The 72089-nt window shown below is 41.6% G+C and overlaps 1 protein-coding gene, 1 long non-coding RNA gene and 2 pseudogenes across 3 annotated transcripts; 1 reads left to right on the forward strand and 3 right to left on the reverse strand.

Moving 5' to 3' along the window:
* Positions 1 to 5214: 5214 nt before the first annotated feature.
* Positions 5215 to 6059, reverse strand: LOC144466480 (trace amine-associated receptor 1-like; annotated as a pseudogene).
* A 20132-nt stretch (positions 6060 to 26191) lies between these two features.
* On the forward strand, positions 26192 to 28717 carry LOC144466499 (uncharacterized). 2 transcript variants are annotated; one of them, XR_013493095.1, is made up of 3 exons: positions 26192 to 26321; positions 28374 to 28427; positions 28609 to 28717. It is a non-coding gene; the product is annotated as an uncharacterized LOC144466499 (long non-coding RNA). The 2 variants fall into 2 exon arrangements; XR_013493094.1 differs by lacking the exon at positions 28609 to 28717 and adding an exon at positions 26531 to 26638 and having other exon boundaries at positions 26257 to 26321; positions 28374 to 28580.
* An 11832-nt stretch (positions 28718 to 40549) lies between these two features.
* Positions 40550 to 41404, reverse strand: LOC117270670 (trace amine-associated receptor 1-like). The gene has a single exon (XM_078173558.1). It carries the CDS (start codon positions 41402 to 41404, stop codon positions 40550 to 40552), a length of 855 nt encoding a protein of 284 aa, XP_078029684.1.
* An 8242-nt stretch (positions 41405 to 49646) lies between these two features.
* LOC144466481 (uncharacterized) lies at positions 49647 to 53677 on the reverse strand (annotated as a pseudogene).
* Positions 53678 to 72089: the final 18412 nt, after the last annotated feature.

Below are 72089 nucleotides of genomic sequence, written 5' to 3' on the forward strand. Positions count from 1 at the left end.
TGAAATATATTCACATAATATACTGAAATCCTCTCATTTGTGTGAGATAATAGAACACATAAAGCTTTTTTGTGGAAACTTTTTTCAGTGTTTCTACAAACCATGAATTTTATTTTCAGATATGGAGGCACTTCAGATTTGGAAAAACAGCAATTTTGCTAAAGCCTGGTATAATACATTTTTTTCTTGTTTTTATACAAGGTCAATGTTTTTCACAGGCATAAATAGGCTATATTTCATTGTTGTGGGAGACAATAAACAGTATAATTTCAGAGGGTGATTCCTGAAGGGGACATGAAAAAAACTGCCTTATTTTACATATTTTTTTAAAGTCGGTATGTCAGTAAAATAAATAATATTTCTCACATTAATGTGTCCTCCTCTGACTGTCACTGCCTGTTGCAGCAGGTAGAGAGAGGAGAGGCTGTTTACAACAACCTGTAGAATTTTAAAATTCACAGCAAACTCTGATGTGTTGTTGAACAAGTGGTTTGATAAATGACATATTGGCATTTTACTCATTAAGATTTTATTGCACTTACAGTTGTCATGTAATATAATAACATAAATTGTAACGCTAGTGATAGCAGTCTAGTTAGAAATTATTACAACTGTACATTGTGATTTATGTACATTGTGATTTAGTGCATAAAAGCAGTTACAACACAAATACAACACAACTCTGAGGAGCAACTGAACAGCTGGTTGGTCCCGACTTGCTCTGATGTCATGCACTGGCCTGGCAACAGTAACCTCACGAAACTGAGGCGGACGCAGTTTTCTGAACCTGCGTTGCTCTCCACCAACTGCAAAACCCAGGGCATTATGGGAAATGCCTGGCTCTCACCTAATCTAACAGCTGATTGGTTTAGATGTCTACTATATCACTCTACTATATGAAGTTTTATAGAAACTTCTCTATTTTGTTGAAGTAGAGTTATTTTAATTTTATGTGTCTGATTTTGAAGGTTGATTGTGTTAACAGAATACATGTTGTAGCAGTTAGTGATCAGTGACTAAATAAATCAGTTTTACAAATTGTAAACTGCCTACAATAGTTGTTGTCTAATATATATATTAACATTGCACTGATTTTAATATTGAAGTCTTTATCAACACCAAAACTTCTATGTCTGAAAGTGATGCGATTGTTAAAAACATGTGGACAGACGTGAAGCCCTGACAGTCTGAGTATCTGACAGATCAATAATATGATATAGCTTTTCTCCTCTTTCTTCTGTGTTTGACTATTAATGTTTTTAATGTATTGATGTGGTTTAGAGGGACAGGTCTGCTCAGCTCAGTTATACACAGCAGCAAAGTGATAAGATGATGATTTACATGAGAATTCATGTCACATTGACATTTAACCATGAATAGAAATCACAAATCACATGTAGAACACTTTAATGCCATTATTTAAACAACTGGAGAGACTGTGTACAAACTGATGTATGAGTCTGAGAACATTTTAATAAATCTGAGTTAGATCTAATGGGGTGTGAGTGTTTCTGCAACTTCCTGTAAGGCTGGTCCACACTCCATCTAACATAGCTGGCGGCGATAATACATGTCGAACGCAAACTGCTACCCATAATTAAACAAAAACACGAAGAAGAAGACTGAAGGCTGCTGGAAATTGTCTGACTTGACCACAGCTTTTTGTCTCTGCCCCCTGTTGCTGCTACCTGATCTCCTCTGCTTTCCAGACTGCTTTTCCAACCGCATTTCCGTTGTTCATATAGAGCATTTCAGTAGTGTGTGAGAGCATTTCAGTAGTGTGTATGAGAGTGTTTCAGTAGTGTGTGCGAGAGCATTTCAGTAGTGTGTATGAGAGCATTTCAGTAGTGTGTACGAGAGTGTTTCAGTAGTGTGTGCGAGAGCGTTTCAGTAGTGTGTGTGAGAGCGTTTCACTCACTTGTATGTATGAGAGCGTTTCAGTAGCGTATATAAGAGCATTTCACTTGTATGTGTGAGAGTGTTTTAGTAGTGTGTGTGAGTGAATAATTTTTCAGTTCATGTGAGAGTGTTTCAGTAGTGTATGTAAGAGCATTTCACGTGTGTGTGAGAGGTAATTCTGAATAATGTCCCTGCTGGCCCCTCATATACAGCCCTACTGCATTCAAGTTCATGTTTGACATTCACACAAAAACATGTTACAGAAATAAAATAAATGTTGAAACCAAATTGACAATAAACAATATAAAACATTCTGTCTAAAGAAAAATAACTTAACACAAATTTCAAATTATGCCTTTCATTGCTAAATAAATAAGAATAGACTTAACTAAAATATAATGTACTATATATGTATAAAATATAACAGTAAAAACATTTTATTACCCAAAAACACATTTACTTTACTCACATTACTACATTCAATCCTATTTTACACATACATTACATTTACACTCATCCTACACTGATATAACGTACACAGAACCTTTCTGCAACATAAGCATACCACTCTCCTAGACTTGCACTTAACCTCTTAACCTCAAAATGGCATGACTACGCCCTGTTAGCGAGTGACCGGAAGTGAAACTGGTTTGAATATGTCTCTATTTACCATTAACTCATTGCTGACTGGCTTATACTCTAAAACAATCTCTTAAACACATTTTTGTATGTTACCACATGCAAATGTCTGTAACTTGCACTGACAAAACAGTAGAAAAACAAAATTCACAGAGGTAAATATTCTCAATGGCTGCGCTCACTAAGACACACCGCAACAAAAATACGTTCCCAATACATCTCAGAACCATGTCACAACTTCACAGAACGATTTGCAATGCATTTACATTAGGTATTAAACAAAGCTAATCATAGAAAAGCAAATTTTAACATACCTGTGGATTAATAGGGGAGAGGGTATATATCTATATTTATATCTATATCTATATATATATGCATATATATATAAATATGTGCGTGTGTGTGTGTATAATATGAAGTTGTGAGTGAAAATATTATTATATATTATAAATATTATCTATTTGTATGTACAGTACAGGCCAAAAGTTTGGACACACCTTCTCATTCAATGCGTTTTCTTTATTTTCATGACTATTTACATTGTAGATTCTCACTGAAGGCATCAAAACTATGAATGAACACGTGGAGTTATGTACTTAACAAAAAAAGGTGAAATAACTGAAAACATGTTTTATATTCTAGTTTCTTCAAAATAGCCACCCTTTGCTCTGATTACTGCTTTGCACACTCTTGGCATTCTCTCCATGAGCTTCAAGAGGTAGTCACCTGAAATGGTTTTCCAACAGTCTTGAAGGAGTTCCCAGAGGTGTTTAGCACTTGTTGGCCCCTTTGCCTTCACTCTGCGGTCCAGCTCACCCCAAACCATCTCGATTGGGTTCAGGTCCGGTGACTGTGGAGGCCAGGTCATCTGCCGCAGCACTCCATCACTCTCTTTCTTGGTCAAATAGCCCTTACACAGCCTGGAGGTGTGTTTGGGGTCATTGTCCTGTTGAAAAATAAATGATCGTCCAACTAAACGCAAACCGGATGGGATGGCATGTCGCTGCAGGATGCTGTGGTGGCCATGCTGGTTCAGTGTGCCTTCAATTTTGAATAAATCCCCAACAGTGTCACCAGCAAAACACCTCACCACCATCACACCTCCTCCTCCATGCTTCACAGTGGGAACCAGGCATGTGGAATCCATCCGTTCACCTTTTCTGCGTCTCCCAAAGACACAGCGGTTGGAACCAAAGATCTCAAATTTGGACTCATCAGACCAAAGCACAGATTTCCACTGATCTAATGTCCATTCCTTGTGTTTCTTGGCCCAAACAAATCCCTTCTGCTTGTTGCCTCTCCTTAGCAGTGGTTTCCTAGCAGCTCTTTGACCATGAAGGCCTGATTGGCGCAGTCTCCTCTTAACAGTTGTTCTAGAGATGGGTCTGCTGCTAGAACTCTGTGTGGCATTCATCTGGTCTCTGATCTGAGCTGCTGTTAACTTGCGATTTCTGAGGCTGGTGACTGGGATGAACTTATCCTCAGAAGCAGAGGTGACTCTTGGTCTTCCTTTCCTGGGTCGGTCCTCATGTGTGCCAGTTTCGTTGTAGCGCTTGATGGTTTTTGCGACTCCACTTGGGGACACATTTAAAGTTTTTGCAATTTTCCGGACTGACTGACCTTCATTTCTTAAAGTAATGATGGCCACTCATTTTTCTTTAGTTAGCTGATTAGTTCTTGCCATAATATGAATTTTAACAGTTGTCCAATAGGGCTGTCGGCTGTGTATTAACCTGACTTCTGCACAACACAACTGATGGTCCCAACCCCATTGATAAAGCAAGAAATTCCACTAATTAACCCTGATAAGGCACACCTGTGAAGTGGAAACCATTTCAGGTGACTACCTCTTGAAGCTCATGGAGAGAATGCCAAGAGTGTGCAAAGCAGTAATCAGAGCAAAGGGTGGCTATTTTGAAGAAACTAGAATATAAAACATGTTTTCAGTTATTTCACCTTTTTTTGTTAAGTACATAACTCCACATGTGTTCATTCATAGTTTTGATGCCTTCAGTGAGAATCTACACTGTAAATAGTCATGAAAATAAAGAAAACGCATTGAATGAGAAGGTGTGTCCAAACTTTTGGCCTGTACTGTACATATATATTGTTGACCTGTTATAAATACATCACCGGGACAGACAGCCACTTTTTACTTTTGCTTTTCACATATAATGAAAAAAAGAAACCAAGAAGTTATCCTTTTTCATCTTCATAGTGCTGTGAACAATACACATCTTGCTGCTAAAGTTACTGATTTAGAGTTTACTGTGAGCATACTTTGCAGTCACGCTGCCTTAATATCATTTAAAATAATGACTGTTTCTTAATTCCTTTACCATCTGCAGCCAAAATGAAATGATGATCCTTTTAATTGTGTAGTAAAAATCAGTCAAAAGTTCCTAGTCCTCTTGCATTAAACTTAGAGATGCTGTGTTTCTGAATACAAACAAATAACGCATAATGAAATTATGGATCCTACATTTATTTACAGACATTCACACAGAATGCATACAGTTTGAGGGGCTAATCTGCACACTGAGTTGTATGTTCACATACTGCATATCTAGGACAGTGACAACTTTGATGTAAATCTATGCTATAAAGTGGAAAAGAGATGCTAATCTTAAGTGTAAAAGTATGTCATTAGATCCATGTCAGCAAGTCAATAATGAGTCAGATGAGTTTAAAATGAGTAAAATCACCTTGAAATATTTTCCCAGATATTATCATTTTGAAAGAAAGGTGTAAAAGAAACCATAGACAAATGGATTGAGCATTGAATTTGACCATCCAAGCCATTTAAATGATGCAATCACAGAGGCTGGTATTGCATTATCAGTCAGAGGATTAAAGGTGAAACAAAGAAAGAAAGGAGTCCAACATATGAGAAAAACTCCTATAACAATAGCCAGAGTTTTGGTGGCCTTTCTCTCCATCTTACTGATGGTTGCTCCAGACTTTGTGTTCTGACAGATTGTGTTCTGGATGCTGCGTACCTGTCTCTGTGACACCATAAAAATCTTTAGGTAGATGGTGAACATTACAATACCTGGGAGGTAAAACGTTAAAAGAATTGCCATTACTGAACTTGCTAAATTTGTATGTTGAAATAAAACACACCTGTTAGATTGTTCTACCTTTAGTCCCCGAATTGTGACACCAATTCCATTTAGTGCAGAAACAGTCCAGCTCACTAGGATCATGATCACAATTACATGGACATTTATTTTAGTTCTGTACCTCAGAGGCTGACACACTGCATAATATCTATCAACAGAAATAAAGCACAGATTCAAAACAGAAGATGAACACAGAAATATATCAAAGCAGCGTCGGACTTTACAGAGCAAACCTTCAAGATGCCAACATGAGCTTACAGCCAGTAGTGTGCTAAAAGGCAAAACTACAACACCAACAAGCAGGTCAGCCACAGCCAGAGAGAGGATGAGGTAGTTTGTAGGAGTGTGGAGCTGTTTGAAGTATATGATAGAGATTATTACCAGAAGGTTTCCACACATTATAAGAACTGATAAACAGCCAACAAAGACACATAATACATATGAAGTTATGACTGCTGTCATGCCAGATACATTTGTAGATTCATTACAGAGATCATTAGACATGTTGAGAAAAAATGTGGTTTCCATGCATAAATGATCTTACTACTGAGGTAACATTTGCCTTACAGTTAGAAAATAAAACGCATCAGTATAAGTTTTCTGCATACAGATTCAAAGGTTGATTTTAGTGCTCGTATGTTTCACACCATGCCTGTTAATCCTGTGCATCTGTTTGTGCATCTGCACTGATGGAGCTCCTTAGCCTCTTTCATGCTGAGCAGTATCTTCAGAGTAGATTTATTATTCTGGGCTCATTTACATATTTTATTCAGGGGAGTGGCATTTAATGTCAGTCAAAATTATGACTTATCATAGAACTGCTTGTGAACTGTATTTGCATCATCCTTTAACTGTCATACCCATACACCATTAAATGTTATTACTCTTAAATTCATTGCAACAACTTCATCTGAATGTTTTAAAGCAAATAAACCTATGATCACATAACTGTCCACTTTGTCTATGGGCCATGAAGCAGCATGACTACTTTGCCTTCACACAAACTTCACTTGTTCACATACTGTCTGCTTCTCTTAAGGTCAGAAAATAATTCAAATTCAGGGTTTTGCACTTCATACACATTTTAACAGAAAAATCTTTTTTTTTTTGCTGACCTTCACTGGTTTGATTTCCAACCTCTCTGCAGTGATGTAAAAAAAAAGAGTACTCAAAGCTGTGACATAACACTGTGACATCATAATTTGGTGCAGTTAAAGGTGTTTTCAGCATTAATGTTCAGCAGTATCACCACATATTAAACCAGGGTTGCCAACTTTGGGTACTTGGCTGTAGTGCAATTTTGATGCCACAGAGAAAATCACCTGCAAGCCCGGACCTCTGTAGGGGAGTCCAGTTGACTGCTCCCCTGAGGTTTATTTTTTTATTTTTTGATAAACCAGCTCTATCTTAATAGGTTATCTGTACAGTCAAGCACACTTTTTTTAAATTCAAAGTACGTGTTCTTATCATTGAAAAATGGAAATGAGTGCCCTTAGAAACTGTCTTTTTTACTTTCCATAATAATTATGAATTGTAAAATAAATTGCTAGTGATTAGCATTAGTATTAAGTGGGAACAGAATAATTTACAACTGCTATCAATGAACATTTTTTACTAGAGTTGGAACAGCAATTAAATATATACATGTTGACTGTGGTTGAATGTATAATGCTACATTTAATCATTAGTACAGTGGATTCGCAGATAAATTGTGCACTTTTTGAAATAAGCATGAAATTTCTACCATAGTTTGTACATACCCTAAAGTTCATTTTCAGATGTGGAGGGAAGTCAGATTTGACCTCTGAGGCCCGGGAGAGGTCAAATTCAAGATGGCTGCCAATAATAATCAAATATGCTTAAGTGATACTTTTGAGATCACCAGAATTCAAGAAAATGCATTTAGGTCAAAGTCATGGTCAAATTATGCAGACGGAGTGAGATAAAGGGTGCAAAAAGATGGTTTCTTTCCAACATAATAACAGTAATGATAATGATCATTAAAAATGTATTTACTTACAATATTTCAGTAGGCCTACTATGCTTCTATTAAAACTTGCTTTGAAATCAGTCATAACACGTCTACATTTACATGCCAGCTATTAGCTCTCAAGCCTGTGTGATACCGGTGGCACAGTATTGAACTAGGCTACTTTGCTGTAACCATTAATTCAGCTATAGTCCTACTTCACACAAATTACCAAGCTGAAATCTCTAGAACATGCGCTGTTCAATCATTCAACTGACTTCAGCTCATGTATGTTCCAGACTGTCTTCTAGTTTAGCTAGCAGAATTATTTCGATCAATGCCTGCCTTTTTTTTTTCCACAGAAGCTAGCTAGCTAACTAACTAGGCAGACTCATTCCCGGCTACAATCAAATTCAATGTATTTGCATGTTAAGGCTTTACTCAAGTATACTTATATTGGCAGCGTTTCCCAGATGGCTCTTAGCGTAAGAAGATCTTTCACTAAGAAGGAGTTGTAAGATTGAGCTGACCCACTCTTAACAGTCTTCTTAGCAACCAAACGCTCACAGATCCAGCCGCGTCAGGCAAATTAATATTACACTAAGCAAGGAGATATTGAAACAGTGCGCGCCGTATATATTTTGATTTATTTTACACTTCAGATTTATATTGTTTAGCATTAATTGGTGACAGAAAAGAACGAATTTCATTCTGCAGGGAAACGCCTGTCCTTACTGTGCATATGACAATAAACACTTTGAATCTTGAATCTATATGTTTTATGAAGACCCTGTGTGCGCTCAAAGCTGTGGCACAAGTTACGCACCGAAATCTGGTGGAAGAAAAATAATAATAATAAGGTAAAATAAGTATTAGGAATAACAATTGTGTTCCTGTATGTGCTGTGCATATCAGGCACACAAATAAATTGAATCATCATGACTGTCATTTATCATAATTTGTCCGCACATATCCCACATCTGCATGCACATATCAGAGAGTTTGCCGCATCCAAAACCTGCGACCTATCACAGATATCAGGCAACTGACAGGTGTAATTGAGCTCAGCTGGAACCTGATCAAGGGATGCTCCACCCACTACTCTATAATAAAGGCGTTGCCATATCACACGTGTGTGAGATACCATGGCTGCTTTACAGCATATTCTCGCTGCTAACCAACAGCGTTGCCGTGTGCGAAGCCAAACCATATATGTAAATGCATTTGTGCATCAGCACTTCAGCCCACTCGACGTGCTGTCAGACCGGGCTATCCAAATGAAGTATCGAGATACAACGCCTCATCAACTAGTGTCTCCACACATCAGGAGGGTAACCCAGTGCAATTTCGCCCTCATCCCAGAGGTGCAATGCCTGGCTGCGCTGGGTTTTTACGCAGTGGGGAACTTCCTGGACATGGTGGGAGACGGCACTGGCCTTAGCAAGGCGTTAGCAAGGTTTTTTTGTTTCAATATAATACATTTCCTCATGATTCTCTTACCAAGACTACTTCTTATTTAGTTGTAGTCTTGTTTTCATCATGAAAATAGGTCATTGACAAATATTTATCGTCTTAGTTTTTCATTAGAATTATTAGAACACAGATACACACAAGCAGCAGGGAATTAGTGCGTTAGGTAGCAGCATTGTGTGTGACTTATGCGCTGATTAAGTGTTGGGTGATCCATTTGCCTAACATCGATTGTTTCAGCACCGCGGACAGCTCCTGTTAAGAGGGAGAAGGAGTTATGTACTTAACAAAAAAAGGTGAAATAACTGAAAACATGTTTTATATTCTAGTTTCTTCAAAATAGCCACCCTTTGCTCTGATTACTGCTTTGCACACTCTTGGCATTCTCTTGATGAGCTTCAAGAGGTAGTCACCTGAAATGGTTTTCCAACAGTCTTGAAGGAGTTCCCAGAGGTGTTTAGCACTTGTTGGCCCCTTTGCCTTCACTCTGCGGTCCAGCTCACCCCAAACCATCTCGATTGGGTTCAGGTCCGGTGACTGTGGAGGCCAGGTCATCTGCCGCAGCACTCCATCACTCTCCTTCTTGGTCAAATAGCCCTTACACAGCCTGGAGGTGTGTTTGGGGTCATTGTCCTGTTGAAAAATAAATGATCGTCCAACTAAACGCAAACCGGATGGGATGGCATGTTGCTGCAGGATGCTGTGGTAGCCATGCTGGTTCAGTGTGCCTTCAATTTTGAATAAATCCCCAACACTGTCACCAGCAAAACACCCCCACACCATCACACCTCCTCCTCCATGCTTCACAGTGGGAACCAGGCATGTGGAATCCATCCGTTCACCTTTTCTGCGTCTCACAAAGACACGGCGGTTGGAACCAAAGATCTCAAATTTGGACTCATCAGACCAAAGCACAGATTTCCACTGGTCTAATGTCCATTCCTTGTGTTTCTTGGCCCAAACAAATCTCTTCTGCTTGTTGCCTCTCCTTAGCAGTGGTTTCCTAGCAGTTATTTGACCATGAAGGCCTGATTGGCGCAGTCTCCTCTTAACAGTTGTTCTAGAGATGGGTCTGCTGCTAGAACTCTGTGTGGCATTCATCTGGTCTCTGATCTGAGCTGCTGTTAACTTGCGATTTCTGAGGCTGGTGACTCGGATGAACTTATCCTCAGAAGCAGAGGTGACTCTTGGTCTTCCTTTCCTGGGTCGGTCCTCATGTGTGCCAGTTTCGTTGTAGCGCTTGATGGTTTTTGCGACTCCACTTGGGGACACATTTAAAGTTTTTGCAATTTTCCGGACTGACTGACCTTCATTTCTTAAAGTAATGATGGCCACTCGTTTTTCTTTAGTTAGCTGATTAGTTCTTGCCATAATATGAATTTTAACAGTTGTCCAATAGGGCTGTCGGCTGTGTATTAACCTGACTTCTGCACAACACAACTGATGGTCCCAACCCCATTGATAAAGCAAGAAATTCCACTAATTAACCCTGATAAGACACACCTGTGAAGTGGAAACCATTTCAGGTGACTACCTCTTGAAGCTCATGGAGAGAATGCCAAGAGTGTGCAAAGCAGTAATCAGAGCAAAGGGTGGCTATTTTGAAGAAACTAGAATATAAAACATGTTTTCAGTTATTTCACCTTTTTTTGTTAAGTACATAACTCCACATGTGTTCATTCATAGTTTTGATGCCTTCAGTGAGAATCTACAATGTAAATAGTCATGAAAATAAAGAAAACGCATTGAATGAGAAGGTGTGTCCAAACTTTTGGCCTGTACTGTATGTATAGAATTGTTTTTTTAAAATCGTGATAAATTTATGGATTTCAATAGTTAATTTGGATTAATCACATTTTTTTTCAATTCCATTGTTTCACATTTAAAAACACTTTTTAAGGCCAAATTAAAAAAGTAAAGCAATTCTTCCATATTGTCTTAATTGGGAATACAATAGAGTGTGCCAGGGCTGACGTCAAAATCCGGAAGTTTAGCATTGCGCTGGTTCCCGGAAGAGAAAGTGAATGTGATTTTTGCATTGCGTTTTGGATTATGTCAGAAAATAAGCTCTGTCTGTAAGTATCATAAACTTGTATCAAGTTACAGGTGATACTTACAGGTTTTGTTCAGCGAGATAATCTTCACATATGAACACCTTTCATACCGCATTTGAAGCTTAAATGCGATCGCCAGAAGTAAAAAGCTAACGTTAGGCTTTAACGGACTACATGACTACTCCACGGTCGCATGACTCTTGACGTCACCGCCACTAAGCTTTCAACTGATTTCGGCCGCTTTGTTTTAAAAACATTGTATAATTTGGAAATCGGACTGTTTAAGCTAAATAAGAAGCTGTAATGGCGGACTGCCAGCACTCTCGCCTGTTCGGGGGTGATGACGTTTAATGTCCCCGACAGGGTTTGTAGTCGTATTGAGCAACTTGTTAGCAACCGCCTTTTTAACGACACGTAAAAGCTTCAAATTTCACAAGTAGGGTATTTACTGATGTGTTTTATGTCGTAGAAGAAAACCTGAAACTCGCTTAAGCTTTTGTTAACCACAGACCTTATTTGAGGCAATTTACCAAAATCCCATTCAAAAAACGTATTGACTTTTAGACGAGAGAAGCGGAAGTGCTAAAAGCACTAACGGAGTTCCGAGTTTACTGGCACACTCTATTGTCACAGTTCCTCTGCTCACCTCATGCAGTACTTTTCCATTTACCTCACCTCTGCTCCACTCTGACTGCCAGCCACACCCATCTCATCAAGGCAACTCTGCTCATCTGCTCACTCAGCCTGCCACCTCATCAGCCCAACTCCACTCACCTGCTTTCTATCACTGACTGGATCAGTATAAAGACTCCTGAGACTGATTTCCTGTTGCCAACCTTGCCTGAATCCCGGAAATTGCCTTTGCCTTCTGTCCCTGACCACGCATTCTGCTTTTGCCCTCCTGATTTCTGTCTGCCTGTTCCTGTGGCTGCTTGGAGATTGCCTGCCTTGTCGCAACAGTGTGAGTTTCGTCCTTACAACCTGTGACTCCCTGTTAAGCAGAGACTCTTGCTGTGTTGCCACACTGGTCTCGGTGTGTGTGCTGTGTGGATATTCACCTGCTGGATTATTCCTCTGTATTTCCCTGTGTCTGCTGCAAGCTTCATTAAAAGTCATTACTGTCTGCCTGCCTCTCTGAGTGCTGCATTTGGGTACCAGCACACCCCGTTACAACAAAGACAGCATTTGCACTCTTAAGAAATTCCAGTTTTGTTGCTTTCTCTAATACATATAGATCTTGTATGTGTTCCAAGCAATGGTAAGGCATTTGAATGTTCACAACATGTCAACCTTAGGACGTTACTAAGTCACAAGTCTTCCACAATATTGACTTGTTCACAGTCAGTTGCCACCCATTTAGCAAGTGCTGTAGTTGACTTCTTCAATTTAGTTTCATCCACAGGTCTGTGGCCATTCACACACTCCAAAATAGCACTTTTCCAGCTTTGGCAATGCAGTTGCCTGTTTACATCAGTCTGATTAGCACCACTTGTATGCTCAGCTCATAGGTGGTAGCAATTCCAAGATGGTTTAGGGACCCCAACATGCAGAAATATTCACTGGTCTCATTAGCATATTTTGTTTAACGAAGTAGAATTGATGTTACATCATGTTCAATCAAATGATCGAAAAGGAGCAGGAAGAAGAAGAACAAATCTTATTTTACCTGCCCCTTACATAAACATTGAAATAATTATACAGTAGATGGTCTGTCCATTACAGTTACTTGGCAACCATTACTTTTTTTTTTCAATTTTATCTACAATTTTTAACATGAAACTGAACAGAAACAAAACTACTTCCCCTTAGCAATCTTTATATAAAAGCAATGATCTTTCTTTGTACCTCTTCTTGAACTGAAATATATTTGTACAAGCTTTCAAATCATTGTCCAGAGAGTTCCGTAGTTTGACTCCAATAACTGATGGATATTTGTTTCCGAGTGGTCCGTGCAAACTGATGCTTAAAATTAAATTTTCTTCTGTGATCCTTGTCATCTGAAATAAAAACAAACCACTTTTGTACATTTCCTGGTAGTGCTTTGCTTTTTGCCCTGTACATAACCAGCAGTGTCTGCAGCTCAACCAACCCCCAAATCTTCAATAGTCCAGACTTGATAAATAAACTGTTAGTGTGTTCTCTAAAATGTGCCTTATGAGTAATTCTTAAGGCTCTTTTCTGTAGTATAAATAATGGCTTAATGTTGCTCATGTACGTGTTGCCCCACACAGTAACTAAAATATGGCAATATAAGAAGAATATAGAGCTTGCATTGCCCGATAATCTGATACTTTACTTTGTTCAAAACAAATACTCTTAGACACCTTCGATTTTATGTATACTATATGATATTTCAGTCAGTTTGTCATCCATAATTACACCCAAGAATCTAAATTCAGATACTTTCAATTTTTATTCCCTCTAAAGACAATGAAGTGCTTTCATCTTTTCTTTGATTAGCAAAAATCATAAACTTAATTTTTTTCAAATTTAAAGATAACTTAATTTCATCACACCAACTTAAGTTTGACCATTTCATTTTCAATGCTTTCCGCTAAAGATTTTAAATTAGGTCCTGAACTAAAAAAATTGGGTGTCGTTCACAAATAAGACAAAACGCAGTATCTTTGACACTTAACATATGTCATTGATATACAAAATAAAAGTTTAGGCCCCAGAACAGATCCTTGTGGGACTCCACATTCAATCTTAATGCATTTGGATTTATGACCAGCAAACTGTACATATTGCTGTCTGTTGTCTAAGTAGCTGCTCAACCAGTTTAAAGGTATCCCTCTCACACTATATGCATGTAACTTGGAAATTAAAATAGTATAGTCAATTGTGTCAAAAGCTTTTTTTGAATCAATAAATATATTTCTTGCTTTCTATTGCAGTAGTTATTTCTTCCATTATGTTCCTTAAAGCTAATGCTGTCAAAGTATCTTTATTGTCCCTTTCGGGGAAATTGGTTTGCAGCCAGGAAAATACACAAAACATACAACATATAAAACATTGATGGACAAAAACACATAACATGACATAATGGGCAGATTCTAGGAGGCTTTAAAACTAAAAATAAATGAAGATTAATAGAAAAACAATTATCATCAAAGTGCAAAATACCAATGCAAAGTGCAGATTCCAGCAGCCTGAACAATCTGTGCAAATAGACATAAGCACATAAACAATTTACAGACTATCTGCTATTCAACAATTGAATGGCTGAAGGGACAAAAGAAACCTTAAATCTCTTTGTCCTAAGAGCAGGCACCTTCCACCGACGGCCTGAAGGCAACAATACAATTCAGAGAGAAGGGGGTGATTTACACACAAAATAAAAGAAGCCTTCCTGACCACTTGCCTACTATACAGGTCAGTGAGCTGGGCTTGACTCCTCCCTGAAACTTTACTGGCCACTTTGATCAGGCTACCAAGGCTGTTTTGATTGGCCAGAGTCAGGTTTCCATACCAAGCACCAATGCAGAACAAAAAAACAGATTCAATAAAACTTCTATAAAACAGGGTCATCATCTCGGAGGAAACATTAAAAGAAGACATTTTCCTCAGGAAATAAAGCCATTGCATTTTTGTTGTGGAGGCAACATGAGAATCAGAGGACAGATTATTATCCTCAACTACTCCCAGGTATTTATAGCTGTCCACCAGCTCAATATTTGCACCTTTAATGCTGGTTAGTATTGGGCAAGGACTAGACTTCCTGAAACTGATTATCATGTCCTTAGTTTTGGACACATTTAGTTGGAGGAAGGATTCATCACACCATGATACAAAATCATTAACTACAGGCCCATGAAGCTGCTCATCCCCTTCAAGAAGATTCACGATCACTGAGTCTTCAGCAAATGTAATAATGTGTCTATTAGCATAGTTGCTGCTGTGGATCTATTTGACTGAAAGCCATACTGGCTCTCACTCAATAATTTGTTCTTTTCAATAAAAGTATCTAGTTTTTGTACAAACACCTTTTCGAGCACTTTGGAAAGTTGCGATAGCAAAGACACTGGTCTGTAGAGCTATGCTTATCTCCTGATTTGAAGAGTGGTATAACCCTTGCTACTTTCATTCTGTCTGGAAAAATATCCGTATGAAAGGAGAGATTAAATATTTAACACAAAGGTTTAATTATGCAGTCAATAGTCTTTTTCACACTGTTAGCCCGGACTTTAAATGCTTTAATTACAATGTATGTAAATGATTTAAGTTTTATTACATTACTATAAAATGTTAAGTATATTCTTCTAATTTGTAGACATAGTTGAAAGTATGAATAAGTTTAAGTTGAATGGCCTTAAATCACTAAGTTTTAGTCATGACCACACCTTTTTATCTCCACTGAGTTGTGAAGGGCCACCATTTTAACTTATACAGATCGGCAGTTGCATCTTTTGCTCAAATTCAAAAAGTGAGCCGCAGCTGAGATTCATTCTCTGAAGTCAGCTTGATGTGTCTGGGACTTTGTGGAGCCGGCTGCCGTGGGAATGTTTGTTTTAACTGTGTATTTTACAGTTTACCAGTTCGACGGTCGTTTTTATCTGTTAGTGGGGGAGGAGGGGCTGCTTCAAACGGTTGCACCGTTCAGTTACGTGGACATTTTTCACTTCTTAGCTAACATTGTGTTTCTTACTCTAGTGGCATTTTGTGGATACCTTTGGATTACAACACTATTGGAAACATTTCGGACAATGTACGTACACAGCTCAAACATGTTTAACATAGATCCGGTGATTACATATTGTACATTTATGTAGTTAACCTTAGACGTGACGTTCTTCCCGTTATCTAACTATTAGCCTCATTGAACACCCGACCGACAGCACAGAAGCAGCAGTCGTGTGAGGGGGCTGCAGCCATGCACACTGTGCAGCAGAGGAGAGAAGGAGAGACGAGAGAAAGAGAGACGACGGTCTGTTGTTGTACTACGGTTTAGCCTATTGAATCTGGTAAGTGCCCTTAAGTTAACGTTAGTGAACATGTTGCATTTTGAGACGACCATTAATTGAAATAGGCTAGGTTAAGGTTAATTATTTGAAACAAACAAACAAAAATCTAGTGAAAATGCTTTGTTAATGCATGGGACAAAGCTATGACATTTTAACTTCAACTGTCTAGGTTACTTGACCATATTGGCTTTCGTAATGTAAATTTACTTAATGTTAGCTAATCTGAAGGGAACATAAACACAGAGTTAACATTACATCACCCAGACGTTAACATATAGCTACTTTATGCAGTATCAAAATATAGATTTATTGTAATCTAGGGATTAATTTCCACTGGGGACAGGGGAGACATGTCCCTCTCACTTTTTAAAATCCTCTTTGTGTCCCCTCCACTTTACAAATAATTTATTATTTTTTAACCACAAGCCATCAAAACCGTGGAGGAGCAGGATTTTTTTTAATCACAGGATTGAACATAGGCGGTGGGCCGAAGCCACGTATCTGCATTAGTTTTAGAAAGTAATGATCCCCGTGCAGGGACAACCTGGATTTGTAAAATTGTTAAGATTATTTTATTCTTCATCAGATCCGGGTTGTTGCCACTCGATATTCTTGCACATTTTTCCACAATTATAATTTAAAGTTTGTTTAATATTCAGGCAAACGCTGCAGTCTACTATAACAGTTTGACCAATAGAACGCTAAGATTTCGAGGGGGGGCCATCGCTAGCTATCGGATTTAGCTACTGAGCACAGCTGTTCAACGGAGGAATCGGCAGATGGGCACGACGGAGACAAGTAAGTAACGTTATTATATTATTAAAACTTGATTGTTTTGTACAGTATTGAGTTCAAACGCATGACTTGCAACTTGTGTTTTGTACAGTATTGAGTTCAAATGTATGGTGACGTTTTGCAAGTGTAAAAGTAACATTAGCGTTAGCTTTAGCAAAAAAGCGCTCGCTAGCAGCTTCACGCACTTTATGGGTAAAGTTAAGTTGAAGTGGCTTGCATCTTATTTCTCATTGGGTTACGTTAGGTCTCTTAAGTCCTTGTGGTAGAAATAACCGGGACTGTTGCATGTTTATTATCTGCTGACCAACATCACTGAGTCTCATAAACCAAGCAAACACGCTATGATGATGATGTATAAACAATGTTGTCATTTAATCATTGTTTCCTCACATAACCTCCATGGAAACAGCAGAAGAGAGCTAACAGCTAAACGAAAAAAAGTAAGGTTTTGAAAAGAGCTTGAACTGATTGTAAATCACATGTGTAGCATTAGAGAGTTTTGTAACAAAGAAACAAAGCAAAACATATACATTATATAGAAAGCTAACGTTACATCATTTTTTTCCCCTCCTGCAGGAGTCATCACACACACCACTGCCTACTCAAAGGATGAAGCCATATGGGCCTAGTCTTCTTCAAAAGGCCCATTATCACAGTTTGTGCATTGACACAGGTTTGTACATGGCAGCTGTAGTGTAAAAGTCAAAACCCTCATCAGATATTAGACCATATAAGTTGGATAAGATACAAATAGTTATATAACCATGTTAGTGTGTAGACTTTTGCAAAAAACTAATCCTGCAATCATGTGTAATATGCAATGTAACGGTGTGAACTATTAGTGACATCTTAGTTGTGAACTCTTATTGACACAAACAACCTATCACGCGTGCTGTGTGAAGAAGATAGCACACTCACTTGATTGTACTGCTTAATGCACTTAAGAGTTTATATAAAGGTCACACACACATTCAAATGATTGTGTCACGAGGAACTGTAGCATGTGAGTCACCAGGGATCACATGTTTTTCTAAAAATAAGAGCACAAGGGACTGTAGCATGTGAGTCCCCACAGATCACATGGGTTTTTAAAAAATAGAGCGAGAGCGACTCCGGAAATACTGGTGGCAGATTCCAGCTTGAGCAGGAATAAAGGCAAAAGTCTGCTACCAGTAAAAATCAATCAATCAATCAATCAATTTTATTTATAAAGCCCAATATCACAAATCACAATTTGCCTCACAGGGCTTTACAGCATACGACATCCCTCTGTCCTTAAGACCCTCACAGCGGATAAGGAAAAACTCCCCCCAAAAAAACCCCTTTAACGGGGAAAAAAAACGGTAGAAACCTCAAGAAGAGCAACTGAGGAGGGATCCCTCTTCCAGGACGGACAGACGTGCAATAGATGTCGTACAGAACAGATCAGCATAATAAATTAACAGTAATCCATGTGACACAATGAGACAGAGAGAGAGAGAGAGAGAGATGCAGGTAATGACAGTAGCTTACAACAACATTAATGAAAGTAATAATATTATAGTTATAGTTCTGGCTACTGTGGTACAATATGTTGAAAGTATGTATTAATATCTGACAGTATACTTGTGTGACAATAGTCATATGTGTATAATAACAGAAGTATGACTAATGACTAATGATGGCAGCAGCAGCAGGAGGCATCTGGCAGGACCACGGCAGCAGCACAACCACACATGTCACAAGATGCAGTAATAGAATACGAGAGAGAGAGAGAGAGAGAGAGAGAGAGAGAGAGAGAAGGAGAGAAGGTGCCCGGTGTATTATAGGGGGGTCCTCCGGCAGACTAGGCCTAAGTCAGCCTAACTAGGGGCTGGTACAGGGAAAGCCTGAGCCAGCCCTAACTAGCTTATAAGCTTATAAGCCTAACTAATAAGCTTTATCAAAGAGGAAAGTCTTAAGTCTAGTCTTAAATGTGGAGACGGTGTCTGCCTCCCGGACCGTAACAGGAAGATGATTCCACAGGAGAGGAGCCTGATAGCTGAAGGCTCTGGCTACTGATCTGCTTTTGGAGACTTTAGGGACCACAAGTAACCCTGCGTTCTCAGAGCGCAGTGTTCTGGTGGGATAATATGGCACTATGAGCTCTCTAAGATATGATGGAGATTGACCATTTAGAGCTTTATAAGTTAACAGTAGGATTTTAAATTCAATTCTGGATTTTACAGGGAGCCAGTGCAGAGAAGCTAAAACAGGAGAAATATGATCTTGTTTCTTAGTTCCTGTTAGTACACGTGCTGCTGCATTCTGAATTAGCTGGAGAGTTTTTAAGGACTTACTAGAGCTACCAGATAACAGAGTTACAGTAATCCAGCCTTGAGGTAACAAAAGCGTGGACCAATTTTTCTGCATCTTTTTGGGTCAGGATAGGCCTAATTTTCGCAATATTACGCAGATGAAAAAATGCAGTCCGTGAGGTTTGCTTTAAATGAGAATTAAAAGACAAATCTTGATCAAATATTACTCTGAGGTTTCTTACGGTAGTGGTAGAGGCCAGAGCAATGCCATCTAGAGAAACTATGTCATCAGATAAAGAGTCTCTGAGTTGTTTGGGGCCAAGAACAATAACTTCAGTTTTGTCTGAATTTAACATCAGGAAATTGGTGCTCATCCAATTTTTTATGTCTTTAAGGCAGTTATGGAGTTTAGTTAATTGATTACTTTCTTCTGGCTTCATCGATAAATACAACTGTGTATCATCCGCATAACAATGGAAATTTATAGAGTGATTTCTAATGATGTTACCTAAAGGAAGCATATATAGAGTAAATAGGATTGGTCCGAGCACAGAACCTTGCGGAACTCCAAAACAAACTTTGGTACGTAAGGATGATTCATTACGAACGTCAACAAATTGAAAACGATCAGATAAATAAGATTTAACCAGCTTAGTGCTGAACCTTTTAGGCCAATTAAGTGATCCAGTCTCTGCAGTAGAATTTGATGGTCAATTGTGTCAAACGCCGCACTAAGATCTATTAAAACAAGAACAGAGACGAGTCCTTTGTCTGAAGCAATCAGAAGGTCATTTGTAATTTTAACTAGAGCTGTCTCAGTGCTATGATGCACTCTAAATCCTGACTGAAATTCCTCAAATAAATTATTATCCTGGAGAAAATCACACAGGTGGTCTGTGACTACTTTCTCAAGGATCTTTGACATAAAGGGAAGATTAGATATTGGTCTATAGTTGGCTAACACCTCTGGGTCCAGGGTGGGCTTTTTTAGGAGAGGTTTAATTACAGCTACCTTAAAAGACTGTGGTACATAGCCTGTTAATAAGGATATATTGATCATATCTAATATATGAGTGTTAACTAAAGGAAAGACCTCCTTAAGTAGCCTAGTTGGGATGGGGTCTAAGAGACACGTTGATGATTTAGATGAAGAAATCACTGCGGTCAATTCTTGAAGAGAAATTGGGGAGAAGCAATCTAAATATATATTAGGTTCTACAGCTGTGTTTGAGGTTAGATAGGTAGGCCTACCATCTGAGGGCAGGAGGTCATGAATTTTGCCTCTAATAGTTAGAATTTTGTCATTAAAAAAGCTCATAAAATCATTACTGCTAATGGCTAAAGGAATACAAGGCTCAATAGAGCTTTGACTCTCAGTCAGCCTGGCTACAGTGCTGAAAAGAAACCTGGGGTTGTTCTTATTGTCTTCTATTAATGCTGAGTAATAGTTTGCTCTGGCATTGCGGAGGCCCCTCTTATAAGTTTTGAGACTGTCTGTCCAGATTAAACGAGATTCTTCCAGTTTGGTTAATCGCCAATTCCTTTCAAATTTTCGCAATATTTGTTTTAACCTACGGGTTTGAGAGTTATACCAAGGAGCAAACTTTCTTTGCTTTGTTAACTTCTTTTTAAGAGGAGCTACAGAGTCGAGCGTTGTTCGCAGCGAGTCTACGGCGCTATCAACAAAATGATCAATTTGGGAGAGGTTAAAGTCGGCACGGGAAACCTCTGTTACTGAAAGTATTGGTATTGAATTTAACGACGAAGTAATCTTTTCCTTAAATTTTGCGACAGCACTATCTGATAAACATCTAGTATAGTAACTGTTGCTGAGTGGCGTGTAATAGAGTAAAAAGAAATCAAAAGTAATCAGATAATGATCTGATAGCAAGGGATTCTGTGGAAAGACTTTTAGGTTATCAATTTCAATTCCATACGTCAGAACTAGATCGAGGGTATGGTTAAAACAGTGAGTGGGTTCATGTACACCCTGACTGAAGCCAATGGAGTCTATTAATGAGATAAACGCGGTAGCCAGGGAGTCATTATCAACGTCGACATGAATGTTAAAATCGCCTACAATAATAACTTTATCTGAGAACTAAACTGGATAAAAACTCTGAGAATTCAGATACAAATTCAGAATATGGGCCAGGAGCACGGTACACTATAACAAATAAAAGTGGCTGTGAGGTTTTCCAGGTCAGATGTAAAAGACTAAGAACGAGGCTTTCAAATGAATTATAATCTAGTTTAGGTTTAGGGCTGATTAACAGACTAGAGTTAAAAATGGCTGCAACTCCCCCTCCTCGGCCGCTGCCTCGAGGAATGTGGGTATTATTATGACTGGGAGGAGTGGACTCATTTAGACTAACACATTCATCTTGACACAGCCAGGTTTCAGTGAGACTGAGTAAATCAATATGATTATCTGATATTAATTCGTTTACTAACACTGCTTTAGACGATAGAGACCTGATATTTAACAGTCCGCATTTAATTCTCCTGTTTTGTCTTTCTGTCACAGAAGAGGTTTTAATTTTTATGAGGTTGTTATGCACAACTCCTCTTTGTTTAATTTTAGATTTAAATAATTTAGGTGGTCGGGGGACAGACACCGTTTGTATAAAACTATGAAAACTATGGCTGGGTAACTGAACTAGAAGCTCAGAGAGGCGTTTAGGACTGCAATTCTCTGTCCTGGTCTCAACTCTGGGTTGTCGAAATGGGAAGGACTACAGAAATGGGTGGAGATCTCTTCAACCTCCACCAGCATATAAGCCAGAGCACTGAGAGCAGTTTTTCAGTCGTCCTCCGGAGGCTGACTTGTGAGTTTGTCTGTGTTGTTGCCTGTGAACACAATAAACTCGATTGCACCAGATTCTGCCTATCTCCAGTGTTTTTCTAAGTACCTGCCAGCCGAACCTAAGATACTGAATTGACAACAAAAGACATTTTAGAAGAAACAAGGAGGACGGGGTCGGGAGCCGTCAGGCCCAATTCCAGGCACTGATTTCAGTCACCTCACAGCTCATGCAGTTTACATGTGCATCTGCCCTTAACACAGTTGGTTTTTTTACAGGCGCAATGCACAAGCTCCAGTATTGCCTCTGGTGCTGGGGGGAGTATCATCCATTCCACCTCATACAAATCTCTTGCCATCTTCCAGCCATGACTTATGGGAGGAGGAATGTCTGGCCTACACTCAAGGCTCCTCCTGTGTATTGCTGCCTGAAAGTTTGCCCACTTGATGTGTTGGTACAAGGAGTCTTTGTTTGGAGGTAGTTGTCTCTCAGAGCACTTTCCAGTTTTGAAAAGTTTAGCCCTTGCAATGTTAATGTCCTGGCAGTCCTTTTGATCATATAGATCACATGTAAATGCTTCCACTGCCTGAAGGAGTTCTAGTGATGGGGAGAAGCTAGTGCCTAATTCTCTAAATAGACTGACATATTCAACCTTAGAATTTAGTTTCTTGTATGCCTTTGCTTTCCCCACCCCATGCAGAGCACTCACAGTGTCGCAACCAGAGAAGGCATGCAGACCAACAAGGGCTTCACATTTGTCTTTGCCAAGATGGGCATGAAGGCTGTTAATGTCAACAATGTGTGGGTTTCTCTCTTTGGCTGTGTGGAAGTACAGGTGACCATCAATGTGGCTGCAGAATGCAAGTGCCAACACAAAGACATCAGTGTCCGGGCTCTTGATCACCAGTTGTCTCAAGGTCTCGAACCTCCGTTACTTACAAGGTCAGTGTAGTTCTCGTTCATTTTAATTGAGTGACATTTTTCTCCATGCCCAACAATGATTCTTACATTTTCAATTATGTTTCTTGCAGATGTGCTCCAGTGTTGGAAGAAATACTCCAGTAAGTTTTCTTTATTTTGCCCACATGCCAGGAATTTTCTCCACTGCTTTGGTGTTTTTTGGTCATCTCCATATATTTTGATTTTTTGACAACCCTCTTCTGCCCTCCTACTTCGCTCAGCATTTTTGATGCTTTGGATTCTGTATGTGTCGCATACAGAATGAAGCTCTGTGGACTTGGTTCCTTAGCTGAGTTAACTAATGTTCTCAGTACATGGTCAGCATATAGGCCAAATATTGGTTGTGGCTTTAGCTGTTGCACTAGTGCCATAGCATCCCAAATCCAAACTGAACCATCTGGAATGTTCTTCTCTGATGCAGGTGGTCTGATCTCCTCCTCAAAGATGTGCATCAGCTTGGCTTTGTTGGTTTTTACCAGAGAGCCATCAAAGTTGGCCAGGGACTGTGGCAAAGGACCCAGACTGTAAGTGAGCATTTCATCTATGTTAATTTGTCTAACATTGCCCACAACAATTAACCTGGCAAACAAGTTGCGGTGAAATGTCAAAGTGATTTCTTTTCCTCTAACTTTTGTGACTGTACTGTGGCCAGTGTCTTTGAATGTTTTGATTTTCATTTTCTTGATCGGGTCGTGGAATGATGCCTCTGCCTTGACAATCCTTTTTTCACAGACGTCTGTGAGAGCCTTAACACCACTTTGTTTTGCCCCCAGTAAGTCTTCAGCAACATTATCGGATGCCTGTTGACCAGAGGAGATTTGATAAAGAGACTGTCCATTCAGCGAAGGGTCGAAGGGATTGACTATATTTTGGATAGTGGTGATAATATTCAACACATCAGCCTCATCTCTCTGCAGTCTCGTGGTGTCCAGCTCAGAGTTTAGATGCAATACTGGGCACTGTCCAGCCATTGATTTACATTCAAGTGTGATGGCTGCCCGCTCATGTTGTGTTAAGGTCCATCTGTGAACTGCACCCTTGTTTAGAGAGAACCCACTGATGCCTCCCTTTGTCTTTGAATCGCGATTGGCTGTTTGTTCAATGACTTGATCACATGCAGTGCCGGCAAAACCATGTTTCTGATGCCTTTGTGCCACAAAGTCACCTGAAAGAAGCTGCTGGTGTGCTGAAGGATGTGTGTCTTCCAGATTGGTCATCTCAACCCAATATGCTGTGAGATATCTGGCATAATTGACTTTATCACATGCAAAAAACCATGGCAGCATACACTGCACAGTTGACAAATGGAGAGCCCAGTTTCCCTCTCGGGTTGCCCTGATGAAGAGAAGCAAGTTTTCCACTATTTCAATGTATGTGCTCCAAAATGTGAAGGTCTGGTTGGAGTTGTTTTTTTCCACAAAAACTTCGTAGCTTTTCAGCAACTGCAGAAATACATCAGATGTAAGCATGGCATTGAACTCTTCACTTGGAAAGGTCTTTTGCAAATCCGTTGCAACTTTTAAAGCTGCTGCATGGTCCTCTTGTGTGAGAGTGCCCAGGTATGCCTGCCAGCGCAATCTCTGCAGTGCTTCCATCAGGAGCTTGTGTGCCCGTATGCTGCTGTTGTAGTGATGGCCTGAGAGAACTCCATTAATAGAACCTGCAGCCACAACTTCAGATTCAATCAAGACATCCTGTAAGCCTGCATCAGCAAAAAGCTTCCCAATACAGGAAAGATATGCCATAGCTGTGTGAAACTCTCCCATCCTTATTACAAGTCTCTCTGAGAAAGTGCTTGTCTGCCAACGTATCTCTTGGGCCTTAGCATATATGGCTTGATCCATAACTATCACTATTTCTTTTTGTTTCAGATTGACAGCAATAGCAGTGGAGCGGCTCAGGATGGTGTGGACAGTGTTGAGATCTGTTGGGCTAGCATCAATGACAGGTAGGTAGCCTACATTTGTAGAGGGTAGGATTGTGTCCTGCTTTAACATTATGTTAAAACCTGTCCATCCAGGAATGACTTTCCCCTCGGCCTCCTGTACTTTCATTAGGAAGAATGCAGCATCAGTTCTCCTTCCAGTGGTTTGGGCATCTCTGTATTTGTTCTGCTGGAGATCTACCTTGAGCACTACATTCTGGGGACCAGACCTCCTTCCTCTTGTGTAGGTTGAAAGATTTAGTGGAGGAGGATGAACAGGCCGCGCTCTTGTTCTTTGTCTGGATGATGTGGAGGGTAAAGATGCTGACTCACTAGCAATGGTCTGCTGAATAATTATTCCATTGGTGTTGTGCGTTGTTCCTTTACCTGAAAGTGTCTCCTCTCCAAAGTCATTATTATCCCAGACAAGTGTGGCAGGTAATTCAACCCTGATGTTTTCTGGGATGTATATATCTCCTCTCTCCACTTGTAGGTGAGCAAGGGCTGTATCATGCTCAAGAACCTGGGAGTTAGATGAGCAGTGGCCAAGACCGTTCAACAACCCTATGAGCTGTGCTGAGCCTGTCATATGCCGAACTGCCATTGCAAGAGAGCACTGTTTTGGCATGAGCCACCGTCCTTTGGTCGCCAAGGTAATGAGATCCTGACAAGTTGACAGTATCTTTCTGCTGTCCTCTAAAGTAACCTCAACACGTTCATTGTCAGATGGTTGTGTTGAAATGCCACATGTCCATGCAACAAAGTTAAAAAGTTGGTGAGGTACAAAGTCCAGGGCATTATTCAGTGTAAGGTCAGTTGCTCTTGGAGACCATGGGAGCTTTGGTGATGTTTTTGATGTCTTACAGATGATGTCCCTCAGAGTGACCGCTGCATGATATAAAAGACGAGACCTATCTGTCGTGATGGTGGCATTATCAGGCTGTCTTTGAGTCATCAGTGATGTTTCTCCTTCACTGTCTTCAGATAAGGAGGAAGAGGAGGAAGTGGCAACTTCATGAATGATCTCCTCAGCTGTCAGATCATCAACATACACAAGATATGTTGTAGATGCCTTTTGAAATCTCAAGAAAGGATGTGACTTTTGAAGTCTTGCCTTGAGTAAGTGAGCCTTGTATGTTGGAATGTTAACTCCCTCCCTTTCCAGAACAACATTCTTAAAAAGCATATTCAGCTTTGAGAGTCGAAGCACCTCCCATTTTTTTACAAGCTTCTCCTCGAACACTGTTTTACAGAAATGCTTGTACCCATTCTCATACAAGTTGCTTTCTGTGTTCTCACTTTTCTTTTTTGACAGGTACCGTGTGTAGTGTCTGAAACAGGAGAAGTGGTATCGTGCCTCACTAGCCACTAGGTCCCTGTCACGAATGTGTACAAGCAGACTCTCATCCTGTCTTTCTTCAGCAGCAAGAAGTAACTTCCCTGCAGTGAGTGTTTCACACCGAGAAAGTTTTTCTTTTATTATCTTCCGGATGTGTGCTTCAAATCTGTATTTTTCATGTTTGCAAATCAAACACTGTATTGGGAGCAGGTGTGGTGCTCTCTCAGATGTATGGAAGTCACTTGTGTGTGATCTTAGAGCCCGTGTCTTTGCCGGAGTTTCCTCACCATCCTCTGTTTCTGTTGCTACTTCTAGCACTAAAAGACAAACAGAAGACATCCACAGATTCAGGCTTCACCTTGGTTTGAGGCTGTGCACCATTCTTATTCCCCTACATCACTGGGTCGTGACATCACAATTATTGTATGTGAAGACACATCTTTATTCATATATGTAGTGCTTGTTAAAGGAACACTGTAACTTTGACCATGACCTGTGGCTTCAAAAAACTAAACTATGCACGTTAGTATGTCGCACAAAACAGGAATTTTAGTAAAACCGGGTGATATTTTATGGAGAAAATGTCCTCTGGTTTTCCCTCTGATGTCCTACCACTGCTCGGTCTCAACTCTGATTCATGGAGGTTCCTGAAAGCAACATGCAGACCGAAGCTGCAGCTGCAGCAGTGGGTAGTTGGGGACAGCTCTGCTAAATAAGCTTCGGTCTGCAGGCAGCCTACATGTTGCTTTCAGGAACCTCCGTGAATCACAGAGTTGAGACCGAGCAGTCTAGGACATCAGAGGGGAAACCAGAGGACATTTTCTCCATAAAATATCACCCAGTTTTACTAAAATTGCTGTTTTGTGTGACGCATAAACGTGCATGGTTAAGTTTCAGTTTTTGAAGCCCCATGTCGCAGCCAAAGTTACATACTGTTGCTTTAATAGTTGGCTTAGTACTTGTGTGTCAGAAATAGGGAGTACTAATGCTTGCATATTTTTCTTAAATAGGTCCCATACTATTCTGTCCTACCTCACTTGGGGGGAAAATAGCAGTTGTATAAAAATGTTGGGATTTTACTTTTGTGTTATTTCAGTAGATCATCTGAGATTAGGGTGACCAGACATCCCCAATTTGGGTGACCTGTCCCGAGCTAGAGCTGTCCCCGGAAATGTCCCCAATTTCAACTGTGGATAAAAAAAAACCACAAGTGAAATAGACACCACAGCTCTGATTCTGGTTGCGCACAGACTAATGCAGTAACATATACTGTTGTTGGTGTGGCTGTATTATAGTGAACTGTGAACATTACCGTGTGTGAGAGCCATTTGTATTAAATGTGTGTACTATTTGTATTTTTTGTTACACTCCCGCCACTTGGGAGTAGTGGTACTGGCAATTGGGCAGCGCCAGAGTTTATATAATCAAGGTGTAACCACACACAGGTGTTGTGTGGAGGCGAAGTTTTTTTGACCGTGCTGCATGCACCAGGTGCTGTGGAGACGACAGTCGAGTTATTTTGTTTGCTTATTTTTGGTTTATGAGTGGCAAATGGCTGTACCTGAACTGAATGAAAGTAAGTAATAAATCAACATTGGAAAACTGGAAATATCGTCTGTAGTGCATTGCACGCGTCATAAATTACCTCAAATGGCAACCGTGGTGGTGGCCTTTTTTTGATAGGCGAAGGGTCACTACACCGTGTGATAGCTATTACAATATATTATGATGTGACTCTGTTTTAGGAGAGGAAGATTACTGATAGAAGAGTAAAAGGAAGCAGGAGGAAAAGAAATGTCCTTTAATGACAAGATACCAAAAAACAAAACATTTATGCCTGTAGACCACAATGACACGGTGGTCCATTGCATTCTTTGAAAGTCGTCAAATTACATGAAACCGCAATTGCCCCCATTTTTTATTTCATAATGATAATATTTAATGACTTCTGTACACTGAACTTTAAATGTCCCTGCTTTTCATTTCAGAAATCTGGTCACCTTATCTGAAATGAAATGGAAATAACAACTGCGTGTTTTCCCTGGCTGTTTTTAATTAATGTAGTTTGTGAATGTTACTGAGCACTTTATTGGACTTCAGAAGTAATGTGAATGAGTGAGGGACTTAATTTAAGTTGCACTTTTCTTCATCTCAACAGTGTTCACTGCAGCTAGATGGGCAAATGACTCCCTCCTGTGATGGAATCAAGTGGGTGAGAATGCATTGATCTGATTTATCAAATACATTTTGACTAGGGTTTTGCTCATTTGAGTAGAGTGAAATACAAAGCTTATGTCTGAACAGTGAATTATGCACAATAAACTTGAGTTGTCAGAACCTGATCGTGTGAGAGGATGTCATTGTAGCTCCTAATTTCTTTTCTATGTTCACAGATTCAGCATTCAAGATTCAGATTTGAAGTTTAAGATCCACATTTACAGTTTCACACTGCATGTTTGATACCAACCTTCTGTTCCCTTTTCCTTTTGAATTAAAGCTTCCTTTTCTCTTCTCTTCTGGGCTCGTTTTATTTTTGTTATGTTAGTAAAATGGATGTAGCAGTCCCTGTGATAACCAGCATTAGCTGGTATAGCATATTCTGCAGGATCCTGGCTGTGAAAGTTAAATCTTCGCACTGCCTCTAAAGCTACAAGACTCTCTTCAGTCCCTAAATCTTTCCACTCAAACACTGATTTAACAAATTTTTGCCATCCTGTGTCTGTAAAAGGAGTGATTGGTCCATCTCTCTGAATTAAATGCATACAGCACTCCATTTCTTATGCTAATGTGATGCTAGCAAACAAATTAAAAAAAAAATAGCAACAAAGATTAATCTAGTGGCGGGAGGGGGGTCGTTTTTATGACGTTTCATCATTTTGACAGATAAATGACAGGTGAAGTTCCCAACCAAGATAACAGACCTCAAATTTGTGAAATCAGATATGTTTATTTTGTATGAGCTCACAGAGAAAATATACATGGTACCTACACAGACTGTTTAAAAAAGTCTGTAACGTGTAAAGACCAAGTTAAGTATTGAAGACATAAAAGAGACTTATTAGGCCATGTATGTATGGCTCTACATGCAGCGCCATTTTTCCAAGTTTTTTTTTCTTTTTTCCAAGCGTCCCGTTGGACGATAACTACAATCACATCACGCATGTCCGACCCCGAACGTAGCTGTCTGCTCCGTTTGCCGGAAAAAAGGTAACGTGATAAAGTGACCGATCTACAAAAATGCGCAAGAAGTACCGGTGGCAACAATTTTCTTTTGATTTATTGAAAACTTAAGAAGTTGTCAACAAAAATCTGGGTCCTCCCCCGATAGGGATCGTTTAAGTACAAGGAATCGCGGCTTCGGCCCACCGCCTAACAGGGCTGTCACTGCACATAACTGTGTATCACCATCATCTGTGAAGGTTTTTTCCTGCATCTGTGAGATTTTTCTCAAACTTTTTCTCGTAAATTAGTGAGTTTTTTTCTCCTAAATGTTTCCTTTGTTCTCATAAATTTGATTTTAATCCCTTGTTAATTGCTATGTGAAGAACTAGAGGTGTAATTTCATCTGGCGTATAGCATGACCTCACACACCCTGACATTACCTCTAAAGAAACAACGGTTGTTGGTGAAGAAGTTGTCGGATAAAGAAAGGGACAGAACTCGTAGCATGGGTTAATGTCCGGAGCTTGAGTTATTAGCGGCTCGGTCCCAGCAATGGGTCAGGCGTTACGGTTGTATTAGGTGAGTAGCCCGGCAGCCCAGCTAACATTTGCAATTATCATTGTAAAATGTAGCCCGGCGGGCAGCCTGGCGGCTGTGTTTAGCTATTCCCCTGCCTACTTCAATGATGATGGTCCCTGTAATAAATGCAATATATTTGCTGAAATGGAGGCGAGGCTCAGTGACTAGAAGAGCTGGTAGAAGCGCTCCATAGCTGCAAGCTATTCCAATAGCTGTAGTAGCTCTAGTGCTAACTCTGGGAGCTAACGCTAACATTCCTCTCATCTCCGTGAGCCCACCAGGAAGCAGGCTCCTGGAACGTTAGCATGGCAGCCGACTGGTGCTAACTCTAACGTCCCCACGCTTCTCGGTTCTGACTCACTGAGCCTGGTGGAGAAGCGTGGGGATGTTAGCTCTAATGGGCTGCCATGCTAACGTTCCAACTCTTCTCCGTGAGAGAGAACTCCCGGAGAGTTGGAGTTGGAGCGTTAGCGTGGTAGCCAAGTAGTGCTAACACTAACAGGAAAGCAGGGAAATAACTAAACACAGCAGAGACCGAGAGTGAGTGAAAGACATTGCTAACTGCTAAACTAACCGGCTAACCGGTGCTTCCTCCTCATGCTCCACTTCACTCAGCTGCTAACACAGCCAGTTAGCCTCTCCATTTGGATCCAACCGGAGCACCGAGCCCTGGATTGTTATTCAGGTTAATGTGGGAAGAAGCAGCGGGTATATCGGGCAGCTGAGTGAACCGGAGCCTGCGGAAGAAACACCGGGACCGTCTGGATGTAATAGTCCGTGCTGCGGTACTTGTCTTGCCGGCACAGACCAGGCGAGTGGGGTGGGGTTTTGGGGGGGGTGGAGAGCAGAGGTAGAGGGAGGAGTGGCTCATGATAGCTTTTGCCAGCTTTACTCTGGACTAATCTTTCCTGCACTTTGTTGATGGACATATACTGTAGCTCCTTATTAAGTAGCATGTGAATCAAGTTGCACTCAGAAAATCGCAGAGGCATGTTTAAATAGTAAAGTAGGCGGAAGTCGTCTAAATATAGATTTTGTTTTTTTTGTTGCGGACCAAAAACACAAGATGGAGCAGGAAAATGGATGAATGATGTGGATAGCAGATAGCAGTTGTGCTATCATAGCATGTCGTGTTAAGGGTGAAAGATAAGGCCATTTGACCATGGGCTTATACATTGTTTGCTGTGTTTCATGTTTCAGGTTTATTACGAGTTCAGCAGAGTGGTTGGGAAAAACCTCAGAGAAAACTTCTTTGATGCACGTGACTGTTTCTCTCCAAGCCTGATGGACCTCTTCAGGAGGAAGAAAGGCCTTACTGGACAGCTTTTGGCTGAGCTTTTACGCCGGACAAAGGTGAGTTGAGTTGTCTACATCAGTCTACTCCTTGTCTTCCCGCAATGCAAGTTTCTCTTTCCCCCTTATCTTTACTTTCTCTGTTTCCTCTTTTCTCTACCTTGCTCTCTTTCCTCTTTTCATTGCTATCCCCTTACCTCTGTGTTTTCGAATCTCATTTCTTTACCTCTCATGCCGTTGCATTTTTCTCCCTTTTCTGATTCCTTTCTGCTTTGCTCTCCTGTTTTCTTGTTTCATCTCTCCTCCTCTTCCCTTTCATCTCCTCTTTTCCTTTCCATTCTCTCATCTTCTCTCCTGTCCTCTCTCCTCTTCTTTAATGTCCTCTTCTGTCTTTTCTTGAAGATTTGCGATTTTTGTCAGAACAAATTGTTGGGGGTGGGATACATCTACTAAGGATACATCTGAGTATCCTTGGTAAACTATGTTAAATTCTTTGCCCTCTGCAGACCACTGAGCCAACAGACATCAGGTGCCTTTGTCTTCGGGGACTATCAGTCATCTTGGGAGATGATCATTCTGCCTTCTTTAAGACTGTTTCTGTAAGTAAAATTGTTTGTTGTAAATATTGCAAATGCATGTTGTTGGTTTTTTCATTTTTGAACCATTAATGAAGACTGTCTTACTAATTCATTCATTTGCATTCATTCATTATTGATTAATGGCATGACTAAACTGTTAAAATTAAATATTTTGCTGTTGTTGTACAAAGTAAAAGCCCAGACCTCAAGAGTTTACCCACTTTCAGTCCCAGTCATGCTGCTCACAGTAATGTTGTAGGATTCCTGTTACATGCACCAAAATTGTTTCTGTACTTTAATGTCACCAGTTGGAGTTTAGGCAAATATCTATCTATCTATTTGGGTTGCTTGTTAAATCTTGGTTATTCCAACAAGCGCACTCAAAACCAGTGTATGAGTTTAGGAACCAACAAATGCATTACTTTGTGAGCCTAAATTAAATTATTTGGGCAACTGTACTGGGAATAATATGACTTACAAAGACGTTGCATAGCAACATGAAAGTTTCTGTGAGCGGTTTTTCGCAAAAAAGGATCCCAGATTCAGCACAACTGGGACTATAAGTGGGTAAACTCTCCTTAGTTGTCAAGCTACCAAACTGACAGTTTTGCAATCAGTACTTGTAATGCACAGATCCAGATATGACCAGTCTTTATTGTCCTTTCAATAATTACTTTCAGTTCACTGTTTATTTTCTCTGAGGCTTTTCATTTTAAACACCTAACTGGCATGATTGTGTCCTCTACTTGTCAATCTATTTCTTTCTCTTGTTATACAGAAGATCTGTTCAGCAGAAATTGGCCTGGCATGTGTGCATGTCTGAAGCCGATGCAAAAAACAGTCTAGGAGAAGGTATTTTTTAAAAAAAGAGCATTTTTGAGGCAAAATCTTACTTTGAAAGGGCAAATAGCTCACTTCCTCTTTGGTTTAGGTCCGGGGTGTCAGTGCGTGATTTGTAAGTCACGATGAGACGAACAAGCCAGTTTTGGTTTGATCTTTCTACAACATCCCTACGGGCTGCAATGGCCATTTTAGTGTGCCTAGGTGGCACTAGAGAGGCCGTTTTGGCACTTTTGGGGTTCATTTTTTTCATTTTCTAAAATTTTTCACCAGTCCTGACATGTGTGCCAAATTTGGTGAGTTTTTGAGCATGTTTAGGGGGTCAAATTTGGGTTTTAGGAGACGGCAGGAGAAAGAATAAAGAATAAGCACACCAAAAACAATAGGGCTGAGGTCCCTATTAAAAATGTAGGCATAAAAAATATATAAATGTGTTGTAAAGTGGCAGAAGTGGCTTAAAGTGGCTAAAGATGAGTCTGTTGGGATAAGAAGTTAGTTACTGCAGGTGTTGTTGTACAGTCTGACTGCTTTCAGGACAAAGGATTTTCTTAGTCTGTCCATGGTGCAGTTCAGTGGCCGCAGTCTGCCACTGAACGTGCTCCTTTGAGAGCTGATGGCAGTGTGCAGAGGATGGCTGTCATTGTGCAAAATAGCCAGCAGTTTGTCCATGGTTCTCCTCTCTGCCACTGACACCATGGACTCCTGTTCCATGCCCACCACAGAGCTGGCATGCCAGATGAGTTTGTCCAGTCTCAGGCTGTCCACAGCATAGAACAGGATGCTGGCCACCACAGACTGATAAAACATCTGCAGTAGCTTCCCTGCCCTTTCCTGTAGAGGTGGTCTGAGTTTACAGACCAATCCAACTTGCTATCCAGCTGCAGGCCAGGGTACTTGTAGGAGGTGACTACCTCCACCTCCGCCCCCTCGATGGAAACTGGCTTCGGGTGGGGACTTTTCCTCCTGTAGTCAACTACCATCTCCTTGGTTTTGGTGGTGTTAATCTGCAGCTGGTTCAGTCGACACCATTTCACGAAGTCTCCACAGCAGGGCTGCCCCTGACCAAATTGGGGCCCTAAGCGAAATTTTATTTGGAGGCCCCCCATCCCAAATGTATCATAGGTACAAAATGACCGTACAACAACTTGCCATTTAACTTGACAACCTTTATTGGCAATAACAAATGTACTGTAGATACAGTAGTTTGGCTGTATGAGTCAAATAAAATAAAAAATTCAACCTGAAATATATAAATAAATAAATATTAAGTAAAAATAACTTCAAACTGAAATAAATAAACAAATCTGAGTCACAAATAGCCATCAATTACTCATCAAAAGAAAGTAACTTCCACCGCCTCAATCCCCCACCCTTGATTAAACACTGAAAATAAAATAAAAGAGGGAGACAGGTTTTTCCTATTTAATCTTATTTTGTTATATTTCTCCCTCTCCCCTCTCTGGAGGCGTCCGATCTCCCTCAGCCCTCCGCCTCTCCCACCTTAATTAAACACTGAAAACAGAAATAAAATACAGAGACATTCTTTTCTATATTTCTCCCTCTCCCCTGTCTGAGGGCATCCGCCCTCCCGTCCCCGCACATACTCCTGAGGCTCTTTTGGATGACATGTCGATAACTCTTCACCTGCTGCAGCTCTGCAAGTGCCTGCCGGCACACCCCTCTTATTGTTCAGATGTCGAGTGCTGTCAATCATTGCAGCGACGTATGGGCGGTCAAGTCTCTTCTCTCCTTCCTCGAGCTGATTCTACGCGCGCCTCACGGTAGCGCATGTGCGCATCCATTGCGCGTATGAGCAAATGCGTCCCCTCGCGCAAAATGTGGCCCCCCATGGAAGATGAGGCCCTACGCACAGCGCGTGTTCTGCGTTTAGGGAGGGGCGGTCCTGCTCCACAGTGTTCCTGTACTCCTCCTCACTGCCTCCCCTGATACACCCCACAATGGCAGTGTCGTCCAACATGTGACATGTGTCCAAGTTGTACTGGAAGTCGGCAGTGTACAGGGTGAGGAGGAGGGGGGAGAGCACAGTCCCCTGTGGTGCTCCTGTGCTGCTGGTCACAATGTCTGATGTGCAGTCTCTCAGCCTGACAAACTGTGGCCTGTCAGTGAGGTAGTCTGTGATCCAAGACATGATGGAGGGGTCAACACACATTTTGGACAGTTTTTCCTGCAGGAGAAGGGGTTGGATTGTGTTGAATGCGCTGGAAAAGTCAAAGAAGAGGATCCTCAGTGAGACATTTCCTTTGTCCAGGAAGGAGTATGCTCTGTGGAGGAGAAACAGGACAGTGTCCTTGACCCCCACCTTCTCCCGATAGGCGAATTGAAGGCAGTCCTAGACGTGCTGGACCTGAGGGCGGATGAGGTTGAGTATGAGCCAGGGGATCGGGGGGGTGGGGGTGGGGGCATGCATGCTGTTGAACCGGTTGAAGAAGGTGTTGAACTCGTTGGCTCTCTCTCTGTTTCCCTTTGCTGCTCCGTCCTTGGACTGCTTGCAGCCAGTGATGGTTTTCATGCCCTTCCACACCTCATGATTTTCTGTTGTATCCTGCTCTCCAGCTTCCTCCTGTATGCCTCCTTAGCCTCCCTCAGACACAGCCTGAGCTTGCACTGTGCCCTCTGCATCTCCTCCTGATCCCTTCTCCTAAAAGCCCTCTTCTTCTTGTTGAGAACAGCTTTAGCCTCACTGGTTATCCAGGGTTTGTTGTTTGTGTAGCAGCGTACTGTTCTCACTGTAATGTAATGTAGTCATTTACTGTAGTGTTTATGCTGTACCTTTAAGTTGACCTTTAAAGATACGTGTTAAAGCAATGTACTCTGTACACTTACAGTCACACACTGGTTTATAATTTCATGTATTTTCATCACACACAGACTCACTGAGCACTTGAGAACTGGAAAGTACCTAGGATTCACTGTGCATCTTTTTAAAAAAAAAAAAAAAAAAAATAGCATGAAGATGAGTTCAAACATATTGATGGAAAGTTAGGGGAATTCCATCTTGGCCTGATATGACCCTGGTAATAGGAGGCGGGCCTAGACTGCCCGGGAAACCATTACATGGGTAAAACTGGCTCCAAGGGAAAAAGGGAAAGCTGGGACACCATTATGTACGAGCTCAAGTGGGTAGGCTGGCTTCAAGGGAAGAATGGAGAGTTGTGACACCGTAATGTTCAGCTCAAGTGGGTAGGATTAAAGAAAAAAGGTGGAAGCTCAACAGAATCTTCACCAGCAATAAAAGGGAATGCACAGACAATAAAACTTCAGTCCTGCTCCGGAGCTTGACTCATTGAGTTGTATGTGTTTGCTGCCTGTGAGCACATTAAACTCAGTTGCACCTGATTCTACGTGTCTCCAGTGATTCTTTGACCTCTGAGTATTTGAGTTATAGACACTTAATAACAAAGTACGTTTTTTCGGAAAGTAGAGAACGAGGTCGGGAGCCTTCTGCCCCAGTTTCAGGCCTTGAATTCTGCTTCAACATCACCGCTGTTCTCAAGTTAGCCATCTTGCTCTAGCTGATGCTCATTTAATATTGAGCTGCGCATGAGAAGAGCACGTACGAGCGAGCTCCCTGAGGTATCCACAGTGGCATTAGAGCACCATCTACTGACATCTTTGAGTACTGACTTGAACTTGACTGACTTGTTCAAGTTCAGACAGGACCCCGACCAGACAAAGCCCCTCACCCACAAGACCTTCAGGGACGTGTTGGCAAAGGAGATGCTAGAGTTTGCTGAAAGGTCAGCAGCCACCTCACCATCCCCATCTCGCACCACTTGCATGCCTGTCTTCTTTGACAGTGAGGACACAAGAGCCAGGAAGCACTGCAAAAGGTGTCACGATGCTGGAACACCCAGGGTGTTCCCGTCTATTGCCGGAGGTGTAAGGTTCCTCTCTGCCTCACCTCTATGAAAAACTTCTTCCAGCTGTGGCATGACGACCTGTAAATTCCTGATGGTTGCGTAAATAAATGGAACATAGTGTAAATAGTTGTTTCAATTTTGTGTGTGTGTATATACATGTAACCAGCATGAAAAATCAGGTTACTAACCCTATATTTGTCATTTAGACAGTTCCAGTAAACCTCCAGTAGGGGGCAGTGTTCCCCCTTAGTGTCTGTATTCCCCATGAACCTAGGTCAGGTATCGCGTGAAGTCTGCACCTGTGAGCAGACGCCATTTTCTCTCAGACATAAGACAGACGGCAGCAGAGCAGACCATATCGAGAAAGTCGGTTGCAGAAAAAAACAAAGAAAACATGAAGCAAAGAGTAGCAGACAGCCACGGATAAAGGCAGAGAAGTCCGCAGGCAGACCCGGTAGTCACAGGTTTTTTTGCTAGTCTGAACTACTGTCTGAGAAATAGAGAGAGACGATTAAGATGGCGAGCCCAGCCCAGCGATTCTGAGAGAGAGAGAGTTGGAGATGCAGTGTGGCCAGCTGCAGAACCTACCTTGACGACTCCAGATCATCTGAATCTCATGCTCTGAGAACAGATAAGACATACACACTCCTCACCTACCCGGGTAGTAGTTATAGAAATTGAGGACAAAAAGAACCGGATTGGACATTGATACACAGAACACACGTACACACACACTGGATCCTTTTTCTTGAGCTGCCCTTACCAGAACTGTCGAGCAGGAGAGCTCGAGTTCTATGGACTCTTCTTTTTGTTTTCTTTTATTCTACAGCGCCTTATTTTGGTAAATAAATGCACAGCCAAGCTGTTGATGTTTATCATTTGTTTTGCATTGATATTAAAATATCACCTGTTCAAATGCCAACACCCGCTCCCTTGTGTGAGTCACTTCCTGGTGCAACTCCTACCGGACCTAGAGCGATGTGAGTATCCATTAAACCTAAAAGTCAAGACTAAAGGTGCTACATACATTTTGCATTTTTATAGAAACTTTTGGTTTGCACTTTTACAGAAACCTTTTTATAGGACAATAGTGTAAATAGTTTTTTTTTTTTAGTTTTATGTGTGTTTACAGTTTGCATTTTTATAGAAAAGTTCATTGTGTTTTTGTTTTTTTTTTTACCTGTGCTTTTACAGTTTGTATTGTTAGAAACATGTTTATAGTTTGATAATAATAAATCTAGTCCATTTGGATTCAATATTCAGTTGCTTTGTGTGGTCATTTTTTGGAATGGGAAATATATAGAGGTCTGGTTGAACTGTTGTATTTGGATGTATTGAACACCATTAGTGATATACAAATGAAATATATAATTTTTACATGAGAAAAATCAAATGGCACACATGGTGCCAAACTGTGCCAAAATATGCCAGAATGGCCATTTTGGAGACCTCGTCTGAATTTTCTGTACTAAAACCTCTCTAATATTCTTCTGCTTCACTTTAACAGAATCAGCCTTTGCAGAGATAATGTCCACATTAGTGCTGCACGATTGATCGCAATTGCAATTGCAATGTCAGGCTGTGCGATTACATAACCGCACAAAAGGCTGCGATTTGCGATTTAATGTAAATAAATGTTAACGTGTGTGCCTGTGAACGTGACTACCTCTCCTGTGGTGTGTGGAGTTTGCTGACATTACGCCCACAAGCTATCCTGGTGTGTGCAGCACGTATGGTCATGTGACCACCCGGCGTGCAGCAGTGACCAACATAGACGCTGAAGAAGAGCATGAGCACAACCATGAACAGGCTGAGTTGGTGGCGAAAAAAAAAAATGCAACGTCTATTATATGGCGATACTTTGGATTCAGGTACGGCGGCGTTGAACAGAAAGATGTACTGTGTAAATGTTCAAAAGTTAAGTTGCCACGTCCCGCAGCAACACGACCAATCTATAGCAACACTTGAGAAAGCACAGAGAAAAGTAGGAAGAATGCATGCGAGAGAAAGCCGAGCCAAGTAACGTTAATATGCACAGAGGGTGATCTACAAATATTTCTTGATCTGCACGTTTCATAATTAAGTGTGTGAACAGATCGACAATCTGTGTGTAAATGTGTAATCTCTAAATATAAAACACATTCCACAAATACAAAAAATATCTGTGAATACATTAAATTAATTTGCAAATAAATGAAAAGCATTTGTGAATATCTCACTAACATTTACAACTTTTGAACAGGCATTTGTGAGCTCAGTTTTTATTTGTGAATCGAAAAAACATTTGTGGATCTCAGTTCTAGGCGGGTGGATTTGCTTTTTACACACACGGATTTTTGAGACAAACTTTCCGCCGGTCCGAATGAAAATGCACTCGTATCACTCGGCCATCTTCGGATAGCACGTGATCACCCAGCTGATGACGTCATTTCTGCATGTGAAAATAAGAACACGCAGTCTTTCTATGAGCTGTTTTTTGTTGTTGTTTTTTAATAATAATCAGCGATAAGTAACATGCATTTATTGTTTTATGTTAATGTCATACAGTTTGTATTAGTGTGTGTTTATTTGTTCTATGTATCTGGCACACACTTTTGTATACATTCTAATATATTTTATGAGAATGAATGAATGGATAAATAATATTTCCTTTTTAGGAAATGGTGCCCCATGTAATTAAATATTAATTAAATTATATAACTCTGATTCCAAAAAAAGTTGGGTTGCTGTGTAAAATATAAATAAAAACAGAATGCAGTAAGAGGGGTGGAATTTGAGAATCAGCAGGCTGGGTTTTTATTCCGCTATTTCTCGGTCCCCAAGCAGGATGGGGGGCCTCGGGAGAACATATTAAAGGTGCTTGTATGATAATGATTGTTGGAGTATACATCCATAAAGGTGTTTTTTTTTTTATCATGAACGCATCGATGGGATAGACTGAAACACAGAGAAAATCAGCAACTTATTTTGCTGCAGTGAAACCTATAAATTTACCCCTTTCCAGTGTACTCTTCATTGTGTTGTGAACAATGCACAACATACTGCTAAAACTTCTGATTTTGATCAGAAAGATGTAGATGCACAAAATCTTATTCAGTACTTTGCAGTTACACACCATGCCTAATAATTCTGGTCTGTACATCTGCACTGATGGACATTAAATAAATTATTCTGGTCACATTAGCATATTTTGTTTAAGGGAGTAGAATTGATATTATATCATGTTCAAACTGCTATAACAATCCACCATTACACATATAATGTATGCACATACATATACATATATATATATATATATATATATATATATATATATATATATATACACACACACACATATATATATACACATATGTGTGTGTGTGTGTGTGTATAATATGAAGTTGTGAGTGAAAGTATACATACATATTTTTATCTATTTGTATGTACATATATATTGTTGACTTGTTATGAATACATTACCGGGACAGACAGCCACTTTTTACTTCTGATTTTCACGTATAATGAAAAAACGAAACCAAGAAGTTATCCTTTTTCATCTTCATAGTGCTGTGAACAATACACATCTTGCTGCTAAAGTTGCTGATTTAGAGTTTACTGTGAGCGTACTTTGCAGTCACCAATATCATTTAAAATAATGACTGTTTCTTAATTCCTTTACCATCTGCAGCCAAAATGAAATAATGTTTCTTTTAATTGTGTAGTAAAAATCAGTCAAAAATTCCTAGTCCTCTTGCAGTAAACACAGAGATGTTGTGTTTCTGAAACACAAACAGTAAATAACACACAATGAAATTATGATCCTACATTTATTTACAGACATTCACACAGAATACATACAGTTTGAGGGACTAATCTGCACACTGAGTTGTATGTTCAGATACTATCTGTGTATGACAGTGACAACTTTGATATAAATATATGCTATAAAGTGGAAAAGAGATGCTAATCTTAAGTGTAAAAGTATGTCATTAGATCCATGTCAGCAAGTCAATAATGAGTCAGAAGAGCTTAAAATGAGTAAAATCACCTTGAAATATTTTCCCAGAAATTATCATTTTGAAAGAAGTTCGAAACCAGGTGTAAAAGAAACCATAGACAAATGGATTGAGCATTGAATTTGACCATCCAAACCATTTAAATGATGCAATCACAGAGGCTGGTATTGCATTATCAGTCAGAGGATTAAAGGTGAAACAAAGAAAGAAAGGAGTCCAACATATGAGAAAAACTCCCATAACAATAGCCAGAGTTTTGGTGGCCTTTCTCTCCATCTTACTGATGGTTGCTCCAGACTTTGTGTTCTGACAGGTTGTGTTCTGGATGCTGCGTACCTGTCTCTGTGACACCATAAAAATCTTTAGGTAGATGGTGAACATTACAATACCTGGGAGGTAAAATGTTAAAAGAGTTGCCATTACTGAACTTGCTAAATTTGTATGTTGAAAAAAAAGACACTTGTTAGATTGTTCTTCATTCAGTCCCCGTATTGTGACACCAATTCCATTTAGTGCAGAAACAATCCAGCTCACTAGGATCATGATCACAATTACATGGACAGTTATTTTAGTTCTGTACCTCAGAGGCTGACACACTGCATAATATCTATCAACAGAAATAAAGCACAGGTTCAAAACAGAAGATGTGCACAAAAATATATCAAAGCAGCGTCGGACTTTACAGAGCAAACCTTCAAGATGCCAACATGAGCTTACAGCCAGTAGTGTGCTAAAAGGCAAAACTACAACACCAACAAGCAGGTCAGCCACAGCCAGAGAGAGGATGAGGTAGTTTGTAGGAGTGTGGAGCTGTTTGAAGTATATGATAGAGATTATTACCAGAAGGTTTCCACACATTATAAGAACTGATGAACAGCCAACAAAAATACATAATAAATATGATGTTATGACTGCTGTTATGCCAGATACATTTGTAGATTCATTACAGAGATCATCAGACCTGTTGAGAAAGAATGTGGTTTCCATGCATAAATGATCTTACTACTGAGGTAACATTTGCCTTACAGTTAGAATAGTTAGAATAAAACACATCAGTATAAGTTTTCTGCATACAGATTCAAAGGTTGATTTTAGTGCTCATATGTTTCACACCATGCCTGTTAATCCTGTGCATCTGTTTGTGCATCTGCACTGATGGGGTCCTTAGCCTCTTTCATGCTGAGCAGTATCTTCAGAGTAGATTTATTCTTCTGGGCTCATTTATATATTATGTTCAGGGGAGTGGCATTCAGTGTCAGTCAAAATTATGACTTATCATAGAACTGGGGAGTCCAGTTGAATGCTCCCCAGAGATTTTTTTTTATAAACAAGCTCTATCTTAATGGGTTATTTGTACAGTCAAACACACTTTTTTTTGTCCACAGTCAGCTGCCAACCTTTAAGCAAGTGCTGTAGTTAACTTCTTCAGTTTAGTTTCATCCACAGGTCTGTGGCCATTCGCACACTCCAAAATAGCATTTTTCCAGCTTTGGCAATGCAATTGCCCGTTGACATCAGTCTGATTAGCACCACTTGTATGCTCAGCTCATAGGTGGTAGCAATTCCAAGATGGTTTAGGGACCCCAACATGCAGGAAATATTCAGATACAATATTCAATTCAATTTTATTTATAAAGCCCAATATCACAAATCACAGTTTGCCTCACAGGGCTTTACAGCATACAACATCCCTCTGTCCTTTGGACCCTCACAGCGGTTAAGGAAAAACTCTCCAAAAAAAACCTTTAACGGGGGAAAGAAACGGTAGAAACCTCAGGAAGAGCAACTGAGGAAGGATCCCTCTTCTAGGACGGACAGACGTGCAATAGATGTTGTACAGAACAGATCAGCATAATAAATTAACACTAATCCGTATGACACAATGAGACAGAAAGAGAGACAGAGAGAGAGAGAGAGAGAGAGAGAGAGACAGAGATGCAGGTCAGACGGTAATGACAGTAGCTTACAGCAACATTAATGAAAGTAATAATATTATCATTATAGTTCTGGCTACTGTGGTACAATATGTTGAAAGTATATATTAGTATCTGGCAGTATACATGTGTGACAATAATCATATGTGTATAATAACAGTAGAAGTATGACTAATGACTAATGATGGCAGCAGCAGCAGGAGGCATCTGGCAGGACCACGGCAGCAGCACAGCCACACACATCACGCTATCCAGGCACCGCTGCAATACGAGTTAATCTGAGAGACAGTGGAGCACAAAGGCTCCGGAGAAGAAGCTGAGTTAGTGACATCCAGAATGGCCGAGTTAGCAAGATGCAGTAATGGGATACGAGAGAGAGAGAGATGGAGAGAGAAGGAGAGAAGGTGCCCGGTGTATTGCAATATGCAAAAATAACAAATTTATACTGGATGCAAAAAAGGTGCATGGTTTTTGCTGAGGCTGCATGGGACTAGCATAAAGTGGGTATATCTGTAAAGGCGAAGATTCAGGTTAAGATTAAGATATCTTGGGTGAGAGGCAAGTGAAATGACCATGCTGTTTTTCCTTGCAAAAAATTAAGCCTAGGTTTGGAAGTTAACATGACATGGTTGGTAAGTGTTGGGATTCACAGGACCACAGATGATTTATCATTTGGTAAAATCATCACTGGGCATTTAAAGGCTTTTTCCTCTGCATGCTGTTTGTTCTCCAAGCAAAGAGAGCTACTGTATGTGACACCCATCTCCACAGGAGGTCTCACCTCACACTTCAGTGAGACTCAAGTCCCAAAACTTGATTGGACAAGACCTTTACAGTGACATGTGACTCTGATGTCACAGGCATCTGTAGATCTGTGCTCCCTTCCACAGATTACTCTTGCTCTCCAGCTGTTGAACAGCCAACACCTCTTTCCGTCTGGGCCTGGAACAGAACAGAGGCCCAGACCCTTGCTCCATAGCCCAAACCACTAAAGGGAGGGCAACTGATCATGGACAAAGGAACAAGGAACTAAGTGAGTTAGCACCCAGCTTCTAACTCTGCTAAACCCTGAGCGACCAGCTTCCTCTGAGTTTCACCTTTGGAACAAAGGACCCAACAAAGACTGCACCTGGAACCATCTTCCCAGCCTTCTTCTGCCGGCTAACAAAGCAGTACACCACCAAGTGACTCTTTCTCCCATCCATTTAAGGATCGGTAACATAACAACTGGGCATAGCTTATCACAGCTTTACAGGCTAAGCAAGACTGTTTGACTTGTTGTATGTGATTTAATGCTGTCATTGAGTTATTGTTGTGATTAGTTTGCAGTTAGGTCATTGATTAGTTGGCTTCACCAAAGCTAGGTGTTTAGTTTGCTAATACTGTTCACAAACAGATTCTTGCACACAACTAAACAATCTCTGCACTAATCCAGACCATTTGCAACACACTTCACATTGACATAGACTAGGGTGACCATATTTCGATTTCCAAAAAAGAGGACACTCGGCCCGGCCACGAGATAGCCTACTCGCAGTTTACTCAAACATGCCTTATAATTTTAATATACGGTATTTAAAGTTTATATGTATGAATAGAAAATTCAGTTATATTACAAAATAATATCTCTCAAAGACAGAAATTCAGATAGGCTTCTCAGAGGTTACTTAACTTGCTTTATTTATGCCTAAAATAATGATCTTTTTACATGTTTCAATTGTACAAAAATAAATATAAATGTAAAATAATGTAAAATCTCTAGAATGAAATAATGATAGAAATAATGTCTCTTCTGTTTTATAAAAATCAATTTGTAAAATAATAGCTCTCTAACTGAACAAATAAATAAATAATATGAAATAATGTTTTAAATAATACCTCTTCTGTATTAGAAAATCCAACTTTAACAAAATATCTCTCACTACCTTTTCAGTGTAATGTAGGTAATAAAACAGTAGCCTCACAAGATATTACTTAAACAAACAAAAATGTCTGTACTCAAATCTTTAGTTCTCTTATTCATCATTGTTGCTCAACAAATGAGCATGAAAGTCTTTGGAAGAAGTGTCTTTGAAATCGTATTGCGCATACTTCAGTCTTTAGTTCTCTTCTTCATCCTGGTTTTCTTCTTCATCCCCCTTGTCTGCCCATCCATATTTTGCTGTAGAGCTGATCTTTCCCAGCAGTTTTCGGTTGCTCAACATGTAAACATGAAAGTCTTTGCAAGAATAGTCCTTGAAATTGTATTGCACAAATAGAATCCCCTTCAGTGACGCAACAGAGAGCTGGTTCCTCTCCTTTGTCCACTGGCTCTGCATCAGTGAGAAAACCCTCTCAACATTTGCATTATGAGAGGGAAGTGCAAAGACAAACTGTGCAATCTTCAGTAGTTCTGAGTAACATGCAATGCTTTTGGCCTTCTCAAAATATTTGGTCGACTTCTGGTGCACCTGCAGGCCAATGAACTCCTCATCACTGTTGCACCTTTCTGTGAATTTCTTCAGATTGGTGACCTGGTCAAAACACTTGACATCATCAATTGGCACCCCCTTCTCTCCAAGGTACCTGATGCAGGCCTCCACATCATTCCAATCTGGTGGCTCACTCAGATCCATGCACATAAATGTTGAGAACTCTTCCATGGGAGTCATCCACTTCTCCAGATACTCCAGGCATGCACTGTACAGGCCTTGCACATCAGCACAGAACTGGTCACAGCCCTTACCAAGTCTGTCTCTGTGCTTTTCTGCCAGTAGTCCCTTAACTTTAAGGGACATGAAGTTGTTGCTCTTGCGTTCAAGAAGAATGGTGTGGATGCTGTTCAATATTTTCTTCACCTCCATAATGGAGTTGTTCTCTTTTTCCATGGCTTGAATGTTGGTGTGGAACACAGACATGAATGAGTGCATGTGCCAGAGGTAGATCTCACTGAAGTCATTTTCAAAAAACTTCTTGATCACTTATGGGAGGCTTTTCCTGAGACAGAAAAAATGCTTTTACAGCTGGAAACATCTGTATCATCCTCTCAATGCCTGGGAACAATGACAGCCACCTTGTCTTGCTGTGAGAAAGCATCCTTCTGTACTCAATGTCAACAAAATCACAGTACTCCTTCAGATTCTCAGTGCGCACAGTGTAAATGTGGAAGTACTGGTAGATTTTGAACATGATATTCTCAACGTCAACATCTATTGTGTCTGCCCCATGATGAACACAATTATTCAATAAGTGCGCTGGGCAACCCACACCGATCAGAGTCTCGTTCTGCAGCAATCTCTTCAAATTTGCAAACACATTATTTCCGTCTTCATTACGTCGGATTTCTCCAAAATTTGTGTTGCAATTGTCGCCAGTAAATGCAATGCATTTTTCAGACAAATTGTTTTTTGCCAGTGTTTCAGTGAGGTATTTTGCAATGATTTCTGCTGTCTCATTAGGTGTGTCTTTAACCTCAATTAATTTTGTTTGCACACCACCCTTCTTCCAGTCAAAGTACTGGATTATGATTGGGAATATTTTCACTGCTTCGTGGTTCCTCCCGTCTGTAGAAACACCACAGTACTGGATTTCTTTGAGTGCTTCATGAGCAACTTCAACAGAGTGGGGCGCTATAACACCATTCACAATGGCTTCGGTCTTACTGCGGGCACTACTAAACTTCTTGGCGGTGTCAGAGTCTGGAAATGCCATTTTTAACAAGACACTTGTGCAATCCATGGATCTGTAGCTGTTGTGGTGTTTCACAGTATGAAATGCCAACGCACCCTCCGCTGCATGTACAGCATCCTCTGTTTTTCCGGGTCTAACAAAGAACTCAGTCAACTTTGCAGAAGTACTCTCACCTCGAACCGCCTTTTTATGCTTTTCTGTGTCCATGTGAGCTTTGAGGTCCCCAGCACCTTTATTGGACACAGAAACATATGTGCCAGCTTTGCACACGGTGCACTCAGCCTCCCATATGTCCCGACCGGGACGGTAAATTGGAAACTTTTTTTGCAGCTCATCTGTGAAGCTGCATTTACACTTCGGCATCTTGGAAGCTTAGATGCTGCGCGGCCGGTGTCTGTCTGCTGCTTCCTCGTTGAGATCCGCCGAAAAGGCAGCCTCTCGGGGATTACGTCACACGCTAACCCAAACAAGGACAACCGGGGGGGGAGACACACATACACACACAAACAAGGAAAACCGGACATTATCATCAATTTATAAACCCCGCCCGGACGCCCCGGACAGGACGTGAAAAGTGGACATGTCCGGGCAAAAGAGGACGTTTGGTCAGCCTAACATAGACTCATTAACAAATAGGCTTTCAACAGAGCTACACCCAAACAGGCATTTTAAAGTTCCCGCTTCTTTTCCTTTGTCTTTGTCCTGACCACACGGTCAGACGAACTCCTCCCCCAACCTGAAGCCAGCCTTGATTCAGCCATTTTGATAGTTCTCTGTTGTCAGCCATTTTGTTTTGTAGGCCAAATGGCTCTTTTATCACCACACCCGCCTTTGTCTTTCCCTTTTTCTCTCTCACGCACACACACACACACACACACACACACATATATATATACACACCAAGCTTGTATATAGTTAGTTAGAATTTGTGTGTTTTGGTTTGCTTTGCTTGTTTGTGAATAAATATAATTCTTTGGAATCATACCTGCTGTCTGTTTAATGTTGCACAAGAGTGAATGAATAGTGAACATCTGCTGCGTCAAGAACTCCGAAATCCTTAAGCATAACCGTTAATTTTGGTTGCTGTCATTAATTTAATTATTAATCAAACTCCAAATTAATAGTTTAGCCTATTTTATGAGACTGATATCTTTAACTGGCTATAATTTTCCCTTTACGGGAATGGTGCCCCACGAGGTGATTTAATGTTAATTAAGTCACATTATTTAACATAATTAATGATTATTAATTATTTCCGATAGCCAATTAAATCCCAACATATTTGGTGCTACCGTGTGAAGCCTAATGTGTTGACCCCAACATAAACCAGGACCTCTGGTGATTAACAACAGCAACAACAACAACAACAACAACAACAACAAACGCTATGCACAGACCAAATGGCATCACAATTAATACATCAATGCTGACAGCCTTAATATTTATACTCCCCAGACAATTTGCTTATTTGTGCAAATCAACACTGGACCCTGCGTGGAATACTCAAGACGAGCAGACACACACACACACACACACACACACACACAACCTTTCTAAAAGGAAGAAAAGACCAGAAAAGTAGAAAAATTAGCACAAGCCAGACACAAAGTTTGCACACTAACTTTCCAAGCAAAGGAGAACAAAGCTAAACTGCTTATTCTGTAAGGACACACAGAGTGACCAGATTCCTCTGATCTGCAACACTGGAACACAACACAGCAAAGACTGCACTGAAACCACAAGTCTTTTAAAGATTTTTACAATGACTTCAGCTCTAATTTCAGGACCTTGATATCCCTTTTCACAACTCTAGACACAAAACTCAAAACTACTAACACTTTTTCCAATTGTTTGGATACTATAGACATTAACCTAAGATCATTTGTTCATTTAACTAAAATCACCTGTTCAAAATGACACAACTTAACATCAAAGTATTACCATTTCAAAATACAATTCACACATTACATCTGAGATGACTGTCTATTCATTTCATTACAATGATCTAACTATCAATGTAGCCTATACAACTGCTAAAAAATAAGAAGTTAAACTTGCATTTCTCTCAACTCATTACTGATGATGGATTTCACCTTGTGGCATGAGGTTTTTTACATGCATTTTATAGTACTGTAGTTTTTTCTTTTTTGTAACCACTTTTATGTTTGATTCAAAGAAATCTATGTTGTATTTCTTCAATAGATTGCAGTTAACCATTTAGAGTGATGTAGTACCATAATGAAACATTATTCACATATTTTGTACTACAATATTTAATGATTGTTCAAAGTAATAAACAATGAAACTATCTGTATCTTGTGTGTGGGTGACATGACAATGACATCAAGGTTCTGAAATTAGTGCTAAAGGGATTATCCTCATTGGAAGACCACCTGCAAACAAACAGCAAAACAAAGCAACTCTTCCCTCCATTCATGAACTGGCAATAGAACAACTGGGCATAGCATTCGTACAACAGTACAAACTAAGCAAAACTGTAATATTAATATTATTAATATTAATATTTGCAGTTCTATTGTTGTGATTTCTTTGTAGTCAGGTTATTGGGTAGCTGGCTTTCCCAAAAGTAAAATGATGGTAGTTAGCTCATGTTCCAGAGTCTTCCATGCAACTTAACATCCTTTTTACTGACCCAGCACCTCAATACAACTTGGATCACACACATACTCTAATTTAGCATTTACACCTAGCTACACATGCAGAGAGTAGACTTATAGCTTTCCACTATCATATGCACCATTGTTCTTCTGACTGACCACATATGGTGAAGCAGAGCCTCCCCTGCTGTGTTTTGGCCATCTTTTTGTTGTTTTCTGATCAGCTATTTTGTCCTGCAGGCAGTGTGGTCTTAGACATTGTGAAATCAGGTAGCAATTTTGTCTTTCTTTGTTCACACTGACACCCACAAACATATAGACTTTTTGTCTCTCTCTCTTACACACACAAACATATACACACCCACACTTGTATGGTGTCACTAGCAGTGATGGGAATAACTGCGATATAAATAACTGGTGTTACTAACAGCGCTACTTTTTTCATTTAATCATAAACCAGTCAGAGGCAGAGTAGGGTGGGTATTCACAAGCACACAAGCAAGAGCAAGAGCGAGTGTGTGACTACAAGCTAAGAGAAATATTTAGCGCGAAAAAAAAAAACTGCACATCCTGGGGAAATTGCATCATTCCTTGTTGTCACGGGTAGTGTTGCGAGAAAGTCTGGGACACAATGAATGCATGATTTGTTAGTGTAACTCCTCTGGTTTTATACGCAAAAATAATTATTGCTCTATCTTATCTGATTGCAATTCTACTGGCATTTAAAAATAGCTATGCAAATGAGATAGCAGGCGGGTGGTGTCTGTGTCATCCTCAAGCTTGGGTCCTCTACCAAAGGTTTGAGAGTTTGAGGGTTCTACGCAGAATCTTAGCTGTTCCTAGGACTGCACACTTCTGGACTGAGGCTTCAGATGTTGTTCATGAAATCTGCCGGAGCTGCTCTCCTAGTATGGGGGTCACTGCCCCCAGTGCTCTTACTACCACGGGGACCAAGTCAACTTTGACCTTCCACACCTGTTCCAGCTGTTCTTTCAACCCTTGATACTTTTCCACCTTTCGTGTTCCTTCTTCCCCCTGCAGGCCCACCACCTGCAGAGGGATCCAGAAGGGTTCGGTGCAGTGTGGATCGGGCAGCAGACTACGGAAGTTGGCTCTTGGGAGATGGAATGTCACCTCTCTGGCGGGGAAGGAGCCGGAGCTTGTGGAAGAGGTTGAGCGCTACCGGCTAGATATAGTCGGCCTCACCGCGACACATAGTTCCGGCTCTGGAACCCAAGTCCTTGAGAGGGGTTGGACTCTCTCCTTTGCTGGAGTTGCTCCGGGTGAGAGGCGGAGGGCCGGGGTGGGCTTTCTGATAGCCCCCAGACTCTCTGCCTGTACATTGGGGTTCACCCCAGTGGATGAAAGGGTTGCATCCCTGCGCCTTCGGGTCGGGGAACAGGTCCTGACTGTTGTCTGCGCTTATGCGCCGAACAGCAGTTCAGAGCACCCGCCCTTTTTGGAGTCCCTGGGACGGGTGCTGGACAGTGCCCCGACCGGGGACTCCATTGTTCTGCTGGGGGACTTCAACGCTCACGTGGGCAATGACAGTAGGACCTGGAGGGGCGTGACTGGGAGGAACGGCCTGCCCGATCTGAACCTGAGTGGTGTGCAGTTATTGGACTTCTGTGCGGGTCGCAGTTTGGCCATAACTAACACCATGTTCGAGCATAAGGATGTCCATCAGTGCACGTGGCACCAGGACAGCCTAAGTCGCAGTTCAGTGATTGACTTTGTAGTCATGTCATTTGAACTGCAACCATATGTTCTGGACACTCGGGTGAAGAGAGGAGCAGAGCTGTCAACTGATCACCACCTGGTGGTGAGGTGGATCAGGTGGCAGGGGAGGATGCTGCGCAGACCTGGCAGGCCCAAACGAGCAGTGAGGGTCTGCTGGGAACGCCTGGCGGAAGAACCTGTCAAGATGATCTTCAACTCCCACCTCCGGGAGAGCTTCGACCGCGTTCCGAGGGCGGAGGGGGACATTGAGTCTGAATGGGCCTTGTTCCGCTCTGCCATTGTCGAGGCGGCTGTTGCGAGCTGTGGCTGCAAGGCCGCGGGGGCCAGTCGCGGCGGTAACCCCCAAACCTGCTGGTGGACACCAGAGGTGAGGGGAGCCGTCAGGCTGAAGAAGGAGGCCTACAGGGCATGGTTGGTCTGTGGGTCTCCAGAAGCAGCTGACGGGTACCGGCGGGCCAAGCGGAGAGCAGCAGCGGCAGTCGCGGAGGCAAAAACTCGGGCGTGGGAGGAGTTCGGTGAGGCCATGGAGAAAGACTATCGATCAGCTCCAAAGAGGTTCTGGCAAACCGTCCAGCGCCTCGGGGGGGAGGCGTCAACTTGCTCACACTGTTTACAGTGGGGGCGGGGAGCTGCTGACATCAACTGGGGACATTGTCGGGCGATGGAAGGAATACTTTGAGGAGCTCCTCAACACGTATTCCAGTGAGGAAACAGAGTCGGGGGTGGGTCATCCAATTTCGGGGGCAGAAGTCGCCGAGGTAGTGAAGGAACTGCGCGGCGGCAGGGCCCCGGGGGTGGACAAGATTCGCCCTGGATATCTCAAGGCTCTGGATGTTGTAGGGCTGTCCTGGCTGACACGCCTCTGCAACATTGCGTGGACATCGGGGGCAGTGCCTCTGGAGTGGCAGACCAGGGTGGTGGTCCCCATCTTCAAGAAAGGGGACCAGAGGGTGTGTTCCAACTACAGGGGGATCACACTCCTCAGCCTACCTGGTAAGGTCTACTCCAGGGTGCTGGGGAAGAGGGTCCGGTTGATAGTTGAACCTCGGATTGAGGAGGAGCAATGTGGTTTTCGTCCCGGACGCGGAACCGTGGACCAGCTCTTTACCCTCGCCAGGATGCTGGAGGGGGCATGGGAGTTCACCCAACCAGTCCACGTGTTTTGTGGATTTGGAGAAGGCTTACGACCGTGTCCCCAGGGGCATCCTGTGGGGGGTGCTCCAGGAGTATGGGGTTGGTGGCCCTTTGCTAAGGGCCATCCAGTCCCTGTACCGAAGGAGCACGAGTCTGGTTCACGTGGCTGGCAGTAAGTCGGTCCTGTTCCCGGTGAGGGTTGGACTCCGCCAGGGTTGCCCTTTGTCACCTTTTCTGTTCATAACTTTCATGGACAGAATTTCTAGGCGCAGCCGAGGGGTGGAGGATGTCAGGTTTGGTGGTTTGGTGTCAGGTTTGGTGTCAGGTTTCATCCCTGCTATTTGTGGATGACGTGGTCCTCCTAGCTCCATCGAACAGTGACCTCCAGCTCTCGCTGGGACGGTTCGCAGCCGAGTGTGAAGTGGCTGGGATGAGAATCAGCACCTCCAAGTCTGAGGCCATGGTCCTCAGCCGGAAAAGGGTGGATTGCCCACTCCAGGTCGGGGGGGAGGTCCTGCCTCAGGTGGAGGAGTTTAAGTATCTCGGGATCTTGTTCACGAGTGAGGGTAGGATGGAGCGGGAGATTGACAGGCGGATTGGGGCGGCGTCAGCAGTGATGCGGACGCTTAACCAGTCCATTGTGGTGAAAAGGGAGCTTAGCCAGAAAGCGAAGCTCTCGATTTACCGGTCGATCTACGCTCCAACCCTCACTATGGTCATGAGCTCTGGGTAGTGACCGAAAGAACGAGATCGCGAGTACAAGCGGCCGAAATGAGTTTCCTCCGCAGGGTGGCTGGGCTCAGCCTTAGAGATAGGGTGAGGAGCTCGGATATCCAGGAGGGACTCGGAGTAGAGCCGCTGTTCCTCCACATCGAGAGGAGCCAGTTGAGGTGGTTCGGGCATCTGGTAAGGATGCCTCCCCGACGCCTCCCTTGGGAGGTATTTGGGGCATGTCTAACCGGGAGGAGACCTCGGGGCCGCCCCAGGACACGCTGGAGGGATTACATCGCCCGGCTGGCCTGGGAACGCCTCGGGGTTCCCACGGAAGAGCTGACAGAGGTGGCTGGGGAGAGGACTGTCTGGGCTTCTTTGCTGAGGCTGCTGCCCTCGCGACCCGGACCCAGATAAGCGGAGGACGACGAGACGAGACAAGACGTGTTCCTTCTTTCTGATGTTGCTGTCAGCTGGTATCACCACATCTACCACCACTGCCCTCTTTTGATGTTTGTCAGCCACCACTATGTCTGGTTGATTAGCCAGCAGCTGTTAGTCAGTCTGGAAGCTGAAGTCCCACAGGATCTTAGCCCTGTTGTTCTCAACCACCTTTGGTGGTGTGTCCCATCGGGATTTGGGTGCTTCAAGTCCATACTGGGTACAGATGTTCTTGCACACTATCCCAGCCACTTGGTTGTGCCTCTCTATGTACGCTGATCCTGCTTGCATCTTACACCCTGCCACTATGTACTGGACCGTTTCAGGGGCATCTTTGCTCAGCCTGCACCTTGGGTCTGATCTGCTGTGACAGACCCTGGCCTCTATGGCCCTTGTGCATAGGGCCTGTTCTTGTGCTGCAATTATTAGTGCCTCTGTGCTGTCTGTCAGTCCAGCGTTCTCCAGCCACTGGTGGGTCTTCTTGATATCAGACACTTCCTCTATCTGACGGTGGTATGCACCATGTAGAGGCTTATCCCTCCGTGTTGTTTGCTCCTCTACCTCTTTGCCCTCATCAGGTTTCTGTTGTTTGATGCATTCACTTAGCAACACATCCTTTGGGACCACCTTGACGTACTCCTGAATTTGGATGTTTCATCCTGGATAGTAGCTCTGATGCTCACTAGTCCTCTGCCACAGGGACAATTTTGTGTCATCCAACAGTTAATATCACAGATACAGTCAACAACAGCAGCTAGGCTTTTGGGGTCACCAGGTCTCAGCAGGAGGTATTTCTGTGTGTCATCCGAGTAGCAGTGAAAAGAGACATTATGGCGTTGAATGATCTGACCAAGTGGGAGCATTGTGACCTTGAGGAGGGCCATTTCTGTGCTGTGTAAAACTCTAAAACCTTACTGAAATTTCTCAAAGATGTTGTTACGACACACAAAAGCTAAAAGCTGGGTAGAAACCACTTTCTCTAAAATTTTTGATAAAAATGGAAGTTTAGAAATTGGCCTAAAATTGTTGTGAACAGTGGGACTGAGGTTGGGTTTCTTTAAAAGAGGTTGGACCACAGCATGTTTAAAAACAGATGGAAAAACACCTTGTGATAGAGAGCTGTTAATAACCAATAAAATACTGGGCCCAACTGTGTCAATAACTTCTTTAAAAAATTTGGCTGGAATAAAATCAAGACTGCACGTATTTGGCTTCATGTGTAAAATGGTTTTGGTTAAAAGGGACAGTGACACAGGTTCAAAACGGCTCAAATAATTAAAAATGTCTCTGCTAGCATGAAAAGCATGATCTGCTGGGGTCATTTGTTGACTAATATTATCAACTTTCTCTTTAAAAAATTTGAAAACTTCTCACAGAGCTCTTGAGAAGCATCAGTAAAATAACTGTGGGTAGGGGATGTAACTGAGACTAAAACCTTAAATAAAATCATGCGGATAGAATGATTAGATAAATTAAGATTAGAAAACAAAGAGGCTCTTGCCTCTTTAACTGCCTTTTGGTAATTATGCATAGCATCTTTCCAAATGTCATAAAAAAACCATAAACCAGTTTTCTTCTGCATTCTCTCTTTAATTCTTGAGTTAGATCATTCAGCCAGGGTTGTGATTCTCTGCTTGTTTTTTTGTCTTTATACGAGGCAGCAGAGTCCAGGACAGTCTGGCATGAATGATTAAAAAGGGAGACCAGGCCCTCTGTGGTAAAATGAGAGATTAAATCTTCAAAGTGAAAACTGGGATAAGAGGCAGAAGTAAAAAGCTAGACAAACTGTCCTAAAATTGTCAGGGCTGAGACCGGTGTATAAAACAAGGTCCAGCGTGTGGCCTTTGGAATGGGTTTGTTCTTGCCTGAGTGAGATTAAAAACTTCCGGGGTGTCGATAAAATCAGAAACAAAGATCTGAGAGGGGCAGCAGACATCAATGTTAAAATAACCCAACATAAGGATGTTACCATATATAGACATAAAATGAGATAAAAGCTCAGAGAATTCCTCAATAAAAACACCCATTTGGCTTGGGCGGTTCATTTTACATACCTTGAAGGTATGTAAAATCAGGGGTGGTTGCTTCAATAAGAGCACCACAGTCGCCTTGGGATAACCATGTTTCGGTGATGATAAAAAAAGTCCAAGTTATTAAAAGTGATAAAATAATGACATAAAAAGGATTTGTTGTTAAGGGATCTGATATTTAAAAGACCAAAATTTACAGGGTTGTCACTAAAAACGGGGGATGGGAGAGGCTGATGAGGTATTTGGATTAAATTAACATGATTAACAGAAGAGGGACGTGATGATGAATGTGGGGCAGTGGGTCTACAGCAGGAGATAATGGTGTTTATAGAAGAAGGTATGGCAAATGTGGTTTGAGTTGGGAGATGGACCTGAGTAAGAGGTAATACCTGGGGTGGACGATAGGGGCAGCTGGAGCAGGAGACGGTGGCCTGAGAGGCAGGAGAGGAAGAGGGTTTGGGAGTGGGTGTGTCATCACTAAACAGTCATACACATGTGGATGATTGGATTGAATACTGGATGTTTGCTGATAACAGTTCATTACCTAGTGCGCTTGGGTGAATCCCGTCTCTTAAAAAGGGCAGCACGGTCCCAGAAGAGGTTAAAATTGTCAATAAAATCTATGTTGAGTGATTTGCAAGATGACTGGATCCAGGTGTGCAAGGAGAGGATACAGCTAAAAAGATCACATCCGCTGCCATAAGGGGAAAGCGGTCCAGAGATAAAAACTGACCTCCCAGAGTCCTTTAAAACATTAAAAAAGAGGTTAAAATCCACTTTGGTGTGCTCAGACTCTCTGCAAGAAGCACTGTTACAGCCAACGTGAACAACCAGATTTTTGATGGAGGTGGGGAGTGAGGGCAGTATGTCCAGGAGTTTGTCACGGATATCAACGGATAACAGGGGAAGCAGCGTGTGATGGTGTTAAAGAAGCAGATATGCCTGGTTATGGAGTCGCCGATGATTAATATGGGGGGGGGGGGGGGGGGGGGTGATGTGTGTGGGCCAGCTGGAGAGGTCGGCTTCCTCCCTCAGCGCTGAGGACAATGGTGCAGGCTGGGGACAATGCACAAGCGGACAGGGGCGAGGAGCCCCAGCTCCGGGTAGATCCACAGAGCGTCTGATGATGGCCTTCTGCAGCATCCTGCAGCCATTTTCCCTCGTTGAGGTGGATCGAGATCCCCACTCAGCACTGGCCGCAGGTGGCAACGATGTGGCTGTGACTGGAGGAGTTGTAGGATCCAGAACTGCAGGGGCAACGCCAGGAAGAACCGGAGCCTTGACTGCCAGGATGTTAAAACAGTTAGAGAGCTCAACAGGTGGAGAGGCTCTTAACCCAGCCGGATCTTTTCTGCTGCAGCACACCACCTCGGTCCAAGGCAGTTCAAATGATTTTGGGGTGGATCATTGGAATGGGGCCAGGAGCCCAGAACCCAAGCCGATCTCCAGATCAGCTGGTAGCATTGGTGTTGTCACACACCCATCTATGGCAGCGGTGTTGGCGGTGTCCGGAGTTTCCATGTCCAGCTGTCCGGCAGAGGAAGGGCCGCTCACCTCAGCTGCATTTTCCAGGTGGACTGGAGCCACATCAGTGTGTAGCGGGGGCAGCCAGGGGAGGGTAGCTGCTGAGGCCGAGACCACCTGTGACATCAGGGAGGAGGGTGCGGCTGGGAAGGCAAGACTGGCGGACCGGAGATAAGAGATTTGATTTGACTGGGCGGCAGCCACGGCAACACAGCCTTCAATCATTCATCCTTTTTCTGAAGCTCACTCCTCAGGTGCTCGACATCATCCCTTAACAGTGAGTATTGGTGTTTACAGTCCACACACACCGCCATTAAGTCAGTCCACAAAATACTCTTAAAACAACCCGAACGTTTAAAAAGAAAACTTAAAACAGTACGTTAAAAGTAATCCCACGATCGGTAAAAGAGTAATAAATTAAAAACAGGTTAATGGCTTACATGGTCTGGGCCTGTGCTCCCGCTCTTCTGTGAGTGCTCTGTCGGAGAATTGCGAAAACAAGATAAAATCCAAGTCCGATGACTAAAATCCTTGATCCAGTTAAAAGATGTGGCTAAAAACAACCAGGGTTTAAAGGTGTAATAAGGAGATGTGGTCCATATGTGTATAAAAACTGGATAAAAGTCGAGTCACAGACAGAGCATGGTGAGGAGCTTTCTTGTCTTGATATCTGTGGCTTCTATCTCCTCCTTTGGCCAGCTTATTATACCAGCTGGGTATCTGATGACTGGCAGTGCGTACATATTGATGCCTCGGACCTTGTTCTGATCATTCAGCTGACTTCTCAGAACTTGCCCTACTTTCTGGAGGTATTTGGATGTGGTGGACTTGATTTCCATTAGCCTGCAGGATCCCAAGGTACTTGTCCTGGATACCTCCTATGTTGCCCTCTGGTAGGTCAGTTCTGATCATCTTGCCTCTCGTTGATACCACCCGCCCACACTTATCTAACCCAAATGACATCCCTATGTCCTTGCTGTAGATCCTGGTGGTGTGGATCAGTGAGTCAATTTCTCGCTCATTCTTGGCATACAGCTTGATGTCATCCACGTAGAGATCTGCAGGTGGCTGATAGTTGCCCCACTTCAGAATCGGTATCCATAGCCAGTCTTGATGATCTGATTGAGGGGATTGAGGTGACAGTGGATCCCCTTGGTATATGCCGCTCTGGTGCTACTTGGTGCTACTGCCAATTCCTTTCTGTGCCTCACTCATGTATGGGATCTGTCTCGGACCAAGCAGTCAAAGCACAAAAACACAGGTTCAAAGTTTAAAAATAGATGGATTTCTGATCCTGCCATTTGTGTCCTTCATCTTCTCAAGCCACTGGAGAGCCTTGTGGTCCGTCTCCAATGTGAATTCTCGTCCCAAGAGGTAGTATTTGAAGGAGTCTAGGGCCCACTTGATGGCTAGTACCTCCTTCTCCACGGTTGAATACCGGACCTCCCTTGGGAACAGTTTATGGCTGATGAAAGCCACAGGATGTCATTCCTCTGCAGGTCCCTGTAGAAGAACAGCCCCCAGACCCCTCTCCGAAGTATCAGTTTGAAGGATAAATTGTTTTTGAAAATCTGGACTGTATAAGACTGGGCTCGTACTCAGTGACTGTTGGTTGACTCGTGGCTCAAATGTTATTCCAGTGTTTCCTCTACATTCATTTAGGAGTGGCGGGCCGCCATTCCTAAATCCTAGCCGCTGCTCCTTCAAATTTATTTATTTATTTATTTATTTATTTTTTATTGTCGCAAATACACCACTACCACATGTCTCCACCTTCACAGCAGAGTCCTGCACTGGGTCGGGTACTTGTGAGTACTAAGGTAAACTACAGATAACTATCTTGCTCAGTATCTACTCTCTGGTGACGTTAATTACTCGTGAGAGCGCGACCTCGAAAGTGACATCACGTCAAGCACCCAGGCACCAGGTCAGAGAGTCAGAGGAGTGTCGTATTGGAAAATAGGGCAGCGACTTACCGGAGAAAAGGTAGACTTATTAGCTTAAGATAACTCATAATAGATTTTACAAGTTAAACAGACATTCGCAAAATACTGATGGCCAGCTAACGTTATGAAACATATCGGTAGCTTAAGTTAATTGGGCCCGGTGCCAACTCAGTGTCGCTAACGTGAGTAAACTAATTGATAGCATTAAGCTAATATCTACACGCCATGATGTAACTGCTGACTGCATTTTCAGATGAGCTTGTTCAAATATTTCTCGAAGAAGAGAAAGACACCTGATGAAGATGATGCTAGTCAGGTATCATTAGCCTTTTACTGACTCATAAATGATGATGGTTAGGTAAAAAATTGTGTTCACACTTGTAATCAGATGTGATGTGAGTGTAAATTATATCTAACGTTAATGTTTTATGTAATCGTATAAGACAAGTAACATTAGACAGGGAGGAGCAGTGGAACAAAGTGAAGGAGAACAGAGTACAGCAGGGGGAGAGCCGAGTGAAGGAGCAGGAGAGCAAAGTGATGGTGCAGGAGAGAGAGATGAGAGTAGAGGAGAAAAAACTAAAGGGAAGCACAGGCTATCAGGCTGGGACCCTAAATGGGTTGAAAAAAATAGCCAGTTCCACTCATGGCTCTACCACACTGATAATGGTGAGTGCTGATGAACCTTTTTTTCCTTTCTTAATTTTTTGCATAATATACATGTCAACATTTCTGTTAAATAAATAAAAAATAAAATAATAAATAAATTCAGTGTATTTCCATTGTAAGAGCAATGATCAATAATGCCACTTCACTCTGTCCCTATAGGAATGTTCTGCCGCTTATGTTGGCAGCATAAGCAGGCACCAAAAAGAGGAACGGGGAAGCGGCCATTCATTGAGGCAGGCTGTAAACTTTACCGATTGGATTACTTGGATAAGCACATGAGTACGGAGCACCACACACAGAGTGTGAGGTCACAGGCCTTACTGGCACAAGGTGAATTAATAGGAAGTCATTTAAATTGATGGAGTAGGTCATCTTAAGTACGACCTCCTTTGTCTTGCAATAACATATTTGTACCTGCTTTGCATAGGTTCCTCTGTTGTGGCTGCCTTTGATCCAGTCATTGTATTGGAGCATGAGGCAATCATCGGGGGATTTAAATGCCTCTACTGTTTAACCAAACGAGAGCAAGCACATCACACAAATTATCCAGCTCTTCTTGAGCTAGCCGAGTTGCTAGGATGTGACTATTTCAAAAAGCTGAAGGTAAATAATTATCATGCTACTGTGTATTGTTTACATTTGCATATCATCACTGCAAGTCAGCTTGCTTCAATCTCAAAACTATATTTAATATATTTTATTTTTAGATTGGAAAAACTACCAACTACCGGTCTCATATAATAATAGATGAGATGCTGGAGATCTGGGTTGCAGTGGTGGAGGAGCCAATCCTCAGAGACATCCAGCCCTCTGTGGCTATTGGACTGGAAGTGGATGAGAGCACAGATGTCTCTGTGAAGAGGCAGCTAGATCTGCATGTCAGGTATTATTAAGTTGAGAGGACAATAACTAATGACTGAATCAGTAATACACATATGTTGAAGATGTCTTTTTAAAAATGTTTTTCAGATATACAGTACAGGCCAAAAGTTTGGACACACCTTCTCATTCAATGCGTTTTCTTTATTTTCATGACTATTTACATTGTAGATTCTTACTGAAGGCATCAAAACTATGAATGAACACATGTGGAGTTATGTACTTAACAAAAAAAGGTGAAATAACTGAAAACATGTTTTATATTCTAGTTTCTTCAAAGTAGCCACCCTTTGCTCTGATTACTGCTTTGCACACTCTTGGCATTCTCTCCATGAGCTTCAAGAGGTAGTCACCTGAAATGGTTTCCACTTCACAGGTGTGCCTTATCAGGGTTAATTAGTGGAACTTCTTGCTTTATCAATGGGGTTGGGACCATCAGTTGTGTTGTGCAGAAGTCAGGTTAATACACAGCCGACAGCCCTATTGGACAACTGTTAAAATTCATATTATGGCAAGAACCAATCAGCTAACTAAAGAAAAACGAGTGGCCATCATTACTTTAAGAAATGAAGGTCAGTCAGTCCGGAAAATTGCAAAAACTTTAAATGTGTCCCCAAGTGGAGTCGCAAAAACCATCAAGCGCTACAACGAAACTGGCACACATGAGGACCGACCCAGGAAAGGAAGACCAAGAGTCACCTCTGCTTCTGAGGATAAGCTCATCCGAGTCACCAGCCTCAGAAATCGCAAGTTAACAGCAGCTCAGATCAGAGACCAGATGAATGCCACACAGAGTTCTAGCAGCAGACCCATCTCTAGAACAACTGTTAAGAGGAGACTGCGCCAATCAGGCCTTCATGGTCAAATAGCTGCTAGGAAACCACTGCTAAGGAGAGGCAACAAGCAGAAGAGATTTGTTTGGGCCAAGAAACACAAGGAATGGACATTAGACCAGTGGAAATCTGTGCTTTGGTCTGATGAGTCCAAATTTGAGATCTTTGGTTCCAACCGCCGTGTCTTTGTGAGACGCAGAAAAGGTGAACGGATGGATTCCACATGCCTGGTTCCCACTGTGAAGCATGGAGGAGGAGGTGTGATGGTGTGGGGGTGTTTTGCTGGTGACAGTGTTGGGGATTTATTCAAAATTGAAGGCACACTGAATCAGCATGGCTACCACAGCATCCTGCAGCGACATGCCATCCCATCCGGTTTGTGTTTAGTTGGACGATCATTTATTTTTCAACAGGACAATGACCCCAAACACACCTCCAGGCTGTGTAAGGGCTATTTGACCAAGAAGGAGAGTGATGGAGTGCTGCGGCAGATGACCTGGCCTCCACAGTCAATGGACCTGAACCCAATCGAGATGGTTTGGGGTGAGCTGGACCGCAGAGTGAAGGCAAAGGGGCCAACAAGTGCTAAACACCTCTGGGAACTCCTTCAAGACTGTTGGAAAACCATTTCAGGTGACTACCTCTTGAAGCTCATGGAGAGAATGCCAAGAGTGTGCAAAGCAGTAATCAGAGCAAAGGGTGGCTATTTTGAAGAAACTAGAATATAAAACATGTTTTCAGTTATTTCACCTTTTTTTGTTAAGTACATAACTCCACATGTGTTCATTCATAGTTTTGATGCCTTCAGTGAGAATCTACAATGTAAATAGTCATGAAAATAAAGAAAACGCATTGAATGAGAAGGTATGTCCAAACTTTTGGCCTGTACTGCAGATAGTGAACGTTTTCCAAGGCCAGCCAACATGAGTGGCAGTTCCTCTTCGCCTTTTGGTGTTTTTTCATATTGTTTGTCAAGAAGAAAAAAGTTCACCAAAAAGCTCCTCCCAGATTCTTTTTTCCTGAATGGTGCAAAACGCCCTTTGCCCCTTGCCTCCTTTTGAAAAAATCCTGGAAAAGACCTAAAAAAGATAGCATACTATTATTCTCATCTTTTATATTCCATCAACAAAAAAACAAACAAGCTAACTCAGAAAACTAAATGATTATGTTAGGTTATGTAAATTTGTTTAATTTGTTTTATGCAATAATTTACATGGCGATGGTCTGAAGCTGCAGAAAATAAATTATAAAATTAAAAAATCTGCAGCTGTTTCACTGCCTTCTGACTGAATCAGAATCAGGGACCTGTTATGTGCCTGAACTGGGAATGCAATAAATGACCCATGTACCCTACCGCGCCATTTCTTGTTTCACTGACAGTCCATTGTTTTGAGATCTTGTAAGTTGTTGCACTGCCTGCTGAGGTTGCCTCACTGTTGACTGCACTCCCTGTCCAACATCAGCTTCTCCTGAAGTTCCCTGTCTGCCTGGCCTGACATTTGCGGCATGTACACTGTTACTTAATATCAACACCAGATTTTGTGCTGTGTTGATGATGTCTCTTAATTGGACCTGAGTGAGAAAAAAGACAAAATTGAATAGCAAATGCTACAGACATGGGTACTTCTCACAATTTCACAGAATGCCTGCAAACTAACTTCTTTTGAGCTTGAGTCAGCATCCACACCAAACAACAAGCCAGTCTGGACCCATGCAAACCAAACCTGTGCACCTGATCTTGGGCAAATGACTGCATATAATAATAATCATTATTATAGGGCTCTATTGCGTTATTTCTGTATAACAGACCATTGCTCGGGATGCCGCTCTGATCCAAGAGGCTATGCAGGACATTTACCTTATGGTTCATTTTTTTTACCTTGATTAAACGGCTTCAGAGTAATAGTGCTAGTTAAATAATAAACGACTTGTAACTCTTTACATGAAGAATATAACCCGGTGTCCCAGCTCTTGTCTCTGCGGCACCGCGACACAGCGACACAAACACGCCCCATAACCCCTAATCTCTTATTTATGACAGATAAGACTACAAATATATACACGTCATAATGTGTGTATGATAATCCATCGATCCACTGATTGACTCCCCGCTAGCTTCGTTGTAAACAAATGCATGAGACAGAGAACAGAGTTAGCAAAGAAGAACTGAAACCGGACTTAACTTACAGTAAGGCAAACGATGGGCAGAAATATACGACAATTGACACAATTTATAAATTGATGAAAGCTGTATTTTGGTCAACATTATATCTAAAATTAGTTTAGTTTAGTTTTTTCATATTTTGCAGGTAAGCCAACTTCTAACGTTAATGCTAGTAGGCTAATGCAAGCATTAGGCCTAACTGTGGGTCACCGGCACGTCGTTAGCTTGCAAGCTAAGCAGTACGTCTGTACGTCCATAAACTGTATATTATTTAAAACAGTACAATTTTATGAAATAAATAAATAAATAAATAAATATTATATAAATATTGGATGTGTTATTGACTTTACCTGTGATGCTTCACTTGCATCCCCACGAGCATCCCTGGGTGCACCGCTTGCAGCCATCTTTCGCTTCTGCGCATGCGCTTTCGGAGCAATCGGGGTTCGATTAGTTTCCCCTGTGACCTGCCTGTGACCTATGTGACGTCATTTGAACACTTTTCTACTCGTACCCACAAACTTGAATTCATATTCACAGTGAAGACTTCGTAGTCGTAGAAATTAGAGTTGTATTCACAAGACTTTGCACTCACATCTTTTAGATTCATACTCACATAAAAACAATCCTAACCCAAACAATTTCTCAGACTCATGCGTATGACAGCAGAATTTTGTGTACAACTTTTTTATTGACATACAAATGTTTAACATTACGAATACGAATGGTTAGAATCATGGATACATCTTTTTGGAAGTTGTCTTACTCCATAGATTGAAGGCTTTGGGTACGTCACTCTGCTTAATTTAGTGTTGAAACGGTTAAATAACAGGATCTGTTAACTCCGTTAACTGTTAACAGCAGCTCAACAATCGGTCCTTCATCTCGGAAAAACAGTGGTTTCAAAAATGCTCTATTACCTGTAGCCACCGGGTCAGTTTGCTTTGCAGAGGAGACCTCGACTGATAAATTGCCCATAAAATCACATTAACAACATACCGAAGGCATCCTTAAACTTCACTATTTCACCTCCGCGCTCCTCTCTGCTGGTCTCACCGACACTTCAGCACCCGTTCTGGGATACACAGTGTCAGCCCGCCCCGCCTGACCTCCGTGCTCCTCTCCACTCCTCTCCCAGACACTTGAGCACACGTCCAGGGCCCCGGAGGTCAGGCCGGGGGGCCGCGGGACCACGGGTGGCAGCTCCGGGCACTTCCACTTTAACCCAAAACGAGTGCTCACGATAACCAGATGAGCAGATAACGTCAACTAGGGAAAATAAAATGAAAACACCACAGTTGTAGCCTGTTAGCATAACATGAGCTAAACCGCTAAACTAGCTAACAGCTAACGAAAGATAACGTTAGTTGGTGGGGACATGTGCTAAGCTACAGTTAGGTCCATAATTATTTGGACAATGATACAGTTGTCGTCATTTTGGCTCTGTACACCACCACAATGGGTTTTAAATGAAACAATGAATACCTGCTGAAAGTGCAGACTCTCAGCTTTCATTTAAGGCTTTTTTCAAAAATGAACTGTGTAGGAATTACAACCATTTCTTCACACAGTCCCCCGACTTTAAGGGCTCATAAGTATTTGGACAAACTAACATAATCATCAATTAAACAGTCAGTTTTAATACTTGGTTGCAAATCCTTTACAGTCAATGACTACCTGAAGTGTTGGACACATAGGCATCATCAGATGCTGGGTTTCTTCCCTGGTGATGCTCTGCCAGCCCTTTACTGTAGCCGTCTGCACTTCCTGCTTGTGTTTTGGGTGTTTTGCCCTCAGTTTTGGCTTCAGCAGGAGAAACGCATGCTCAGTTGGATTCAGGTCAGATGATATGACTTGGCCATTGCAGAACATTCCACTTCTTTGCTTTAAAAATGTCTTTGGTTGCTTTTGCAGTATGCTTCAGGTCATTGTCCAACTGCACTGTGAAGCATCGTCCAATGAGTTTTGAAGCATTTGGTTGAATCTGAGCAGATAATGTAGCCCCAAACACTTCAGCTTTCATCCTGCTGCTCTTGTCAGCAGTCACATCATCAATAAATACAAGAGAACCAGTTCCACTGGCAGCCATACATGGCCATGACATAACAGTACCTCCACCATGCTTCTCTGATGAGGTGGTGTGCTTTGGATCATGAGCAGTTCCTTCCCTTCTTCCTTCTCTTGTCTTCCCATCATTCTGGTAGTTGATCTTTGTTTTATCTGGCCATAGTATGCTGTTCCACAACTGTACAGGCTTTTTAGATGGTTTTTGACAAACTCTAATCTGGCCTTCCATTTTTAAGGCTAACCAATGGTTTGCATCTTGTGATAAACCCTCTGTATTTATTCTAGTGAAGTCTTGTCTTGCTTACAAGAGCAGCAGGATGAAAGCTGAAGTGTTTGGGGCTACATTATCTGCTCAGATTCAACCAAATGCTTCAAAACTCATTGGACGATGCTTCACAGTGCAGTTGGACATTGACCGGAAGCATACTGCAAAAGCAACCAAAGACATTTTTAAGGCAAAGAAGTAGAATGTTCTGCAATGGCCAAGTCATATCATCTGACCTGAATCCAACTGAGCATGCGTTTCTCTTGCTGAAGCCAAAACTGAGGGCAAAACACCCAAAACACAAGCAGGAAGTGCAGACGGCTGCAGTAAAGGGCTGGCAGAGCATCACCAGGGAAGAAACCCAGCATCTGATGATGCCTATGTGTCCAACACTTCAGGCAGTCATTGACTGTAAAGGATTTGCAACCAAGTATTAAAACTGACTGTTTAATTGATGATTATGTTAGTTTGTCCAAATACTTATGAGCCCTTAAAGTCGGGGGACTGTGTGAAGAAATGGTTGTCATTCCTACACGGTTCATACTACATTTTTGAAAAAAGCCTTAAATGAAAGCTGAGAGTCTGCACTTTAAGCAGGTATTCATTGTTTCATTTAAAACCCATTGTGGTGGTGTACAGAGCCAAAATGATGACAACTGTATCATTGTCCAAATAATTATGGAACAGCAAAGCTATTTTCTGCCAGTTTATTCCAGTTAGCTTACCTGAAACCAACTGCGATGAGATGCTGTGTGCTGCAAGCTCAGTTCCGAACAAACATCGCGGAGATGAAATCCCGCCTCTGTGGTGACTTCCGTATGTGGGCAGACATTCTACGGCACTGGGCCGACCCAAAGCCAACGTAACAGAGACGTTTGATGAGCTGGGACAAAAGAGTATTAAATTTAAAGATATCCGCCCATGCGGCCGACGCTTGTCAGACGTTATAAATTCAGGGCCGATGTGTCGTCCTCAGGCCGACGTCGGCCAGATGTATGTGTGCTATCTGGGAAAAGTTAATAAAAATGCAGCTGGGAAATGCTGCAAAAAGGAGCATCTCATTGGAAAAATGGGTCCGAAGTAGTAAGGGAGGAGCTAAGGATAAAGGTATGTTTACTCCTCACTGCTAGCTAGCTTGTCCTGCAGAGCCATAATCACTGAGCATCTGTTGCAACACTAGACATATATTACATAGCCTACAGTGAAATTATATTCAACTTTTACAATACAAATATTATTTTCTCCACCTTAGATAAAGAATGTACAGAGAGTGATCGAAATATCAGAGAGCCAAGGGATGCAAGACAGAAGACATTCAAGAGCAAAGTGATGATATCAGGGAGAGAGATGAAGTTGAGGATGAAGGGAGAATACACATGATGCTGTGGAGAGAAATAATGATGAACATGAAGAAACAGAGAATACAGATGATGCTATGGAGAGAAATGAGTCAAGGGATAAAACAAATAACATGTACCCTCTCCTATCGTCCTTAATGTTTCCCACTGATCCCGCTCATCTTCAAAAGCACAGCATAGACCACCACTCTGAGAGACTTGTTGAGTTTTGCTGCTCTGTTGGGCCTTGTCAACCAGTTATAAGTTATCCAAAAACAGAGGGGTGTCCATTCCACAAGGAGTAGTATCAAGAGAGCCAGCACATAGCCTACAAAGACTTATGCTGTATTCTTTGTTTATTGCTGATTTTCAGTTTTCCTTTGTGTAAAATCTTTTCTTTTCTTTATATAAATATAAAATAAAAATTTTAAACACTTTTAGCCTGGATTGTCTGTATAATCTTAATTGAGCACTTTAGTGAAAGTTGTTCTTAAATTCTAACTGGCAGCACTGTTTTGAAATGTATCTGGTAATGCCAACCAGAGTCAATATGTTGGAATACCGTAAACAGTGACCTCTTGCACCAGTGTTGGCAAATAAAGGTGCTGTTTGAAAAGTTATTTCATGTTCTGTGTTTCTTACTTGTCATGCCCTCTGCTCCCTAGTCCCTCTCCCTGTGTTTCTCTCTCCCTGTGTGGGTGTGTGTGTGCCGGAGGCTGATTGCTGATGGGAACCTGGTGTGGGAGCCTGGCGGCACAGCTGCACTAATCAAGCCATCTCACTACTACTGCCTATTTAGAGGCCGTTTACACGTACACGGTGATTTTGATAAACAGAGACATCTTCCTTCGTTTGTGCCCTTCGTTTACACGCAAACGGAGATTTCTCCTCTGAAAACGAGTCTTTCTAAAAACTCCGGCCGGAGTGGAGATTTTGGAAAACTCCGGTTGCGCGTTTGCATGTAAACTGAGATAAACGGAGATAAACGGAGTTATAGGCAGCCGACGTCACAGTATGCGCCGGAACTTGCGCCTGTGTCAAAAGTGCGACCTATGTTGCTATGGTGACAATGGATACATGGAAGGCTTGAGCCTCTCGTTACACTGCCACCTACAGGTTTGGCATGCTCTTGTGTATATATACACGGGTAAGTGTAAACGAAGATCTTTTTGAAAACGGAGATGGTGAAATGTCCGTTTATGAAAATAGCCGGCGACGTGTAAATGGCCTCTTAAGCTCCTGTTCCACACTTGGGCCCAGTCCACACGAGCACAGGTATTTTTAAAACCAAACTTTTTTGGTCTCCAGTTTTTAAAAAATCTGCGTCCATATGAGCAGTGTAATAAAAATACCTCCGTCCACATGACACCGCAAATTCACATACACATACACATGCCAAAGCAGTAGGTGGCGATATAACTCCTAACTGTAAGGCCATTGTAGCCAATCAGAAGGCAGTAAAACGTCATTACCAGAAAAACAACAACAATCTCTGAACCCCCTCCCCACACCCACTCAGCAGAACAAACTCTAGAGTGTCGAAAATTCTGATTCCTCACCAGCTCCGTGAGAATCACTGTGTCATCATGTCACTGAGTAGCGTTAGTTGTATGATACAGCCACAAAGTGCTGATATGTTGCTAAATAGCAGCAGTATTTTGTTAAGGTCCATCCTCAAATCGTCTCTCACACACACTGGATCAGGTAATAACACAGCTGTTTTCTGAATGGTAGCCTAATAGATAACTTCTGAGATAAAATAACTGCGGTTATCCTGTCCACACATGACTGCTGACACCGGACTTTTCCAAAAAGTTGACCCTGGACTCCGGTTACAAATAACTCCAGTTACAGGGGCCCAAAACTGCAGTTACGTGTGGATGAAAGGCCAAACCGTGAGCAAAGAGTCACGGTTTTATAAATACCCACATTGGTGTGGACAGCCCCTTGGTCAGCGCTGGATTATAGATACTATCACAGTCAGTCTAGCTACAGCTCTTGTTATTACCAGTTCTGTTCCGCTTGTTTTGCAACCTGTTCTTACTCGCTTTTCTCTTCTGCCCAAGATCTCCTGCTCCAGTCTCGGCCCTGTCTCCAGTCATCCTCACACACTCCTCGGAATCTCCAATAAAACTCTTGTCAAACTGCCACCTGTCTCTGCCTTTGAGTCTGCCTGGTCCTAACATTACTGTTGAGTAAACTTTACTTAAGAATTTCCAGAGTAAAAATTACAAAGCATTTCTGTGTGGAAATTGTTACTGAGATTTTTTCAAGTAAATGTTACTGAAATAATGCTGAAATAAGAACTAGGTCCAGCCAGTTACAAGCTTAGAAAAAAACAAGTATTTTTTACAGAAATTTGTAAGTAAATGCAGTGGTAGTCTAAGAGTACATTTTACTGAAGAAGAGTGAGTAAAATTTACTGAAGGAGAATGAGTAAAATTTACTCATGAAAACAGAAATTTGCCAGTAAATTAAAATATTTCTTGGTTAAACTTTATACTTTTTGGTATGTAGACTTGAGAATATCCTCAGTTAAATTTACTAGGAAAGTTTTTTTTTAAGTAAATCTCACTCCACATTTTTTTCAGTGTACGTTGACATGATAATGTTGTTTTCCATGCATATGGAAATGCTGCCCTTGAAAGATTTTGATTAGTGCAGTCCACAACCCAGAGTTCACCATATCTGCTCTAAAATATGAACATAACAGCAATAATATTTGTATAACTGTGTGTATTTGTTTTCAACATAGTGCATAGTGTATGCGATATATTTTTAGATTTGTTTGGCAAATAAAGAATTTTTGCAAGTAAATAAGGTTGCACTAACTGAACTAATAACTATCTTATGTAGACATGGAGGAGGACCTTGAGGACTACCTTAGGTCCAGGCATGTTGCAGAAGATATACGTGAACAGACTGAAAGCGGACAAGGTAATTACAGATATAACTTGTCGTGAGAAATAGCTTTCAAATTGAATCAGAGATTAAATGTATTTTCAGTAGAGGCAACTTTTTAAATTATTGCTTTCTTTTTAAGATTTTACTTAATTCAGAGAAATGTAAGTAATCTGGGGTTATTGTTTCTAATTCCAGATTGACCAAGCAGTCATCTGTATTATGACAGATGAGGAAAGAGCTAAATATATCTCTTCGCATGGTACTCGCTTAGCTGTGCTTGCATTTTGCAGACAGAAGGAAGCTACAGCTGACCAAGGAGAAGTTTTCGATAGAATACGCCAAAAGATTGCCTCAAGAAGAATGAAAAGGGCACGACCCCTTGGAGAACCAAGTCAAACATCAACTGTGCGAAATGTCAATCAAATGGCAAGAAATAACAATACTAATGCGACAAGACCCACACGTAGAGTTGAGGTGGGCTGGCTGCATTTTCAAAATGGTGACTTTCATCAAGTAAGGTCCACGAATGGAGGAGGAACCAGGCATCTAACACTGGACAAAAATACTACAGTTGCACAGGTCATGGAAACTGCTAAGGATCTGTTTTGTCCTGAAGGCCATTCACTAGAGGGATTTGCCGAGGCCTTTAAATTTGACATGCGAGACTTCAAGAAGCAGACTATACCAATGACTGCAACACTTGTGGAACTGTATGAAAAAACTAAAAGGAAAATGTCTTTGCACAGATGATTTAATGCATTCTATCTCAGATTCTACAGATGACAGTGAGAGTGATGAACAGGTAATGTATGTATGTGGATCTGAAATAATTTACATTTACTGGTGCCAGCTTTTGGAATGTGAACATGTCCAGAATTTATTAGTTGCATGAAAGTTATTATCTTTGGCCAAAACAACATTTTTAGTGATCTTGGAATTGTGAGGGACATTTTGCACCTTTTCATTGATAAAACAATAATAAACACATTTTAATATCAGGGTACATTTATTTTGAAATTAAATACATGGCTACAGTACAGTAGGATACATACAGTTGCTTCAGAAAGGATTCAGATCCCTTCACTTTATCGTATTTGAAGTCTACATAATAAAGTAACACTGTACAATTGCCACATGATGCAATGTAAACAGTAAATACTGTATAAATCCAGAAAATAACATGTACAATGGCAAGTAAATATAAACTGTGAAACAGTTGTTTAAAGGTTAAAGAACTTTTCAAAAGTAAGCATAACAGTTGCCTGTTCATTCAGTGACCAAAAATATGACTCAACTTCACAACATCAAGAACTGATTTGATGAACACTGGCAAATAGCACAGTAATGAACATGTTATAGGTAGCATCTGAAATTTGCATGATCAGTGATGCATCATTTGGTATAGGAATCTATTTTAGTTTATAACATAACTAGACTATAGCAACACGTGTGTATGTATTTACTATATTATCTTTAGGATGTGTAGCCCAAATAATTTAGAATTAAATTTACAGCGCAATACATTGCAAAAAGTGAAGGGATCTAAGCAATTTGTGAAGCAAAGGTATACTCTATATGTTCATTAAATTTAACTCCTTGTGCAAACTATCTTAGCTGCTCAGATCAGATTCTACAAATGCTTGTTTATGTTGCTTTATTTTGTTTGTCTGTTTGTTTTAACAGCATCCAAAAAGATTCAGACAGTCTAATCAACGCAACAATGGGACTTCGGCTGTGACAAATCCAGTGAAAAACACCACACCAGCACAAAGTCCACCGCAACCCTCTGTGACAAGTGATGATGATTTTGAATCCCTCAGTCCTTTGGCGTCCACCACACTAGATGCAACAGAGCTCCAGGATCAAGCGCACTACCTCAATGCAGATGATGTACAGTTGTTAGATCAAGTTCTATATTCAACACCAGATACAGCAGAGAATGGAGGCCCAGTGCATCACTCGATGGCAGATGATGATACTGAATACCTCATCACGATGTCAGAACTCCTAATAATTGTGGGAAACATCAATCAAAATGAAGATTTGGTTGAACCCGAGGACTCAGGGCAACAGCCTGAAGATGATGATGGTGAACTTCCATCAACCCTTCTATGGACAGGAGAACATTCTGATGAAAGTGCTGCAGAGCCCTCACAAGTAAATTTCGTAGTAGATTATTTCTTCATTTATGTCCATATTTTTGTGTTGTTTTCAGACCCATTTAATACTTCCATAAAGCCACCAAGTAAGCCCCCTTGTTCTTTGTCTCTCCTTATTCGCATTTCTTCACTGGATCTTGACAAATATGTCCTGATATATAGAGGCTCATTGATTCACACCACGAATATTTTTTTAGTTCACATAATTAAATGCCCATAACGCAGTTGTAATTAAAAACAAACACATTCAAATTGTCATTGCCAAATGTTGGTTAGGATGTGTGGTTAAGGCACTATCAATTTCCACCAGCCATGAATTCACAGTAACTCACAGTTAAATCATGCTAACCCACACCACAGATCAGCAATGACAGCATGGTAGTTAGGCTTAAACTTTAATCCACTGAGGGTATGCCAAGACAGGTTAATAACTAGCATGTCTGTTGTTAAAATCCCAAAGAGACAAGATATGCATGTAATCACAGAATTAGGATTGTGGACGATCTTCTGGACGTTTTC

This window comes from Epinephelus lanceolatus, chromosome 13, assembly GCF_041903045.1.
Source record: "Epinephelus lanceolatus isolate andai-2023 chromosome 13, ASM4190304v1, whole genome shotgun sequence".
In the NCBI taxonomy this organism is placed as follows: domain Eukaryota; kingdom Metazoa; phylum Chordata; class Actinopteri; order Perciformes; family Serranidae; genus Epinephelus; species Epinephelus lanceolatus.

Coding starts and splice junctions, on each gene's coding strand:
- LOC117270670 (XM_078173558.1), bottom strand. CDS start 41,404: ATGTGTGGAAACCTTCTGGTAATAATCTCTATCATATACTTCAAACAG.